General features: G+C 41.6%; 5 protein-coding genes across 9 annotated transcripts in view; 2 read left to right on the top strand and 3 right to left on the bottom strand.

Annotated features, from left to right (window-relative positions):
• Positions 1-2,770: 2,770 nt before the first annotated feature.
• Positions 2,771-5,009, bottom strand: LOC130555304 (UDP-glucuronosyltransferase 2A1-like). Its single transcript, XM_057335413.1, has 5 exons — positions 4,884-5,009; positions 4,505-4,636; positions 4,114-4,201; positions 3,810-4,029; positions 2,771-3,065 (listed from the first exon to the last, which is right to left on the bottom strand). The coding sequence occupies exons 1-5, from the start codon at positions 4,941-4,943 to the stop codon at positions 2,771-2,773; spliced, it is 795 nt and encodes a 264-aa protein (XP_057191396.1). The 5' UTR covers positions 4,944-5,009.
• Positions 5,010-21,998: 16,989 nt separating this feature from the next.
• LOC130555300 (uncharacterized) lies at positions 21,999-48,105 on the bottom strand. 5 transcript variants are annotated; one of them, XM_057335406.1, is made up of 25 exons: positions 47,987-48,105; positions 43,994-44,123; positions 43,659-43,817; positions 43,440-43,577; positions 43,131-43,282; positions 42,789-42,892; positions 42,456-42,648; positions 41,775-41,906; positions 41,526-41,669; positions 39,734-39,872; positions 39,217-39,370; positions 38,725-38,861; positions 38,498-38,609; positions 38,128-38,191; positions 37,771-37,977; positions 37,143-37,288; positions 36,809-36,927; positions 36,605-36,729; positions 36,380-36,477; positions 31,907-32,043; positions 31,203-31,327; positions 30,860-31,005; positions 27,609-27,711; positions 22,964-23,106; positions 22,000-22,844 (listed from the first exon to the last, which is right to left on the bottom strand). In XM_057335406.1, the coding sequence occupies exons 1-25, from the start codon at positions 47,996-47,998 to the stop codon at positions 22,721-22,723; spliced, it is 3,243 nt and encodes a 1,080-aa protein (XP_057191389.1). In that variant the 5' UTR covers positions 47,999-48,105; the 3' UTR covers positions 22,000-22,720. The 5 variants fall into 5 exon arrangements, 4 of the variants coding, with proteins under 4 accessions (XP_057191390.1, XP_057191389.1, XP_057191391.1 ...); XM_057335407.1 differs by lacking the exon at positions 41,775-41,906 and having other exon boundaries at positions 21,999-22,844; XM_057335408.1 differs by lacking the exon at positions 47,987-48,105 and having other exon boundaries at positions 22,001-22,844; positions 43,969-44,063.
• An 8,307-nt stretch (positions 48,106-56,412) lies between these two features.
• tyw5 (tRNA-yW synthesizing protein 5) lies at positions 56,413-60,822 on the bottom strand. The gene is made up of 8 exons (XM_057336048.1): positions 60,712-60,822; positions 60,474-60,628; positions 60,323-60,392; positions 60,160-60,204; positions 59,839-59,976; positions 59,642-59,729; positions 59,334-59,450; positions 56,413-59,159 (listed from the first exon to the last, which is right to left on the bottom strand). Exons 1-8 carry the CDS (start codon positions 60,790-60,792, stop codon positions 58,882-58,884), a joined length of 972 nt encoding a protein of 323 aa, XP_057192031.1. The 5' UTR covers positions 60,793-60,822; the 3' UTR covers positions 56,413-58,881.
• A 72-nt stretch (positions 60,823-60,894) lies between these two features.
• maip1 (matrix AAA peptidase interacting protein 1) lies at positions 60,895-64,796 on the top strand. The gene is made up of 5 exons (XM_057336050.1): positions 60,895-61,324; positions 61,596-61,667; positions 61,770-61,896; positions 62,107-62,260; positions 64,110-64,796. Exons 1-5 carry the CDS (start codon positions 61,019-61,021, stop codon positions 64,186-64,188), a joined length of 738 nt encoding a protein of 245 aa, XP_057192033.1. The 5' UTR covers positions 60,895-61,018; the 3' UTR covers positions 64,189-64,796.
• A 265-nt stretch (positions 64,797-65,061) lies between these two features.
• The window catches only part of pgap1 (post-GPI attachment to proteins inositol deacylase 1), a 15,232-nt gene continuing 9,396 nt past the window's right edge, over positions 65,062-70,897 (top strand). Inside the window, exons 1-14 of the mRNA XM_057336047.1 lie at positions 65,062-65,304; positions 65,836-65,989; positions 67,907-68,082; positions 68,262-68,433; positions 68,548-68,708; positions 68,819-68,871; positions 69,044-69,110; positions 69,187-69,292; positions 69,382-69,440; positions 69,532-69,615; positions 69,827-69,876; positions 70,056-70,107; positions 70,244-70,321; positions 70,835-70,897. The exon at positions 70,835-70,897 is cut by the window's right edge and continues 13 nt beyond it. Of these exons, the coding sequence (XP_057192030.1) occupies positions 65,173-65,304; positions 65,836-65,989; positions 67,907-68,082; positions 68,262-68,433; positions 68,548-68,708; positions 68,819-68,871; positions 69,044-69,110; positions 69,187-69,292; positions 69,382-69,440; positions 69,532-69,615; positions 69,827-69,876; positions 70,056-70,107; positions 70,244-70,321; positions 70,835-70,897 (1,407 nt within the window). The 5' untranslated portion in view covers positions 65,062-65,172. The remainder of the gene's footprint in view (positions 65,305-65,835; positions 65,990-67,906; positions 68,083-68,261; positions 68,434-68,547; positions 68,709-68,818; positions 68,872-69,043; positions 69,111-69,186; positions 69,293-69,381; positions 69,441-69,531; positions 69,616-69,826; positions 69,877-70,055; positions 70,108-70,243; positions 70,322-70,834) is intronic.

Raw genomic sequence — 70,897 nt, 5'->3', positions numbered from 1 at the left:
CCTTGCTCAAGGGCACCTCAGTTGTTACCCGCCGGCCCTGGGAATCGAACCGGCAACCTTCTGGTCATGAGTCCGACTCTCTAACCATTAGGCCACAACTGCCCCCAGTTGCCCCCAGTTTAAGTGGCGCCTCTTCTCGTCCTGGTGTTCTTCTCGAGGAGAAGACCCGCGGAGTTACTTGATCGTGAACGGGTTGTCCTTCCTACAAGAGAGACTTGAGAGTAATCTCTCCCCTTCCACACTGAAGTGTATGTAGCCGCCCATCACAAACCAGTCGCTGGAAAGTCTCTGGGACAGCACGACCTGATCATTAGGTTCCTAAGGGGCGCGAGAAAACAGAATCCGCCTCGTCCGCACTCCGTACCCTCTTGGGACCTCGACGGTCCTGGCGGGCCTCCAGATGCCCCCCTTCGAGCCCCTGGGAGATGCCGCTCTTTACCTTACGATGAAGGCGGCTCCCCTGGTGACGCTTGCCTCCATCAAGAGGGTAGGGGATCTACAAGCATTCTCCGTGCCCACTCTCACTCTCCGTGATACTCTCACGTTATCCTGAGATCCCAGCTTGGCTACATGACCAAAGTTCCCACCACTCCCTTTCGGGACCAGGTGGTGAACTTGCAGGCGCTCCCCACTGGGGAGGAAGACTCAACCCCATCCGTGTTGTGTCCAGAATGCGCGCTGCGCCTCTACTTGGACCACACGCAGAGCTTTAGGAGCTCTGAGCAGCTCTTTGTCTGTTTTGGAGATCAGCAATAGGGTAGAGCAGTCTCCAAACAGAGATTGGTGCACTGGATCATGGACACCGTCGCTACGGCGTACCGATCCCAGGCCGCCCGTGCCCACTGGCAGTGAGGGAACAGTCCACCCGGGGTGTAGCCTCCTCTTGGGCACTGGCACAGGACGCCTTTCTGGCAGACAGGTTCTACAGCCTCCGCGTGGAACCGGTAATAGCCTGAGTCTTGCCAACAGGTGAGTTCTTGCCTCCTAGGTGGGTCAGTGTGGTATTTCCATCTCCTTTCTTCCCCCACCAGGCGAAGAATATGCATTCCATCCATCACTAAGCACTTCCTGGTGGCGGGCTGGGCGGAGCACCCCTGCCTCCGTAGGCCGGGTATCAGCCGAGTTATCTAGCGTATAGCTCTAACTGGACCTAGTGCCCCACACGAAGTAACCCTCCCAGCAGGGTGGGTCTGTCTGATGTATCCTCATGATCTGGTTCCCTTGGTAACCCATGACCTCCCCCAGGTGGACCTCCCCCTTGCGGTACTCCCTTCAGTCCGCACATTCCTCCCATGAGTTCTGCCCTGCTGGCGAGACCATGTTGGTGTCTCCACTAAACTGTATTGTGTGTATTAAAGTTAACTAATTATCTGTTGGACAGCTTGGTATTACGCTGCTTTGTTAACCTATTACACTATTTTGCTCTGGCATTAGAGAAAATATAAAAATGCTATAAAATACATTTCATTGTGTTGTATACTGCAAACTATACAATAATATACTAAATAAAATTATCCTTACCTTTAATCAGTTTGTACATGTCATCAACTCAACTCTCAACTCAACTTTATTTATATAGCGCTTTTTACAATTTTCATTGTTACAAAGCAGCTGTACATGAGACATATTGACTATAAGCAAAATAATTAAAGTTGTACCTGCAAAAACAAGAAAAAGTTGAAAACACAGAAGACAGACATACCCACATACAAAACACTCCACACACACAATATGCACACGTACTAACACACCTAGACAAAGAGACACACACACACACACATGGATGCGCACGCACACACACACACACACACACACACACGTACGTACACAGACAAGTACGCACACACACACATGCTCAGTGAGGAAAGGCAGCATGGGTTGGTCAGACTGATACATTGTGAGGAAGGGGTTGACTTCTCTAGCAATACTGTTAAATATCCCCACTTTCACTGTGAAGAGAGCAAGATCAGCAACTCGGGTCTTCACCTCCTCGAATGATTTCACTTTGGATTAGGTAGTTCATCCCCTCTCTCTACCATCTCGACATAGTGTTTGACATGCGGCCAGAGCAGCAATGCTCTTTCTGACACGTTAACATTCTCAACTTCTCGGCTTCGTTTCTTGACACAGCATCCGAAATGGTCCCTTGTTTGATGGAGGACTTAAGTGAAGCACCGCAGCTGGCAGTGGGTGTCACGGCGTTCCTCGGAGTAAAAAACCCGGTGATGGGTTTCAAAGTTTTTAAAACTATTTTTTGCAGAGTCGACATTTTGCACATCCCAGATCATGATATCTTTGAAGCCATACATTATGCTTATCTGAATGAAGCCACGCATTATTAAATCTGCATTTTCCTGGCATTGTATAAATTTACATCCACAATTTATCAGAGACGTTTATGTTACATTGCTGGCTGCAGCAGGGGCCCTCTCGCAGCGAGCACTCCCTCTGCTTTGCCTGTTCGCAAGATCACCTAATTTACCAATTAGCTATAGTTAAAATTAGCAAATAAACATTTTATTTTCTACAGGTATTCTTTGGACAATTTCCATGACTTTCCAAAACCTTTTTTGGTTTCCAACACTTTGTCAGACCTGGAAAGTTCCAGCTTTTTCATGACCGTACGAACCCTGTCTTTTGGTTTCCATCCCACCAACAGAACCCAACAAATACAAATTTGAGAATAGGTTTATTTCACACATATATTCATGTATTCATTTTTGCTCATGAGACAGGACAGCATAACACACATTATCCAGAAATTGTACATTCACTCTTTTTTATTTTTTGCTCTGCGATCAGGAACAGTCCTCCTGAAATACTTACAGTAAAGAAAACGGCAGGTTTTCATGAAAATGAAAACACAGAGAGTAAATACCGTGAGTAAGAAGGCCATGACATCCAGTAGATAATACTGATACCAGGTCAGTTCATGTGCCTGAACTCTCAAGTGTTTCGCTCCTTTATTCCTCATCACAAACTCGATCCAGAACACGGCCTGATCCAGAGGCTTCATGGGCTGATCGTGATGAATTCTGGACAGCTTCATCATGCTCTCCTTGTACCTTATTAAACAGAAAACAACATCTTTAAGAACATTCAACAGAATGACAAAAAATCTTTAAGTAAGGGATAATGTCCAGGCAGCCGGTTGTTATGGCAGAAATAATCCCCGTCAACTTGATCAGGACGTGAAGCGGAGGGTCTTGTATCACACTGAAGGGGCTTATTTCGTGATAACAGCCGGCTGCTTGTACATTATCCCGCTTATTACACGGCTACTTGCCACATGAGAAAAACAGGACATGAAATGGGATTTTCAAATATTTGATTAGCTCATTTTTACTGAATGCAGACCTTCCGCGAGGAAAAGCTGTTTACTTTCGGTTTTAAGGTAAGAAACGACGTTCAAATGTCATGAACAGGCAATTTGGTTTAATCATTTGTAAATATAATGTCATATACTGTATGCTATTAAAAGACATATTTAATTATTTTTTGTGTAATATTAAACTGTACCTGTCAAAATGATTTGTAGCATCCGGGTCACCGTGTGTTATTAGTTTTGAGAGGTTGTTATTTGGGAATAATGAATGTGCAAATGTCGCGGCTGGCCAATCAGAATCGAGCATTCCAACGAGCCGTGTAATAATACTGAATATAGAACACTTTGTACAATAGACACATTTGTTCACTATTACGTTTGATGATTTGACCAAAAGATTTAAAAAAATAACACCCATTTACATGTTTTGTTTAGCTTGAGGCTCAAACCCACAACCTCTAATTTGCTTATAGTTTGAATTTACGTTGTATTATAAATAACAGTGTTGAGAGCGTCGACAAGGTCTTTGGACGTCATGGTGTTGATGTCGAGGACAACAGCAGCTCCTTTGCTTTTCATATGGTTGAGATTATCCGGCTGATCAGCAAACAGTGGTAAACCCACCATAGGAACACCATGATAAACAGCTTCATACAGTCCATTCGTCCCACCGTGAGAAAAGAAGGCCTTCATTTTGGGATGTCCTACGAGATTAAACAAATCTTCATGTCTCTGACATCACTGGACATAAATAACGTGAAGTGAACACATGACAAGACTTTCTTTACCAAATAAATCATTCTGTGGGATCCAGTTGTAGAGTTTTGTGTTGGGGGACAGAGTTTCTGGTGTTTTCCCACTGTAACGCCACACAACCTGTGCAAATATACACAAGGAAACTTTTGCAAACATTTGCGCTGTGGATTTTAACACAGAAGTCACAACAGTCGTGTGTGTGGGGGGGAGTGCGTGTGTGACATCATTCACAATGCTTCATGAGTTGTATAGTCCGCTGCCTCATAAATTCATGTAAAAGTCTTGTACATTATGGTATTGTCAGATTTTCTTTCTCGCTTCAAATTAAAGCTTGTAATGTTTGTAATGATTTGTTTTAAAGCCCTATCGAGTAAATGACTGGGTAAAATAAGCTTCTGGAAGTTAGTCATGAAAGTTACAGACCTTTTGTGGGATCTGAGCAAAAGCAGAAGCGATCATATTGGTTTTGTCCATTGTCAGATTATTCACCAACGTTCCCAATGAAAACACGACAATGCCATGATCTCCTGAACTCTGAACAAACTCCTCCAGATCCTAACAAACACAAACATACACAAAGACATTCTACAACACTGTAGTTGTGTTCTTGCATGATTTTTGATGCTGTAACAAAACTGACAACAAGGATTCAAACACAAAACTAGTAATGAACCACGAATAATATAAAAGCTATACAAAATACACAAAATGATAACAAAGCTATTCATAAATACAGTTTTACATGAGTTATTAATAATTGGTAAAGAAAGTGTCTTGTAATGCTGTCTGTCAGAGACGTTACCTTTGGAAGAGGTTTGGCAGGTTTGCAGTGTAATCCTCCAACAAATTTAAAATTAGGCATCAATGGTCGAGGAAACTCAAGATCCCAGTAAGTTCTGATCAACCAGATGTCGACCTTTCCTATCGTCTCACACACAGTTGTGGCTTTACCTGTGACATTCACAGACATAACATTGCTTCAAACAATAACAACCCTTCATATTAAATGCAAAACTTGAATGTACAAACACATTCGGCCACCAGCAGTTTCACCAAAGATTCTACACACCTTGATCTCTTTCTATACATATTTACATACATTCTATATTTGAGACGGTTGTTAAAATAACCTTATAGAAAATCGTAGATTGCAGAATGTTCCTTAAAGGTGTGATGAACTGGGCTTGTTTATTGTTTTCTACTGTAGTATGAGGTCTACTTATGACGTTCGCGTGGTTTTTACATCCAAAAACGTCAAAATCAATAATAGGCCATTTTCATTTTCTGGCTCTGCAAAGGCTCGGTTTTAATGGGCGTTCCGCCATGAAGGCTTGGAAGTAAACGCCCACTGCTATGATTGTGTAGCCAGGTGGCTGCCTAGTGGTAGCGACTTCACCACCCCAAATGAATGGGGAAATGGGGACAACACACATCCACTCCACTCGAGAGACTAGGCAAGAGGTGCGAGTTCTAGTACAAATCAGTGTTCGTTTAATACAATAAATACAGACTTTGGCCAAAGGTCCATTAAAATCACAATAAATTAGACATTATGCAGGAAAGCCCAAACTACAAAACACAAATCAAAATCAACAAATCAATCAGGAGCCGAGGCATTCTGTAGAGAGCGGGCTAACACACAACCCAGTTGTGTAGAGAATCACCACACCACTCAGGATCACTCCAAGGCACAGCAAATAACAAAGCAATAGTGACACAGCAACCTTCAATAAGATAGCACCACTTGGTGCAATAAAGAGTCAGCCCGCCTCAGGACACACTCAGCTCCTGCAACAAAAAAAACAAAGGAACCACATTAAAACAAAAGAAACAAATAATAAAACAAAACAACAAAAACACTTTCAAGAGAATCCAGGAGAAAAAGGTTAACAGAGAAACCAAAATAAACAGACCACTCCCACCGTCACCACCCAGAGGTCACGATATCACCACCTAATCGGTTCAGTCCTTCAGCTTCGTACCCACAGCCACCATAGGTCTCCCACAATTCTGGTGACGGTGATGGCCTAGATAAATGAAAACAAAATACAAAGAAACCCAAAATAACAAAAGAAACCTAACTTGACTTGGCTTTCCACTATGTGACTAGTCCAGGGACAGTTACTAGGCAGAATGCGCCACGCATACCGTTCCCTACAAAACAGCACAGAGCAGCAGTTCTGCCCCCTCCCAAAGCAGCGTACGTGGTCCACGAACAGGTAATAGAAAACAGGAGTGCGTCACGACGACAAACCTCCCCACCTATTCTCAGGAGCAACAAAGGAATCAGAGTTACGAACTTGTGTGCCGACATGACGGTACCTCTCTAAAGACGGTTTACATACCTAATGATCCGATGAAGTATTACGAGGTGACTTACACTCGTACGAGAGAAATGAACTCTTTAGTTGATACCACAGCCACAGCTGATACTCTGACATCCGTCAAACCAAAGCATAAGCATGGAAGCACTGAAGGCAAACCACACTGAACCATACGTATACATAAATCATATACACCGTACTATCCCTACTGCACTAAAAGACTTACCTGGGAATGAGCAGCATATTACGCCTAGTACATCCCCACTGTCGCACTAAACGAACAGTAGTCCCGCATACAGCCCAGAAGAGGCACACCGTTGTAAAGGGTGTTGTCACGTCCACACGGCACACTTAGTGGCCGAAAGTAACACTGAACACACAAGAGTTACACAAGAGTTACTTTAAAATATAAGAAAACAGCCAGGCCAACGACTACAGCTCCAAATACATACCGCCGTGATTCACAAAGACGAAGCATGTCCCGGACCATAACGTATGCCAAGGGACATAACAGACCGGCTTTTATACCAGACCAACAATAGCTCATTGGTCACACAATAGGCAATAGTTAAGTGGTTGTGACGCATGCCTCATTACAAGCCAGCCGTGGTTCATTACAACCCAACACATCTTTCGTCACCCACTCCACTACAATTGGATAGCAGTTTGCGTAGTAAACTTAGTTGGAGCCTTCTGTGAATTTGGTTAGACACGTAACGTTAGGTTACACATTAGCACCATTCGCACAAGATTAGCATTATCTGAGGACCTCGTGTGATTTATAAATGACCTCCCCACATCTGCATTTCATGTGACGCATTCGCACGGGATGATTTTACTCAAATATACTGACTTATTTCCCGGATGTGATGGCAAGGATTTGCGTATAGTTTGTATAGCCTATACTTGTATTGCGTTTAATGATATATGACCGTACCTGTCAGCATTTGAGACCTGTGATCGCGAACCGGACAAAAGATCACCGCGATCGCGGGTCTCAAATGTTATGAGAGTTTCCATGACAAATAAACAAACGGGAGACTCACGGTAACTTATGGATATGACCCAGCACCCGAAATAATACCAAAACACTTCAAAACAGCCTCCATTATTCGCAAACGGTGGGTAAAACCTTGAAAAATGATATATGAGCCCGCCAAATCACAGAGATCCCGATTCGCAAGTGATTAAGATCACAGACAACCTCTGCAATTATTACAAATGACTAACGTTACAGGTCCACAGGTAATACTAACTTAATCCCGTGGGCATATCAAGCGATCTCTAACAAAGCAATAGTGACGCATGGTACAAAAATGTTTACTCGCATAGATTGCTGCACCATTCCTATTGGATTCAATATTGACGGAACAGACAGCACTGCTTTTTAATTTGGCAAGGGATCCGCAATGCTCGCCATCGAACCACCCCCTGGGAGGTCGATGAAGCAGATCATACCCCTAGCCCCTGTCTCGGTCCCTGGGAGCCTGACTAGAGCCCCCAAACCATCACGGTGTCTATGGGATACGATCCGTCTCGGCTACGCGATACAACTTACTAGACGCCCGCTCAAGTTCAGGACATCCTTCCTACCTCAGTCAGAGGTTAGGATGCTCCTGTGCTTTGGGCCAGGGTCACCACCCCTCTGGCAAGCAATCGCGCTCATCCCTCTAGACAGGATGTTCAACGGGTTTTGCAGCCCGTACTTCATCGTCCCCAAAAAGGGGGATTGCTAGATCTGCGTACCCTGAACAGGCACCTACTCAAGCTGCCGTTCAGGATTCTCACGTAGAAGCACATCCTGGCATCTACCAGATGTCAAGATTGGTTCATGGCAATCGACCTGAAGGACGCTTACTTTCATGTCTCACTTTCGAGGGTGGGAATATCAGTACAGAGTCCTCCCTTTCGGTCTGTCCCTGTCCCCACGAGTCTTCACGAAGATCGGGGGAGCCGCCCTCACTCCCCTCGGGGAGAGAGGTGTGCGGGTACTAACTATCTCGATGACTGGCTCATCTGGGCACACTCACGAGATCTGTTATGAACACACAGGGACCTAGTGCTCCGGCACCTAGATCGGTTGGGACCACAGGTCAGCTGAGAAAAGAGCAAGCCCTCCCCTGTGCAGAGCATCCTCTTTCTCGGTATGGAACTCGACTCCGTCCCCATGACAGCGTGACTGACTCAGAGCGCGCTCAGTCAGTTTTGAACTTCCTGAAGCACTTCAGGCAGTCAGCGGTCCCCCTGAAACAATTCAGAGGCTCCTGGGCACATGGCATCCTCGGTGGGGGTGGTCCCCCTCGGGTTGATGCACATGCGACCGCCCCAACACTGGCTACAGAGTCGGGTTCCCTGGAGAGCGTGGCACACCGGCAGCAGGCATATGGTCATCACGCCTCTCTGCTGACGCACCCCAACCCCCTGGTCTTCAATGACCTTTTTGGTGGACAGGATCCCCCTAGGGCAGCAAGGCACGTCGTATGACGATGGTTGCCTCCCTGCAGGGTTGGGGTGTCGTGTGCAACGGGCATGCAGTGTCGGGGCGGTGGATGAGCCCCCGCCTGCATTGGCATATCAACTGCCTAGAGTTGTTGGCTGTGCTACGTGCACTGAAGAGGCTGCAGCCTCTCGTGCAGGGCGAGCACGTGCTGGTCCGGTCAGACAGCACAACTGCCGTGGCGTATATCAATCGACAGGGTGGCATTCGCTCATGGCAGCTAACACGACTCGCCCGACGCCTCCTCCTGTGGAGTCAGCAGGTGATCAGCTCCCTGCAAGCCACACATATCCCAGGCGACCTGAACCAGATAGCCCACACGCTCTCTCGTCAGTCGACGCCTCGCGGAGAGTGGCGACTCCATCTCCGCGCAGTCCGGCTCATATGGGAGCAGTTCGGCCAGGCACAGGGGGACCTGTTGCCTCCCCGGACTCCTCCCATTGCCCGCTTTGGTACTCCCTGAGTGAGGGACCCCTCGGCATGGATACCTTAGCGCACAGCTGGCCGCGGGGTAAGAGGAAGTACGTCTTCCCCACAGTGAGCCTCATTGCACAGGTCTTGTGCAAGGCCAGGGAAGAGGAGCATCAAGTGGTACTAGTTGCGCCTTATTGGCCCGAGCGGACTTGGTTCTCGGAGCTAAGGCTCTTGACAACAACTCCCCCCTGGCCGATCCCCCTGGCGAAGGACCCCCTTTTCCCAGGGGAAGGGGCACATTACGGCATACCACGCAGACCCCTGGAACTTCCATGTCTGGACGGGACGAGGAGATCCTGATTGGCCCACCCCTGGGTTGGGACACCACTCAGGCTAGGGCCTCGGCCACTAGGCAGCTATATGCCCATAAGTGGCACCTCTTCTCGTCCTGGTGCTCTTCTCGAAGAGAGGACCCGCGGAGTTGCTCGATCGGGAACGTGCTGTCCCTTCCTCAAGAGAGACTGGAGAGTAACCTCTCCCCCCCTCCACACTGGGAGTGTATGTAGCCGCTACGGCCGCTCATCACGACCCAGTTGCTGGGAAGCCTCTGGGACAGCACGACCTGGTCATTAGGTTCCTAAGGGGGCGCGAGAAGGCTACTGCCTTATCCGCGCTCCATACCCTCTTGTGACCTAGATGGCGGGGAGGCCCCCCCCTCAAGAGGCCCCCCCCTTCGAGCCCCTCGGAGCTGCCGCTCTTTCTCACCTCACGATAAAGACGGCTCTCCTGATGGCGCTCACCTCCAAGAGGGTAGGGGACCTACAAGCACCCTCCGTGTCCACAGATTGCCTAGAACTCGGGCCCGATGATTCTCACGTTATCCTGAGACCCCGGCCCGGCTACATGCCCAAAGTTCCCACCACTTCCCCTAGAGACCAGGTGGTGAACCTGCAGGCGCTCCCCACCAGGGAGGAAGACCCAACCTCATCCATGTTGTGTCCAGTACGTGCACTGCACCTCTACCTGGACCACACGCAGAGCTTCAGAAGCACTGAGCAGCTCTTTGTCTGTTCTGGAGGTCAGCAGAAGGGGAGGGCTGTCTCCAAACAGAGGTGATGCACTGGATCATGGATGCCGTCGCTACAGCATACCGATCTCAAGATCGCCCCTGCCCATTAGGAGTGAGGCACACTCCTCATGGGCACTGGCTCAGGGCGCCTCTCTGGCAGGCATCTGCAGAGCTGCGGGTTGGGCTGTGCCCAACACCTTCGCGAGGTTCTAATATTTACGCGCGGAACCGGTGTCAGCCCGCGTCCTGCACGGCAACGTGTAGGGCCGGTAGGGCGTACGCCTGCGAAGGCCCTTCCCCCTTCCTCTAGGGGGATCAGCGGCTATTACGCCTCCCTTCTTTCCCCACTGGGTAAAGAACAGGCATTCCATCCATCACTAAGCACCCTCCTGGGGGCAGGCTGGGCAGAGCAGCCCTGCCTCCTTAGGCCGGGGAACAGTTGAGTTATCTACCACATAGCTCTAACCGGACCTAGTGCTCCAGACGTGGTAACCCCCCCCCATGGGCGGTTCCGTCTGATGTATCCTCATGAATGGTTCCCACCTCGGCATCCCATGACCTCCCTAGGTGGATCTCCACCTTGCGGCTAACTCCTTCAGTCCGCACGTTTTCCCATGAGTTCTCCCCTGATGGTGAGACCATGTGGTGTCTCCACTAATTCCTCCCTACGGTAGGTAGTGGTCTCTGATGCGTTTTTCCCCCAGGGGGAATAATGCTTACCCAGTGGCCCTTACGGTGCCGGGCGGCTTCTCGCTGTTAGAGAATCAAGGCCTCTGCCCGTGACGGCCGGTGGCAGGGGCTTCCCACCTTTTCTTCAAAAGCTCTGGGACCCCCTTCCTCTCCACTGGACGGTCACAATTTCGCGCTAGCGCTCATGTCTGACTCGCCCAGGCCAGTCAGCGTCGCTCTGCTAGAGATTGTGACGCGGCACAGCGCTGTGGCGTTTTCCATAGAAACCCCATCTGTCGGCTCGACACAACGTCGAGAGACCGACAGAAAGGGAAAGTCTTGGTTACGGATGTAACCGCAGTTCCCTGATGGAGGGAACGAGACGTTGTGTCCTTCTTGCCACAACGCTGGCTGCCCACCGCAGCGGTCGAGGGATGCTGAGGCTCCTCAGACCAAAGGGTGAATGAATGCAGCACGCCGTCTCCCTTTTATAACCGGATATCTGGGGGCGGAGTCCGGCATGCAAATTTCATTCGCCAATTTCATTGGCCTTTTCTAAACTAGTCAGAAGTTGATAGGTTCTCAAGAGCGAACCCCATCTGTAGGCTCGACACAACGTCTCGTTCCCTCCATCAGGGAACGTCTTGGTTATGTATGTAACCTCAGTTCCCTTTCTGTCGGTCTCTCGACGTTGTGTCGAACCGACAGATTGGGGTTCGTCTTGAGAACCTATCATTTTCTCAGTCACCTGCTGACTCTAGAGGAGGAGGCGTCGGGCGAGTTGCGTTAGCTGCCGTGAGCGAATGCCATCCTGACGATTAATAACGCCATGACAGCTGTGCTGTCCTGCTGGACCAGCACGTGCTTGCCCTGCATGAGAGTTTGCTACCTCTTCAGTGCAAGTAGCACAGCCAACAACTCTAGGCAGTTGATATGCCAAACGCAGGCGGGGGCCCGTCCACCGCCCGACACTGTGTGCCCGTTGCACACGGCACCCTGTAGGGAGGCAACCATCATCACAACGACATGCCTTGCCGCTGCCCTAGAGGGACCCTGTCAGCAAGAACATCATTGAAGACCAGGGAGTCAGGGTGCATCAGCAGAAAGGCGTGATGCCCATACACCTGCTGCCGGTGTGCCACGCTCTCCAGGGAACCCGTCTCTGTAGCCAGTGTTGGAGCGGTCGCATGTGCATCGACCTGAGGGGGGCCACCCCCACCGAGGATGCCATGTGCCCAGGAGCCTCTGAAAGTTTCAGGGGGACCGCTGACTGCCTGAAGTGTTTCAGGCAGTTCAACTCTGACTGAGCTAGCTCTGAGTCAGTCACGCTGTCATGGAGACAGAGTCGAGCTCCATACCTAGAAAGAGGATGCTCTGCACAGGGGAGAGCTTGCTCTTTTCTCGGTTGACCTGAGGTCCCAACCGAACTAGGTGCCGGAGCACTAGGTCCCTGTGTGTACACAACAGATCTCGCGAGTGTGCCCAGATGAGCCAGTCATCGAGATAGTTAGTACCCGCAAACCTCTCTCCCCGAGGGGAGTGAAGGCGGCTTCCATGGTCTTTGTGAAGACTCGTGGGGACAGGAACAGACCAAAAGGGAGGACTCTGTACTGATATGCCCACCCTCGAAAGTGAGACATGAAAGTAAGCGTCCTTCAGGTCGATTGCCATGAACCAATCTTGACATCTGGTAGATGCCAGGATGTGCTTCTGCGTGAGCATCCTGAACGGCAGCTTGAGTAGGTGCCTGTTCAGGGTACGCAGATCTAGCAACCCCCCTTTTTGGGGACGATGAAGTACAGGCTGCAGAACCCGTTGAACATCTCGGCCAGAGGGATGAGCACGATCGCTTGCCAGAGGGATGGTCACACTGGCCCGAAGCACGGGAGCATCCTAGCCTCTGACTGAGGTAAGAGGATGTCCCGAACTCGAGCGGGCATCTGGTAAGTTGTGTCGCGTAGCCGAGACGGATCGTATCCCGTAGCCACCGTGACAGTTTGGGGGCTCTAGTCAGGCTCCCAGGAACCGAGACTGGGGCTAGGAGTACGATCTGCTTCATCGACCTCCCAGGGGGTGGTTCGATGGCTGGCAGTGCAGATCGGCTCTGCTGACTTACCTGCGTGGCGATGATGTAGCACAACGCACTGTCGATTGAGAGTGCTGAGGGCTACTGATTATCCTCGACATTGGGTCTCGCCGTGACGCAACGTCGAGTTGCCGAACACCGTCGTGTAGAGGGTGAGAGCGGCTGTGATACACATCCAGAGAGAGAGAACTCTTAAGCGAGTGGGTCGTTGGGGACAGGGCAGGCGTCCCGGACCGACCACCCAGCGTGGAATGGCTGGGGTCGGGCCCGATGGTATTCTCGATCTCCCTGGTGTCTTCCCATGAGGGCCGCTGCTTTTGCCGCGGCTGCTGACGGGGCGATGGTCTCCTCCTCGATGTCTCTTCCGGGGGGCCGCCTGAGTGGGGGCGCCAGAACCGGAGGGCGTCGAAGAGGAGCAGGGCTGCTGGGAAGCAGACGGTGCACGGGACTCGACGGCCGAGGCGGCAGAGTCGAGGATCGGGAGGATATGCTTGAAATCCCCTGTCTGCTTCTTTACTGTCAAGCGGGTCGACAGAATCACCCCCTTGCGAGATGGGTGCGTCGAGATAGCGGACCTTCTCGGCGTTACTCATCTGCGCAAGGTTCGGCCAGAGGAGTTTCTCATGGACCATAAGTGTGGACATCGTCCGACCCAGGGCCCGCGTGGTCACCTTGGTCGCCCGTAGAGCGAGGTCGGTGGCGACGCAGAGTTCCTGCATAAGCGCTGGGTCGGTCTTACCCTCGTGGAGCTCTCTCAACGCCCTGGCCTGGCAGGAGCCATAGCGTGGAGAGAGGAGGCAGCTTGGTCCGCCGCAATGTAAGCTCTCGACACCAGAGATGCCGAGACCCCACATGCTTTGGACGGGAGTCTAGGTCGAGCCCCCCCAGGTGGCCGCCGCCTGTGGGCAGGAGTGCACTGCGGCGGCACACTCCACCTGGGGGACATCGACGTATCCTCTAGCTGTCTCACCCTCGAGGGAAGAGAGGGTGACGGAACTTTGTTAGACGTGAACGTGCCGCAGAGGGGGCGTTTCAGGTCTTACTAAGTTTCTCATGCACTTCCGGTACATCACGGCATTGGGGGCGGGCGCGTGACGCTGGGACCGTCTCCTGGGGAACGGTCAGACGAGCGAGACGAGGTGCGAACGGTCCGTGAGCCAGTGGCTGGCGGATTATCACTCACAGTAATCCTCATATCACCCTCGCTGCTTGCCGTATCGGACGGCAGGGCCGTAGTCCTGCCGCCACGGAAACGGGGAGCAAACGAGGTGGTGGCTGAGTCCCATGGGAACACAGCCACCCGTGACGCAACGTCTGAATCGTCAACCGCCTGCAGTGCGCGCAGGACGTATCCACAACGTCTGCCCCAGCGTACTGGAAGCAGACATCGTGTCCGTCCCCCTCCTCGATGAGTGTGTTGCACCCATGAGAACAACGGGACAAGCCACGCTGGAGAAATTTGCTCTTTTAGAAAAGGAAATTTGCTCGAACACCTCCGGAACTGCCGAGACGCGCAGGGGAGAGTCACTGCAGGAAGGGACCGTCCGCTGCACCATGTCGTAGATTCCAGCAGAATATTGATCACCGAAGATCGCTGTGTCGCTCATCAGATGCACAGGCTCTGAAGAACAAACTGTGAATGAATGTTCCCTTTATACTCGGACATCTGGGGAGGAGTCCGGCATGCAAATTTCATTCGCCAATTTTCATTGGCCTTTTCAAAATACTCAGAAGATGATAGGTTCTCAAGACGAACCCCAATCTGTCGGTTTGACACAACGTCGAGAGAGGGAACTGAGGTTACATCCGTAACCAAGACGTTTTCCTTCATTTTTATTAAATGCTTTCTGATCCCCCAAAATTAAACTGATTACTGCAATTTTCCATTTGTCATATTAATAATAATAATAAATGATTATGGGGGTTTGGGCATGGGTTACTAATATTTATTCTCTTGTGCATCAAGAAGTCATGAATGGACAATGTCATGTTTCTAGTCACCTTGGTGTGCTAAGAAAATGTCAATATCAATGGGAATATACTTAGGAGATATTTTACTCATAAGAATTTCTAAGGGTGCCAATAATTGTGACCAGGGTGTATAAGATATATATATTTTTCATAATGTGATATTCTCCCCACTTCAAATTGTTTTACTTTAATGAAATGTTGGAATATTCTAGATTTTTTCAATTAAAGATCAGAAGGAGAAACAATATTTTTACAGCCGTCTTTGCTCATATTTTCCAAGGGTGCCAATAATAGTGGAGGGCACTGTATTAATCAGAATCAGAAGAGCTCTAAAAGATTATAAAATATGCATATAAAAAATAAAAGACTATTGTACAGACAATGGGGGATCATAACATAAAAGACATTGTAAAGGGTAGTATATAGTAGAATATACATAATAACAGATTGTATGAACTGTATTGTGCAAATGGATAATGTAGTAAGTAGAGGTAGTGTTATATACATGTATAAATGAAATGTACATATAATAAGGCACTATAGTGCACACTATAGGAGTAGTGAAAATGGAATATTGCTCTTAAGGAGCAGTTATCTGTTTAGGAGGGAGATTGCCTGTGGGAAGAAGCTGCTTCTGTGTCTGGAAGTCCTGGTGTTTTTTGCTCTGAAGCGCCGGCCAGAGGTCAACAGTTCAAAAAGTTTGTGTGCGGGGTGTGTGGAGTCAATGTTGATATATTAAGCAATGTTTTATATTGAGAAAGGAAAAACAAAACCTTTAACCTTAAATTAAATTGAGCTTACTGTATCGCAGGCTACTGTTAGATAAAGCTCACCCAAAGTGATGTGTGTTTATGGTGCGTGTTGGCCATGTTGTCTCCGGCGGTGGTGTGGTGGGGGTGGGGCTCAAACAGACTATATTATCAGATATCGCAATATTTATTAAGGCGATTATCGATTAAAATATTTTTTACATATCACCCAGCCCTACATCGTGATAGTTGCAAGACATCGTTGATATACGATAATATTGTCATATCGCCCAGCCCTACATATACAGAATGTTCTCTTGTAGCACTGGATTCTTTGTGGTAGTGTTGAAAACATGCAGTGTGATTGTGTTTCACTTGTTTTGTTGTTAGGGATGTCAATTTAGACAAATTCCCATAATCGATTTTCATTTACATTAACGATCGTTTACTGGTTAACATTAATACTGAAATATGCCTCTGCAGTGGCATATAGGCATGACAGCGTGCAAAAGCCACACAAAACGCCATCTTCCTCACCTGAATAAAAAGGTTTCCAAGTTTAAAAAATGTCTATTAGCATTGTTAAAATGAATCTGTGTGATTGATAATATAATAAAATGATGTATTTGATAATTAACATATGGACCAATATACAACGTGTATGTTACTAATAGTAACATTAGCGCACACAGCTCGGTTCCGGTTGAATATCCCCCGCAGCTGGGAAACTTCGTGACTGTGAGACGGCGTAGTCACAGGACAAAATATCACTCAACCGTTCCGATTACAGTCTTGAACAGGTTTGCCCCGCTCAGTGACACACCGACTGAGAAACCTGCTGAAAGTGCCCTAGTTATCGGTGATTCTATTGTTCGGAACGTTAACATATAGGCACCAGCCACCATAGTCAAATGTTTACCGGGAGCCAGAGCGCCTGACATCAAGTCAAATTTAAATGTGCTGGCTAAGGCTAATCGTAAATTCAGTAAGATTGTTATTCACGTCGGCACAAATNAAACTGCAACGTCTTTGACCGTAACAGTCATCATTCGAAGGTCTTTCATGATTCACAGAATGGCCGTGGTGGAGTTGAGGAGGGCAGTAGTCATCATGTGAATGTTGTTGACGACCTCTTTGTGTGCGCTGTGAAGAACTGTAGCAGTCCTGGCAGTGATGATTCTCCTCCCAATCAGGCTGACGACGACGTGATGAGATGTTGTAGTCAACAACCGAACAAGTTGGATGTTGGAGGCGTGTGGAGGATGTCAATTGGTCATGAAGACTAGAAACTCGCTGGGAGAGCCGATCCATACGTTCATCAGTTTGTCGCAGGTGAGACTGACGTAAGGTCTTCAGATCGGTTCTGAGTTCAGCAATAGCTGTTGCTAGTTCAGTAATGTGAGACGCTGACATGTTGTTAGGTGACGATTGTGGAGTCACCATGACAGGCATAACAGCTGAAGGGTTAGCAACGCTGATGGCCAACTGCGCACGCTCACATTGAGTGGCCACTTTCAATGCAGTGTCTAAAGACACAGCTCCATGCTCATGAATTTTTAGTTGAAGTGATGGATCCAAGCCAGTGACAAATCTGCGAAAAATTTCACAACTGCGTGCAGTTGCATCATATTGCGGAAATGCTTCAGTCAATAGATTTGTGAGTTCAGCAGCATAAACTTCAAGAGGTTCCTGTGGCTTTCGAGGACGTGCATTCAAAAATGTCTGAAATGTAGCCAAGAATGTTGTACGTCCAAAGACAGTGCTCAGGCTAGCTTTAGTCATATTATAGTCAGATTGCACCGCAGGGGAAAGAGACTGCCAGTATGCAAATGCCGAACCCGTAAGCTTTGTAGGGAGAAGTTTGGCTTTATCCAATGGTATTGCTGAAACATTAAGTGCCACTTCAAATCGCTGTATCCATGCACTGAATGGCTCTGTACCATCTCCAGAAAAAGGTGCAGGGAGGTCAATTTTAAATGGCAGATGTGGGCTTGCTTCCCCTGCAACACCTCCACCTCGCTGTATTGCTGCAGCGATAGGTTCCTCGTCCGCCATTTTGTGCGCGTGAGGGAGAGAGAGAGAACAAAATACTGGGAATTAAAGCTTGCTAAATAACACGTGAAAATGCTATAAACAATATACACGTGCGCAGGCTAAACTGGCGACATTCGCGCCGTCCAATACGAAGAAAACAAGTGTCTCAACAGAAAAAAAAATCAAGCCAAGCACCGCTGCCACCAGTGTAACGTGCGGGTTCAGTGATGTGCGTGTAACCACTCTTACCCGACGCTATTTCCGTGGGATCTTGGCTCGTTCTGTCTCCAGCGATGAACAATAATCAAGGACACAGCCTAGACGTTGGATGTTCATAACACTCACTTTATTGAACATTTCCGGCGTGAACAACAATAGGCCAGGCACTGATTACCGCCGCGATCTCTCCCCAGGCGGAGCTTCTCTCCAGCCCGTAGTCTCTCCTCAATCTCGCCAGCCCGCCGCTCTCCGACACTTTTCAACCAATTCAAAATTAAAGTCCCAATACTAATTTCACTTCCTACAGATGTGTCACGAATGTGCGTGTAAGAACCCAATTGCAGGCAGCAGTGAAGGGGTTAACAAAAACAAGATTTTATTTTAACGCTCAATAAAACAAGAGCTAGCTCAGAGCAAACTGCTCTGTACTGCTAACCAAACCGACCTGACCCAAATGACACAAAGAAACACATTTATATAAACTGACTAGTCCAACTACACACTTATGGCGTGAATCATATGCTAACTAAACAACTTGACACTTGATACAAATAACAAATAATCATTTAAATGACTAATATAAGAAAGGATAAACTATATCAAGTAAACATTAAAGTAAATTAGAAGCTAGCATAAGAAATGAGAAGTCCCAATCGTCCCCGCCGTCAATCAGCCAGTTAGTTGCAGCCGGCGGAACTTAAATGCGGGTTCGGTGGCACGCCGGTCCCTTTATCTGGACGGACCAACCAGGAAGTGATGGACCTCTCCTCTGCCGCTCCATGACACTGTAACTTAAACTCAAAAGGAAAACGATATTAACATAAATATACAGCACAGGAAACTAATTGTGTGCACCCAATTAAAATGATGTACTTATATTTAATAAAGTGTTCTGTAATGAAAAGTAAACAGAGTCTGTCTTATTACAGAAAAATTATACAAACAAAACAAATCAACATGGGTATATGTATATGATTGTATGCAAATGTAGGTGTGAGTGTTGTGGGAAATATTATTCAGAATATGAGTATGAAGTAATTACTATATAATCAATAAGTGAATTTCATTAATAATCATTGCATTGTGTTTGTTTAAATGTGTTTGCTGTGTTGCTCAGTGAAAATTTCTGTCTAATATTAGACTGTTTGTAACAGAAAAACAGGAAACTAGCTTAACCGCAGAAGAGGAACTAACTGTGTGTACATGCAGAATCATCACAGCTCGTTTTGACGAGTCTAACCAACTAACACACACACAGAGTTATGAATTAATCCATTGCATATGTTTTAAGTATAATCATGAGTTTTGATGTGTTTTATTGAACCATAGGATTAAGAAGCAACGCTGCATAATCAAAGTATTAGATGATTGAGTGTTTTTTACTGAAAGTATTTTGACATGTTGTCTTGCGATATGAAACTGTGTCGAGGGGGCACTTCCTCAAATTAGCGAAGAGAAGTGTTGCAAAAACATGTTTTGCAGAAACTGGCGAAGGAGGAATGGAGTCAGATACACGTGGTACACGGTGGTCGGTGGAAAGAGAGCAACACCCCTTAAAAGGCAAAACAGGGGTCAGAAGATAGAACGACGTCACATACTGTATAAATATGCATGTCAGGAAATGATCTGGGTTGTTGGCTTTTTGGAGGTCGTCTGACAACCCAAAGCTTTGTTACTACTTTTTACATCTGATAATAAACTTCTAATTGAGTTTGAAGAACGTCTCTGTACAAATTTTTGAACATGCAGGACTGCCTCAAAAGTCCAACAGTGTCCACACATTACCACTCATGATGTGGGGCCATTTTAGGCCATCACACAACCAATGCAGTCTAGCCCTTGCAAATGATCCAGAATGCAGCTGCATGTCTAGTTTTCAATCAGCCTAAAAGAACCCATGTAACGCCCCTCCAGATTTCACTTCACTGGCTGCCAGTTGCCCGCATCAAGTTTAAATCACTGACACTGGCCTTCAGCAAATTTACCTTAACTCACTGCTCCAGGTCTACATCCCCCGTCATCTTCGGTCTGAAAATGAGTGTCGCCTGGTTGTTCCATCACAGCGAGGAACCAAATCGCTTGCAAAAACCTTTACTCATTCGGTTACCCTGTGGTGGAATGAACTGCCAGCCTCCACCCGAACTGCAGCATCCTTCACAACTTTCAAAAAACCTACATTTTAACAAGTGAGCCATTTGGGGTTCTTCACATTGCCACACCAGCGGAACCCTCCGGGGAAACTCAAGGCTCCGTTTCACAAAGGGCGATTCTCTGAGGAACCCTCAAGGCTTCTTGAAAATGGTCTGATTTGACCAAAATGGAGCTACCAGTAGTAAGGAAATCTTCTCGAGACAAACCCTCTCCAGAAGCCGAGCGACTGGGGGGAAAAGCATACAGGCGTAACCTCGACCACGGCTGAACCATCGCATCCAGCCCCAGCAGGTTCTACCCAGTGTGAGGTCGAACCACTAGGGGAAGTGAGTCGTCTCTCGAGACGCAAAATGATCCACTTCCGCCTGACCAAACTTCCTCCAAATGAGCTCCACCACCTTGGGGTGAAATCTCCATTCCCCGGGCCTCAGCCCCTGTCTCGACAGCATGTCGGCTCCCTGATTTATACAGCCGGAAATATAAACCACTCTGAGCGAAAGTAACTTCCTCTCAGCCCAGAGGAGACGGAGACATTTAGAAATGAAGGCGTGGCTGCCCACATTCGGTCACTGATTGGCCCCTCTGTTTCATTGTGTTTGCTTCTCTAATTCGTCAAGCCCTTGTTGTATGAGCCATTACACTACGCTTGTTTTATGCAGAGCTGCATACACTGATCGGCCCGGTGACATTACAGCACCGCGAGAGAGAATCGAGAACTGTAAGCTCTGTATGCTTAAATCGCTCTCTCAGTACTGCAGAGTCATCCGTTGAACGGACTGCGTGCTGCTGGAAATCAAACAGGCCTAATAACATGGATAACACATCATCTATCCACACAAAGACGTGGATGTGTGCCTGAATGGTCATAATATTACATGCGTTTTCAATAGTTACTGTAGTGCAGGGTTTCCCAAACTGAGGTTCGTGAACCCCTGGTGGTTCGAGAAATAGTTGCAGGGGGTTGATACAGTACACTGCATCTCTACCAGTGTCATTTCCATTACTTTGAATAAAGGTTACATTGCAAAGAAATGTTACAGGTCAAACAATAAAAATAGTTGTGTGCAGGAAGTTGAGAGAGAAACAATAAGGACCAAGGTTGCTAGAGCAGTAGATTGATATTTGCAGATTCTATGCTTTTATTTTATTTTATACAAGTATATTAATTGTAACCTTGCTAATTGTTATTAATAAAACCTATAGTTATAAAACTACAAGTAAGTCTGTTGACTGACATCTTTGAAGTAGGCTACGAACAGTCCACGGAGGAATCTTGTTACTGGGTGTGAGTATATCTAAATATATGTTAATAGCTTATGACAGATTTGACTATCTTTGTCTACCCTGAGAATAAATAAGAAATAGGCAGAGGGTAATATCATTACTCGAAAACATGGCACAGACACACACGACTAGGAAACATGACAGTTCTTACATTTAGCTGTAGATCTGATATACTGATGGGCTTGTGTTTGACATTTATTCTGCTTTGTTGGGGTCAATTATGAATTTCTATTTGTGCAGCCATAGAATGTCTGCATATATCTTTGCAGTAACAACACTGTAACCACAAATGTGGGATTGTTTTCAGCCCATGGTTTGGTATAATATGGACAGAACAACTGTGGTTTATATAAATGAATCTATTCGGTTGTTGCTACCAATGTTCAAATCAAATGTGTATCAGCTTCTATAGACTGTGATAAGTATGCAGACATGCATATACACAAAGGTCTTTTTCAAAGACAATAATTTTTATTTATAGTTAAAGTTTTATCCTTTCACACAGTTTTTCAAAAAGCCATTTGTTGCATATTCATGGATTTTGATGGCGACAATAGTGCTTAACCTTATATACTCTTCTCTTCATATATCCTCTGAATGAAAAGTGAAAAGTAAAGGGTAAAACAATAAATGTATGATAGGGTTAAGATTACAGACAGACAATAGAAACAAACACCACAAAAAATAAAAGAATTAACCCAAATTATTACAGTGCATAATTAATCACAAAGATGAAGGAGGTTAAAATGTGAAATTTAGTAAACATTAAATAATGTATGAAAGAAAAAAATTCTGTCCATTTTCAATGCATCATTTGGCCTAAATCTATTCTATATGAGAGAATGAAACAAAAAAAGACAACAATACAACAAAAATGCATAATTTGTTAAATTTGTTTTGTATTTAACACAAAGGCAACAGATTTTGTTGCTATTCTTTTCTCTTTGATAATTCAAATCTGATTTATTAACAGATCCAATCACAACTGACCACATTTTGGATTGCTAATTTATACTTTCTAAAACAAACAAAAAGGTTCTGATTTACACCGTCATATTAAAAAACATAAAAGAATAGAATGTCATGAAATTATAGAAATACCAACCACCCAAACTGTTTACAAAAACTCAAATGATCATTTGACAAATATGAATGGAATATAAAATATCGTCTTAAACAGCTGTTTCCTGAATCTGTAATCTGCGATGTTCTTGAACAGATTTTTTCGTATTGTGGTCTGGCTTTAGATCTGTTTTTCGTAGGAGTTTATTTGTTCTTGGATCTTTCCTTCCATATCTGAAATCATACCACAGGTCACATATTACACCACAAGTCCAAATTTACTGATACCATCTGCACTCAAACAATTAAAAAATGAAAACAGAATATAGAACACATGTCTTTTAGTAACTTACATCTTGAGATGCTGTTCAATAGCACGACGTTCATACACTAGTCCATCTTTAGTTTTCACAGGATCAACAAACAGTTTATTTGTCAAAGGACAAATTAAATGAGGAGGAATGACAGTACTGGATAATTCTGGACCCACATATTTCTGAAACAAAAATAAAATTAACAAAAAAGATTGACTTCAACACAAATGCCATCACCACAGTAAAATAAGTGTCACAAAAACACCAGGACTGCGTTCAGCCCCGACAAAACGTTGCAAAACTTCTTTAAACGTTGAACACCCTGTTCTGATGACGCAAGAGTTGCAACTATGGAAGCTGAGTAGGCCATTCTTTGTGTTCTTTTTGAATAATTTTCAGAGCCTAATATTTTTGACACACCAACCAAACAAGAGAAAACGTATCTCAAACCCGGTTGCACACTGTTTCCAGGAAACGTGTTGTGTCGTGGCCCTGGCTTCCTCACCACGCAAAACTCACAATTACCCCCAGCTGGAGCTCAGCAACTCACCTCATCAACACCAGTATAAAGCACAATCACCACGCTGCCCAGCCTCCATTATTGGTAAATGCCTAATACCTCAATATAGCTACTTACTGTGGTTGTTCTCCTAGTTCCGTGTCTCTCCTGAAGATCTCTTTTATCAGTTGGCTACTACTCACCTGTCTCCAGCTCCTGGAACAGTATCCCTCTCTCCTCTGTATCTGAGTGTGGCCGCTATCCGGTCACATTCTCTGTGAACATAAATAAATACACCTGCTGTGGTTTTAACTTACCTTGTTGTCTGAGTCTGTCCATTACAGAAGACCGGGCCTTACCAACATGAACCCGACAGGCGTTGACCCGTTCCAGGAGCTGGTGGATTCAGTAAGGCGGGTTCTGTCTACACCAACTCCATCAGTCACCACACCATCCACGATAACACCAGTACCACCATCCTTCACTTCATACAGCCCATCATTCTGTTATGATTCTCGGCGTCTGCTTTCTCTTTTTCTTGTGCATTGCTTTGTGTGTGTGCAGGGATTGGCTCTCCATCCAGAACCCTGATTGGTGAGTCCTGAGGTGGGGTGACGTTAAAAGGGCAGCGCTACCCAAACATGGCGAGCTCAGTCCAACGTTTGCTGTGGTGGCATGCAGATCTCCGTATATTCCTCCTCCGTTGACAAATCACCAACCTTATTCTCTGATGTTTTCTTTCTGATCAAGATTTGCTTGCTGATTATTTAAGTAATAAGTTTGAGGAGGATCGTTTATTCTCTGGTTATTTGTTATCACTTTTAACCAGTTCACTTTGAGAAGATTTCTTGTTTTTCAGGTTTACTATTTATTTTTCCTACACCTCTTATTAATGGCCATTTAATTTGATTTCCCTTTAAAATGGTTTTTGATAGAGAGTTAGGTTAGTTCATTTGTAATTTTCTTTTTGTTTTATCAGGTCATTTGTTTATTTTTCCTTTGTTAGTTGGTTTTGTTTGTTATTTTGGCCTTGGGTCACCCTGAAGCCATTGCTCCCTTATATTTATTTATATTCCTGTTAATAAATTGTGAAAACTTATTTTGGTGTCCTTGGTGATTTGTCGGCTGTGGTTGGAATCCCGTTAACATCGATGTTCGCATAGCACGCCTTTTAATGGGCCTTAACAATCCACAATCCAACCCGGCACCCTGCTCTGGTTCGGTGGAGGGCTGCAACGGCTTCCGCTTGATGACTTTTCGCCCTAGAGATGCAACCAAACAGTTTCCCCACTGTGCTAAAATTGCCTTCATTATCTCCCTTCTCTCAGGTTGTGCTTTACAATGGGGAGAATCTCTCACTCAGCTGAAAGGCAATGTGGTGCAGTCTCTGGATTCCTTCATTGCTTACTTCGGGTATTCCGGTGGGAGATTCTTCAATGGGTGAGAAATTGTGCCAAAAGTTCCATTTAAGATTAGGCTATCCGTTTTCGAACCCTTGGAGCCAGCAGCTGGTATGAGCGTGCCTTGCTTACCATGTACCGCTTGGGATTAACCACTCTATTACGGTTGCATCTCTCTGCCTATGATGACACCATGGGGCTCGAACGTTTCATCCAACTGTCTATCCGAGTGGTGAATCGCATGAAGGGGTGTATGGATGGCCAACAGCGCACACAGTCCTTTCGCCATCCAGAGGACCCCAGCTCACCAGAAGCAGAAGTTGAACCCATGCAGATAGATTACGACCGTCTGTCCTCAGCCGAACGCAGCCGCCGACTGACCCAAGGGCTTTGCCTCTACTGTGGCCAGATAAGACATGTAAATTAATTTATGTCCCATTCATCCTCCTAGTCCAATGGTGGTTTCTGATTCTCCAACAAATATGCATCTCCTCACTGCTGATGTCAACTCAACTTTATTTACATAGCACTTTTTACAATTTTCATTGTTACAAAGCAGCTGTACATGAAACATATTGACTATAAGCAAAATGTATAAAAAGTTATACAAGTAAAAAAAAGTGAACACACACAGAATACAGACATGCACACAGGTTCATACCCACACGCATAAAACACTGACACAACTCCAGACGCACAGAACACAAAATGCGCACTATTATATATATATATCTATATATTATATATCTCTTATTTGGACGTCTTCTGCCCCAAACAAGCCACCAGCTCACCAACATTGGGACTGTGCAATCGACCTCCTACCAGATGAACCAGTGCCCAGAGGTAAAGTTCTATCCACTGTCAATTACTGAACAGGAGGCAATAGAGGACTACATCAAGGAGGCACTGTATAGATGACCGTGCACTTAACCAGATCACATAAAAGTACCAATTGGACTTCAATGGTACATCACAACCACAGCCATCATGGATTCTCCAATTTCTATCGCCGGTTTATCAAGAACTTTAACCTCATCACATCACCCCTCACCGACCTGTTATGAGGAAAGCACAAATCTCTGTCCTGGACACCACCGCAGCCATAAATAAGATGCACAGCTGTGGTGAACACAGCTCTCATCTTGGTGCAGACAGACATAGAAGGGAATGCCTCTACATCTGGGGGCGGTGCAGTGCTTTCTCAGCAGAAGGGGAAGCCTCCTTGCCTCCATCCATGTGCCTTCTTCTCAAGGAAGTTATCCTCGGCGGAGCAGAATTACGATATCGGCAACTGAGAACTCCTGGCCATCAAGCTCTCGAGGAATGGAGGCACTGGCTGGAAGGAGCTCAACACCCTTGTATATACAGATCATCGTAACCTGGAATATCTGCGAGATGCAAAACGTCTTAACCTTCGTCAAGCTCGGTGGGCTCTCTTCTTTGCACAAATCCTCCATCTCCTATTCTCCAGGATCCAAAAATGGAAAAGTAGATGATCTCTCCAGACTGCACATGGCTGATGATCCCCGAAAATCCTGAACCCATCTGTCTCCTCTCCAACAATAAGCTGGTGTGTGGTGGGCATTATGGTGCAATATGGCTGCCGTCACATTAGCCAGGTGGATGCTGCACATTGGTGGTGGTTGAGGAGATTCCCCCCTCCGATGTAAAGTGCTTTGAGTACCCAGAAAAGCACTATATAAATGTAATGAATTATTCCTATTCCACCCAAGCTCATAGTCAACCCAATTCAGTGGATGTTGGAGGATGAGATAGCAACAGCCAGTAACTGAACCTGCTTCGCCAGGGTGTCCATCCGGTCTGACTTTTGTTCCTCGTACCCAACAGACTCTGCTTGTACATTCCTCCCACAAACGACTGGGCACTGGTCATTCTTCTTCTTCTCCCCACTCCTTGACGTCCCTGGTCACACCTAGGAGTAGACTTCGTCACCAATCTCCTCCCTTCAAACGGTAACACCTGCATCTTTGAGGTAGTCAAACATATCTCCAAGATGTGTCATTTGGCTCCAATGAAGGGGTTACCCACAGCCATGGAGACATCAGCTTAATCATGTCTTTTGCAGTTGTGGGTTACCAGAGGACACTGTGTCTGACTGTGGGCTACAATTCATCTCACATGTATGGAAAGCTTTCTTTTTACTTCTAGGTGTGACAGTTTGTCGGTTGCTCTGTGGGTGGTACCCAGAAGAAAGGCTGACTAAGTGAAAGGTCCAGGAGATCCCCTTCTCTTGCTGGTGATAGAGAATGCCACCGTCTACTCAGTCAAGGTGCTCAGCTCGGGATACGGCCCGGAGGAGAGGTCCTGGGTTTCCTGAGACGATATTCTGGACCCCAACCTGCTTCCATGCATCACACCCAGAGTATCTCCACAGGGTCATCAGAAGCGGCTGTGGAGGGCAGGGTTTGTCATGGAAACACCAGGCTCCAGCACCGCCCAACACTCATTTTCAACCCGAATTCAGCTGGAGCACATCAACTGACCTGATCAACATCAGTATAAAAGCACATGCACTATGCTGCCAATTTGTCTGGTCTCCATTACAGGTAAAGGGGACAATTATGTTTTATTGACATAACCTGTCAACCTTATAGTCTTTTCAGACTGACACAAATATTTTGATTTTAATGTGGTTGTAAACCACCTATACAAAAAAACTATATGAATTTGCGTTAATTGGTCAAATAAATAAATTTAAATATGCCTGTGTCAATATAAGATAGTTCCCAAAGGATAGTTTTTTTAATTGAGGTTTCAAAATTACCTTTTCCAACTCATCCACAGAGGATTTTGCATGCTTTTCTGTGCTTTTCTTGGCCTCTTCTTCATACTTTTGTTTACTGGAATGGAATTCTTCAGCCAAAACACTTAAAAAAACATTTTAAATATTTAAACGTTAGTGTTAGTGTTTTTTTAGAATTAGTATAAATGATTTTCACTAAAATTGCATTTAGATAATATACACTACCTGTCCAAAAAATTTGGACATTTAAACATTGCGCTAAACATTTGGCTTAATTACAGCTTGCATTTGTTATGGCATGATTTCTGCAACTTAATGCAATGTCACAACACTCTGATCAGCCTACTCCAGCATGTCATAAATAAGGCTAAAGGAATAGTTAACCAAAAATTGTCATAATTTGCTCACCCTCCAGTTGTTACAAACTTGTTTACATTACTTTGTTGTGCTTAACACAAAAGAAGATTGTTTAATGAAAGTAACAAAGCTGTTTTTGGGTCACCATTGAATCCCATAGTGTGACAAAAGGCTAATGATTGACCCCCCAAATGGCACTAGGATTTGGCAGGATAGTGTTGGAAATAAGCCTGATCCTGATCGGGAGGGCCCGTGCGATCTTCAACAGGAGCATCCACAGCGCAGTGGATGGACCCTACTGGCCAGGAATTTTTGTTTGATCAGGGGGGCTCATGACACTTCAGGAGTAACTCGCAGTGTTGGAAAGTGATCTCTACTGAACGAACGAAGGTTTGGGGGGGGCAGTGTGGTGTTAGAGTAGAGTTGGGAGGTTTCTCACAGTGTCCAACGGTAGTTCAATACTCACAGCATCGGACAGAAAAGCCTTGTTGGGTGGGAGAAAAGTGAGGGTGCTCGACCAGGAGGGCTTTAGTGGTGCCCGATGGGAGTTCAATACTCGTGGCGACGGATGGTAAAGCATTGTTGGGTGAAAGAAAAGTGAGGGTGCTCGATCAGGAGAGCTTTCGCGGCATCCGATGGGAGTTCAATATCTAGTGTTATTGGATATCTGGAGTTGGGGCAGGTTGGTTGGGATCATTGGATTAATTTCATGAGAAGAGAGTTTTGAGAATATTTATTTCGTGGGGATGGGGAACCAAAAATAAGTTTATGAAAAAATTGGAAGCCACTCATTTAGCCTTTAATAGATCCAGCTTGGAGACCTTTGACGTGATTGAGATAAGAAATTACTGAGGATATGGAGAGGAGGGAAAAATCAGGAAATGGTATCGTGTTGGAGAGATGGAATGCTTTAAAGCATCTCCAAGCGGTCAAGTAGGATTGGAGGGTTCTAGGGGAAACTGCTTGAAGGATGGAACGAGGGATGTGTCGAGGAGGGGTTTTAAAGGGTGAGTTACAGAAATATTAGTTCAGAATATTGAGGTACTGGTGTTGGACAAGGGTCTGTCTCCGGAGCCAGCAACTTGAATTTCTGGAATAGAACACGAGAAAGAGAAACAGCAATTAGATTTTTTGCCCCAGGGATGTGTCTGGCAACTAAAATAAACTGGTTGCATGCTGAGATCCAGATAAGACGTCTTAGGAGGGGCATCAGAGCGGGTGAATGGGAGCGGCCATTATTAAAACAATGAAACTGTGGCTTCGTTATCAAAATGTACTAAAATGCAGTTATGTTTTATTCATGTAACTCTTGAAAGGGCAAACATGATGGGCATGAGCACCACCGCAAAAATTACAAATGTAGAGATAACGGCAGCGTAGTGTTGAGCATCTGCCAATGTTGAAGTGGTTGCAGGGCTGTTTCTTTCCGGCAAGGTATGGAGCGTTATCTTGAGGGAAGGTAGTAGGTTTGGGCGTATAACTGGTGGATTTAACTGGGTTTGGATTGGGGAAGGGGGGAATGGAAGGGTTCATCTGAGGGCAGGCCATGGTGGAATGAGCTTCTGACCTACAGATTGCACAGGATATGATAACGCAGCCTAGAAAAACTCTGCTATGGAGTTCTGGGTCAAGTGCGCCCCAGTAGGGACATTGGTTTCATTGGGAGAGCCGAACTGCACATTTAGTGGAGAATAACTTGTGATATGTGTACAAGTGCCCTCCATCATAGGACAGCACAAGCTCTGAAAGGATTGCTAGGTAATCGTTTAGTTTGCGCCTCCTATGGGGGAAGGCTGAACAAATTATTTCGGTGTAGCGGGTAAAGGCGATTGCAAATTCGGGGCAGGACAAAATACGTGATGCTTGTGTGCTTTGGTTTTTTAAGGTGACTGAGAAATCTCTGCAATCTATTTGATGGTTAGAATCGTAGACAGGGATTAGTGAAAGAAGGGATGCTAAGATTTGTGCTCTTATGTTGTGAGCTACGGGGAGGCGGAAGCTGCTGCTGTTGGAATGGCTGTGTAGCTTGAGCTGCTAGTGGAGGCAGGCTCACGCTAGCATCGGCTTCTGGAGCTGGAGGCCACTGAAAGGGAAAAGGATTAGAGGAAAGAGGAAGACGGAACTGAGAAGCCGGGGGAGGACTGGCACGAGGCGAGATGGAGTCTGTTGCTCGACCTAAGCTCGCTGATTGCTTGCTACGGCGGCTTGATGCCCGGAGAGGGCTGGTCTTAGTGTGAGGTGTGGACGCTGTTGAGCGAGGTGAACTCGGAGTCTTCCGAGCTTTGCTCGATCTCCTGTTTGTTTTGATGTGCAGAGATTGTACAGTTCCGCTTTTGTTATCCTTCGTAAGAGCTGTATGTCATTGTTGATCAGTGCTTGCCTAAGACCCAACACAGTCCACTTCTGAATCGGAGGAATGGTTTGCTCGGCCAAGCGGTAGGAAGATGCTGGGAGTCTCGACGGTGAAGGCGACTGTGCTTTGGTGTCTTAGCGTGTGATAGATGTGATAGATTAGGCTGATTATCTGAGGTGTTCCTCCTGAACTTTGTTAATAAAACTTAATTTAATAAGTTTGAAACATTGGTTTTAAACCTAATTCCAGTGATTTCAGCAATCTCCTTGCCAATAATGTGCCGTTTTGAAACAGTATCTTTTCTACAACCATGCGATACACCTTCAGACATGGTTGTTCAAGATATGAGAAGCTACTCATTAATAATGCATTAGTTAGGGTTATAAGAATAGTTGACAACTGAAACCTAAAGTATTAATCATTGCAATATTGATGTAATCGTAGACTCAGTAAATCCAATTAGTGATTTTTTCTGGCCAGGCAGTGTACTATGTATAAGTATTAATGTCAACAATTTCACACCTCCAGTTTTAGCAATATATAAATGTTAATATATAAATACCTGTCTAGAGGATCCTCTGGTTCAGGGGCAATCAGTAGCCCAAATATGGCGTCTAGGATCTCTCTCATGGTAATGTGGGCCGAATAATTTCGGTCAAATATGTTGTGACAGATTCTTCCCTCACTGTTCACATTACAATGGTAAACCTTTACAATAATTAAGGCACTATAATGAAAACAAAAAGTTTTCAATCATGTTTGACAAAACCTTTTCTATTTGGTGACAGTGATGAATCTATTAATAACCAATAATGGAAACCTATGTACTGATGTATTTATTCAGGTCTTGCATGAAACAGCTACATGTCAAGACAGCACATTTGGTGCACAGTGTAAAAGGATACAGGGGTTAAGAATCTCATAGCAGGTGGTTTCACAGGATAGTCAGGACCAAACGAACAATACAGCTCAAATGTTCCATTTTCATATGGGGTATCATGAGGACCTTCCATGAGAATTTTCCAAAAGGCTGAAAAGCAAAGCGTTGTTATATCACTACTGTTCTTATCTATGGGAAAAAATATAATTTGTCCGTCTTTGTATTTTTGTTGACTGTCAGGTTCACTACCGTCAAAAATGATTGACAATTAGCATACAGCTTAGATTGGCGGTGGTTCTGTTCTGGGCAAAAACTTCCTGCCCAATAACTGAAGTCGAGCTGGGGATGGAGGGGGGTAATTTGATCATATTTGATAGCATCATATTTCTATAGGTAGATGAGGATCAGTGGATGCATGCTTGACTCACACGATCTGCTAGAACTAACGCTATATGCTTGTTTTTTTTTATTTATTCTGGTTTAATTCAGTTTGGCAATATGGAGATTACATTACCAGTAAAATACTACTGTAAACCTTCAGTTATTACACACTTATGCTTGCACAGCAAATATTCACCAGTTAAATAATTTGCCTGTTTAACTGTTACAGGAGTTACACATGATTCCCCCAAATCAGCTTTCCCTCAGGGTGGTGAAGTAGCCTTACATGAGTTCATTATTTAAATCATTGATCCTTAAGTGTAAACACTATTATCCATTCATACTTACTGAAATCTGTTTCTGAAGGTAGCACTGTGCAAAAAGGATGAGGCTCTAAGTGAAGGCTCTTGAGTTCTTCCAAAATTCTTTTGTCCTTCTCCAAAAAGCGCCTTGTCTTGGATTCCATAATTTTCTTCTTCAAAGCACTGCAAGTAGGTCAATGTAATTCAATTCAGTTTTATTTATATAGTGCTTTTCACAATTTTCATTGTTGCAAAGCAGCTTTACATGCATTATAATTAAAAGGAAATTATAATAACAATAATAATAATGATAATAATAGATAAATAAAACAAAGACATTATATAAATAAAATACATTAAAATACACAATATTATTTTAAGTTATTTTCTATGCAGCATATTCTTCAAATAATGCATAATATTTACAAGACTTACATTTACATTTAGTACTCACACAGTAAGTGCTTATGGGTAAATTAGAATATTACAAAGGGCGAAGTAGCAATGCGATATTAGTTGTGGCGGTTAATAGTATGTCTTACTGACGCTGGTTTTATTTACAATATTATACTGTGCAGAGTGTCAATGCTATAATTAACGGGTATTAAAATTGGAGTTACTGATGTTCAGATCTGTCAAGTAAGTCTGGGCAGAGTCAATGTGATATCAGTAAGTTAATATTGTTAGTGTTACTGAGGCTGGTTTGTAGTGTGCAGAGTATCAATGCAATATCAGTCATTCCCGCTCATATTATTAGTGTTACTGACGCTGATTTATTTACAATATTATACTGTGCAGAGTCTCAATGCGATATTAGTCATCATGGTTAATAATATTAGTGTTACTAATGCAGGTTTATTTACAATACTATAATGTGCAGAGTATCAACGCAATATTAGTCATCAATAATATACTAATAATACAGAGGGGGTGCGTCTTACCATGTCATTAGGCTGTTGCATTACAGTAATTATTACCATAATAATCTTACCAGACCTTAATTGTTTCCCTACTTTTGTGATTCTGACAGTGATTGTTACTTATATTGTGCCATGAGCTTTCACTGTGCCTCTTATATTCTTTCACTGAAGAATTTAGACAAGGGGTGTCAAACGCAATTCCCGGAGGGCCGCAGCTCTGCATAGTTTAACTCCAACCCATACCTGGAATTGAGTTTGACACCCCTGATTTAAACACATGTGAAAACACTGGTTGCGAGCGCTTAACAACGTTTTTCAGGCGCGTTGTTTGCTTTGACACGAAATGTCCACAGAAGTATTGTCAAACTAGTTTCGAAGAAAACACATCGACACTCGAATACCAAAACATCAATTTCTGTATTGTTTCTAGGCATTGGAGACAGACATATTGTTGTACAGGTATGTGCCAACTGATTGATGTTGTATTTGTCCCGCCCCTCCTGCACTGTGTTTCAACGACCGAGTAAAAAGTGAAATTGATGAGCACTATCCTTATGCTATAAAACATCCACTGGATATATAATAAACAATAATAAACAACATTTTTGCATTTAAGAATGCCTACCAAACTGAGAAGGCAATTGAAACCATCATAGAAATTCTGTTAGATTTAATGGTTATAATGGGAATTTTATTGGTTGTAATGGAAACAATGGTCTCTAAGTCTGTACTGGTATGTGTTGGGTTCTATATAGGACCATTAAATCCTACTGGAACAATACCCAAAAATACACTACAAAAAGATATTTAATAGGAATTTTAAGGGTAAAAGCTAATGGTTACTAGTAGTATTTTACCGGACACCATCAGAATTTCTGTGATGGTTTCTATTGTTTTTTTTTCAGCAGTGTAGTCATACTTCTGTGGTTATTTTGCGAAATGTAACTGAAAAGTAACGCAAAAGTAGTTTAACGCTTAAGTCAGAGAGAGTAATATTGTAATATAACTAATTACTTTTAAATTACAATAACTAGTAATATATAATTTATACAATTTTGGAGGTGACTTGCTCAAAACTGCTGAGTACTGACACTGGTTTATTTACAATATTATAATATAATGAGCATCGCTTCAACGTGATATCTGGAAACTTTATAATATACCACAAAAATATGCAATAATACCATATCAAACAAAAAAAATGTGTTTGGGTGTGTGTGTATTTAGTCTTGTTTTATGAAAGAAAATATCCGAACTAGTTAAGTTTATGTGTAAAACTAAATTGTCAAGTAAATCTACAGTAAGTTACTGGCAAATCTGATGCAAAACTACAGCAAATATTTACAGTATATATATATATATATATATGTGTGTGTGTGTGTGTGTGTGTGTGTGTGTGTGTGTGTGCGTGCGTGCGTGTGTTTGTGTGTGTGTGGCCCCCCCAGGAGGGAGTGGTGGTTGTGTATGAAGAGTTTTGTTCCAAAATGAGAAAACATTTTCAAAAATCATGTTTTTCATTATGTTATCATGTTTTTATTGTGTTAGTTAGCTGTATTTTGTAAATAGCTGTAAAAGTAAATAAAATGTGAGACACTATTTGATATTTGAAAATAGCCTTAGATATTTCACATACTGAATATTTCCACATTGACATGTCAATGGAGACCAACAACTGTTTTATTAACATCCTCAAAATATATTTTTATATGTTCCACACAAGAAAGATTATTATAAAGGTGTGGAACTTCGAGGGTGAATAGATGATGACAATTTTCATTTTGGTGTGAAATATCCCTTTAAACGATTCTTTATCCAATTGCTCCCTGTTGTGGGCAACATTTATATCACAGCCTTTATCATTCAGTTTAAGTAGCTGATGATATGGAGCAGGGGTTCTCAACCACACTTTCATCAATCCTTTAACTCCATTCTTGATTAAACTTACCCACATGCAACTTTCTATAATAATCCTAACGACATTGATTGTCTACTGCAGGTGTGTTTGGTTAAAATTGGAGCTAAACTCTGCAGGAAAGTGGACCTCAAGAGCCAGAGCTGAGAAACCTTGGTTTAGAATTTGCTGTTCTCCTCCTGGGCATCAGAAATTCATACATCTATTTTAATTCCCACTCATTTTGGACAGAAGTGACCATATTGGTAGGCTATTGCTTTATTGTAATAAATTAAAAATATAAAAGTTATATACGTAGTTTATACATATCCTAATTTCTACCATCACCATTTATATTTTTTGTAACCTCTTATTTACCTTATTTATAAAACTAGGGATGCATGATAAATTGCAATGGTTATTTTAAATGTTATCGGTATCGGCCGATAATAACATTTTGGCCAATATATTATAGCCTATAAATTATGAATAATTTCCTCTGGTTTAACTTATTCAGCTGCATGCTGCTCACAGTTAAAATACAGCACAGTACTATCTTTCTGTCGTGATCATTCACTATTGCTATTAGCAAAACATTGTAGGTAGATACAGTATTTATGAATGTGTAAATTATAGGAACAAAAGCATATTACTTGAATCAGACCGCTGTCTGAATGTTTACTGTCTTGATACCTATTAAACATGTGGTTATTAAGAACATTTTTCTGGGTTGCGCTAAAAGAATATCTATAATTTGTTTATTAAATGAAAATATACCAGAAAAGTTTAAAGATTTAAAGGTTATTGAATTGTTAACTAGTGAAAATAGGCTACATGATTTTCAGGGAAAAAGAGAACTAATGGTTATGCTAATGTAAGACTAATGTTTTCAAATAAAAGCCGTTGTCAACGTTTTGCCTTTTGTTTCAATCTTAGGGAATGTTATATTAAAGCAATACGCCCCGCGAAGCAGTGGGTTACAGTGCATTTTATAACAGCTAAGGGCGTTGTGGCACGACGCGAAGCGGAGTGCCTAAAACCCCGTACCTGTTATAAAATGCACTGTAACCCACTGCTTCGCGGGGCTTATTGCTTTTATAAAACAGTTATTCCATATGCTTAGCAAGGTTTCATAAAATAAAGTAAATAAAATGATATTTAGGCTATGTGGTGCGGTCAGCCGTTATATATTGAGGTATTTTATAACGGCTTAGAACTCCGCTCAGCCAATCAGAATCAAGGACCAGAACTGACCGTTTTATAATGAGGTATTTTATAACGGCTTAGAACTCCGCTCAGCCAATCAGAATCAAGGACCAGAACTGACCGTTTTATAATAATATTTAGATACTGTATATCGGCCATATATTGGTTATCGGCTTGCAATGTTAAAGAATTATCGGCCAAAACGTACATATCGTTGTATCCCTAATAAAAACATTAGAAAATCGCCTCGTTACTCCACCTTCATACACACGTGTCATATTCACACCTACAAAAGGCAAAGCGTGACACTAACACGCATTTTCGAGTGGACCGGTGTGTCTGATACACGCTTTGGTGTAATACTGGGTTGAATAGTCTGGCCTACTTTAAAAGTACCATAACGGATATTTCATATTTGACACAATAGTTTGATGCAGGTCTACTAGATTTTTAAGAGATTCTAGAACACTAGATTCTAGTGATTTAAGATGGTGCTGCTTACTTCTGTGTTACTGTCACTTTGTCGTTTATCTGCGGGGGCAGTTTCACCTCTGGTTTAACATCATATCCACAGGTAATAAAAATATTTTTAAGGTCCTCCTGTCAAATAAAGCAGTAGAAACAACTTTTGATCGTTGACATTTTTAACATGCTAAAATTACTTTTTGTACTTGTTTTTCTGCATAAAACATAAAAAAACATGTTAACACAAACAATATGCACTCACCAATTTTGTTATTGAGGATATGTCAGAGTGTTTCTTTTCCTTCCTTAGTTCCATTGACAAAACTGTTTCCATCTCGAAGAGCTGCAAGGCTGCTTTGCTTGTTTCAGGCTTAAAACAGCAACCACCTGAAGACAAAGAACATATAGTCATTTTGCTCTGTTGTGTTTCATACTCTAAAAAAACTCTAAAAAGAAAAGAACACACCTGTCACTTTGCTTATCCCATGCAGTACAGTATTCTCCACCTTACCAAGTAGCACAGCATCAACAACAGTTTTTGAGGTCATCAACTGGGTTGCTACATGAACTGGATCAGATTTTGATCTGCATTTTGTTGTAGAAAAAAATATTTAGGTTTAAACTAGCATGAACCTTCAGCAGCATGGTTATAGTAAACACTCTTAAAAATAAAGGTGTTTCAAGATAAATAGAACACAGAAACTTTGATGGTTAATGTTTTTTTCTTTTTTACCAAAAGTGTTGTAATGGTAGCACATTTATTTTTAAGAGTGTAAGGGTGTATGATTAAGAAAACACACCCAAAATCATTGCCATCTGTCAAGCATAGGATACGACCTTTGCAATCTGGAAATCTTTTTTTGACTTGGTTAAGTTCTTGAAGTCCATGATTTAATGCATCATACAATAAAGTTCTTCCAGATGGTTGAAGTTCACGTACATACTCCTAATTAACAAGGACATAAATAAAAAGTGGTTTGTAGTATATTTAATCTATAAACAACAAAAAAATAAAAAAATCTAGATCAAAATGCCCTTTTCCACATAATTCACTATTAGCCTGAAATATACTTAAGCATGTACTGATTTGATTTTAGCAAAGAATGAAATATATAATCATAATTTAAAGGTGTGAGTGATAGCTCGATTGGGAGCATATACACCATTGACCAATCAGCATCTAGGTCCACAAATTTATATTTTATAACAAACAATAAAACACTAAATATATGCTATTATGAACAGCCAGTGAAAACAGTAAATGTTATACAATGTTTTGAATACTTTGTTATTACTGCGGTTTGTTTCTGTCGAAATTCAAAAGACACTGGACTGGAACTACATGCAGAAATGCTGATTACAGGCAAAATTGAAGTAGTCTCTTACTTTTTGCTGAGGCTATATACAGTATATATTTTTTATATGTACCTTAAAGGTTTCCACTGTTTCAGTAAATGTATGAAGAGTTTTTACTCCAGAGTCAAATTTCACAAGGGCGATTACTTGCTCAAAATTATATGCCATGCATCGGTTTGCAAAGCTGCCGAATATTTCTTTGATGGCATCAATTCGTTTCATTGCACAGTCTTTGTCAAAACATTCCTCGCCCATGGAAGAACTTGAATCAAAGAGCACCTTTAAATGAAAGTGACATGTGATTACTTAAAAAACAAACATTTATGTTCAGTATCCCATGAGAATTATTTAAAACTACCATAATAAAACCAAGACAAACTTCTACAAAATAAGGGCTGACTGTTTAGTGCAATAATAAACATAGCCTACCACTATAGCCTCTTTTGGTGGCTTAGTGACTTTGAATGTTAGGTCCTCTGTGACATCTCTCAATCTAGGAGGGATGGCAATTAACTATAATTTTCCATGTCAACATAATGCATTATTTGCAGTTCATGAAAACACAAAATACATTTGCCTCATTTTACCCTTTCTGACAAAATAAAAGTTACTGACCAGTCATTAACTGTTATTTGCTTAATTAGTTAAGATACAGTATGTCTAACCCAAGCCAATTTCTAAACATGTTTAATGTATTACTTGATACATTTAAATTGAAAATTAAGAATGGTTATAAAATCATATAAATGGCATGTCAAGAAGTAATTAGGTACATTAATGAATAAGGAGCAACACTTACTCATGAGCTAGTTCATCTAAGTTCACTCTTGTGGTTTTTCCAGTAATAGAATCAAAAGCAACCATACTTTGAGGAGTCATTTTGTCTTTGAAGATGTACACACCCAGTTTTTCTGTAACAAAGAAATTTTGGTTAATAGTTCTACACTGAGTAGTGATGATATTCTAGTAGCTGAGTCTGGAATATTATCAGTCTGCAATTCTGCATGACAAAAAGCTACAACTTACGATCATTGAGCAGGACTAGACGTGGTCCCTCAATTCCAACAGCTTTTAGTTGTAGTGGTGGAGTCACAATTAAGTAAGAATACTTTGCCAGCTGTTCATTCATTTGTGCAAATGTTTTCTCCGGATTGATGTTAAAGCTAAAAGAGCATAGCATCATCATTTTTTAATAATAATATATGTAAAAAAGATTTAAATATTTTCTTGATATATAATATTATTATCAAAACTATGGAACATTTTATTTTGTGAATGTAAATATTTTTAATCATATTTTGCAAAAACTCTCAAGAACAGTGGGCAGTCTTAATATAGCTTTGCGCAAGTCAACAGTATTGTACAGAACATGAACAGTGAAGATAGTGCCTAGGTGGTACCCCCAAAGATTTAATCAGATATTTACTGATTTAATCAGTATTTCGTCTGAAAACAAACAAACCTGAGAACCACTTCTTTAGAGTAAGCAATGAGTCTTTTCCCTAACCATGTGAATACCTGGAATGAGATGTAGTAACATTACTACCAGTCCAAAGATGGAAGATTTCAATAAATGGAGGGAGACTGAGCAAAATCTTCTCAACATCAGTGGCTCGTTTTATTGATGTCTCTTTAAGGTTCATTTCACTGCAGTTTGGAATTTTTTCATCCTCTTAAAAATAAATCATAAAAAGAATCATAAAAACGAGTTACAAAAAAAACTAACATTGCTTACTGTTCCTTAAATTCCAATTCCTAACATGTGACATTGTCAATATAATATTATATAAGCTGCAATCAGAGCTTGAAGTGGGGGTACTCTCTTGTGCATGTTGACATATGCAAATTATTACGACATGTGAAATTACTACAAAGAAAAACAGTATTTGGACATATTTCTGGTCCAAGATATTTATTTACTAAAGGAACCATCTGCCAAACAACTGATTTAATAATGTTAAATACAAATTTGACCAAAAACAATAATTTCTGGCTGCAATACAACCTGAACCATAAATCAAAAATGGAGACTTACCTTTAATTTTACTCAGCACATATGACCTGTCAAAAACCTCAGGTAACCCCGGTACACGCACTGGCTCAGAAAACCTCTGATTTGTAGACTGCGCCTTCATGTTAACTGGACCGTAGGTTTCATATGCTATGCTTTCAGTCTACAGAGAACCAAAAGATTTAACATTAGGGAAACTTTAAACTGCTAAACTGTTTAAACTGTGCTTTGTGAATCTATTGGTGTCAATCATGGACATCTATAAATGCAACTAAAGGACTTTGTCACATTTTATACCATTGCTAAGTTACATGCAATTTGTAATTAAAAAATGTAATTGTGCCAACATAACCTCTTAAAATGGAAAAGTTCCAAAAAAATTACGATGTATGACTTTGCATGACTTTCGCTGAATAAAAAAGAAAAGTGTCCAATAAGAGCCCATATGTTGTGTACTGTAAACACTGTGTTAAGAATACATGTTTTAATTAGGGGCCAAGCCCCGAAGCGGCTATAGCGCCTAGTGGCACAGCGCGATGGGCCGGTGGGCTCGAGTCTTTGAGGTTGTGGGTTTGAATCCAGTGTGGAGCGTGTTGAGTGTTTTTGTGTAGAGTCTGCGCTTCGTTCTTGCCTGTTCTTCCTGAACTGGCTGTTTTTCACATGCGTTCCGTTTATGCCGTTTTTTCGCTCTCTTGGCTGGTGCGCCTTCGGGGGCTTGGCCCCGTGGTGCTGCTTGCAGCTCTTGTTAGTGATGCTTTGAAAAAGCATAACTATTGTTATTCGAACATACAAACTTATAATTATTCTTGTTCCGCCAAAAGTTTGGCACGCTACTTGTCCCGCAGCTTTTGACATAGACCCATGAATGAATACATCAAATTGAGCGGCCCATTGAGAAATGGTGTGTGATGACTTTTGGAAGCGATCGGGTGGAGGGGGTGCGATAGGGGGGCAAATAAAAACCCGAAAAATCCCATTGACTTAACATTGCGCCCAACTTTGACGGGTCGTAGCTCCGAGTGAAGATATCGTAGAAACATGAAAATAATACACGATTTGAAGAGGCGATACACGATAAGAACATCACTCACAATGGGGTGTAAGTTGTACCCCTGAAAGAGCCTCCCCAAATTTCCCAATCACAGGAAGCATGCAAATATAAGGCGTAAAACGTCCAGTGTTGAATATCTTAGCAGAACAACCACTTAGTGATAAGGGGGTGGGCTCATTTTACTCAGGCTACCAATCAGTGTGACATGATCATTATGAAGTTATTAAGCCACGCCCATAGCAACCATTTACAGCAACCTAGCAACCGATCCCATAGACTCCCATTATAAAAAGTCCATGTGGATATCTTTGCAACACAGTGTCGTAGAGACAAGGGGGTGAGCTCGTTTTACTCAGGCAACCAATCAGTGTCCCAGGATCATCATGAAGCTTCGAAGCCACGCCCATAGCAACAAAACATGTCAGCCTAGCAACCGTTTAGCAATACCTATATCTCTGCATCAGAACATTGTAGAGACATAGGGTTTGGTTAAATTCATTCATGGCTTAATGTGTTATCACCCTAGTGCCCAGTTCCGCGGTTTGCCACAAAGCATCACTCACATTTTCTTCAGAAAATGTACCTATCTAGTTATTATTATTATTATTGTCACAACATAAAATTAGCTAGTGTTTATGTATTGTCCAGTAATGAGGATTATATAGCATTTAAGATTTAGAGCAATGCTAAATTAGTGTGCTTGCTCTCCCCATACTATTGTCAAAGTATTTTCTTTGACCACCTTTATAAATGTGCATTATATACCTCTGCTTGTGACATTAGGTAAGCCCAGCAAACTGGTGCATGCTCAAATACATCAATGTCATCAATGATCCTGCCATCAGATCTTCTTGCATTGCTGGGTAACAGTTCCCTGAAGAGAAAGTAAAGTCCTTCAACAATGGCGATCTGGAAATATAAGAAAATAAAATAAATAACATAAGTTTTAAAATTAGCTGCATAGTTAAATTATTATTTTTTAATAATACTACTATGGTGGAATCAGAACATCACCTTTTGAACCCTTGTACCAGTTGTGTTTTGGCAGATAGTCTGAAACAAGCTCTGGGCTAAGGCATTGCATTCACTTATTTTTCGAATGTAAGCAATCACTTTCTTGTAGCCATGTCCACGATTTATATTTATCTAGAATTTCAAAATAGATTATTAGGTTGAGCTTTGTGAATTAGCAATGTTAGATGTTAACACGTTAAGATACAGTAGGCCTTTAATAATTTAGCTATCAGTTAGTTAATGCAGGTTACCAGTGATAATTTGCATCATGTTAGTAGGGATATATATTTATAATTTATTTGCTTTGTTATTTATTCCAGAGGCAGTGCTCAGTATAAATAGTTGTTTGGTTTGATCAATCAATCCACTGAACATTGACCATACCATACTATAAATTGTAGAATGTTATGATATTTCTATAGTTCTGCTCCCTCAATCTTAAAAGTATACTGTATTGGTATATTCCTATTCTACTTATACTCAGCATAAGAAATGGCAGATAAACAATATTTTTAAAGGTGGAAGGACAAAAATAGTTTGTCTTTACTTATTTGAATTCCAAGTTTTAATAACAACCACAACCCTGTTGATTCCTTGGCTATAGTGCATGAAAGTAAAAAATGAAAGTGATTATGAGCGGTTAATATTTAATTGAGCACTTAAGATATTCAGAAAACTTACAATGGCATATAGAGCTGAGAAAAATATGCTGAGGCCTTTGTCTGTTTGTTTCACTGATGGTGTGATGTCGCTATGGCAGAATTCTGTGTTATCTGGTGCATCCTCATGAAATGAAGACAAAGAGAAATGCAGTACTGTTTCTTCATTAATCCCAAGGTTATATAGTGTTTCACCGCTGTTCCATTCATAGTCTCTATAAAAGAGCCACACAAAATGCTGATATAAAAATTTCTGATAAAACATTATTTTTCCACAGATGCAATAGTTATGAAGTAGTACTTTGTTGTGTTATTATCTTCTATGCAATGTTTTCATTAAAATGAAAATAATTACAAGAGGTGAAGCACATGTGATGGTATTCCACTTTCAAGTGAAAGGCGTTGTTTCAGCTGGATCAATGTGTCATTTTCCAGGTCCACATGTATTTCATACCTGCCCTGTTTAAACATATTAATTTTCATATGTGTGTTTTATATTATTGCATATATATATTTAGAAGTATGATGTGCATTTGCATGAATATGTCCACAACTTTTAAGATTACAAAGCAAGCTTTACAGTAAAAAATAACATTTTATCTAAACATTAGATTAATTAACGTTTATCTAAATACACATTTTTTTTTAAAGCAAAATGTAATGATTTATTTTTGGCAAAATAAATATATTTTTCTACTCTAAGCATCACGTGACAGTAGACAGTTTCTGGGCCTTCATTTCTGTAGTTGTTTGGGTTGGGGTGGCTGGGAGACTGTTTTATGTTTTCCTTTGGCGTAAATATGGCATATAATTCACTCCCATTTTCAATGTGTCTTTCTTTTAGGGACCCTGTAAGAATGGAAAACAAGAGTGAAGAATATCATTTATCAAGAATATCAGGTCTTGCTTCATGAGAATTAAAAATAAATGATGTAGGTAAGTATTCAGTATTCAGCTGTAAATCATGATTAAATATGACAATAAGTCACTTTTAATGAAAACTAACATGTATTGAAAAATGGATCATCTGTTAATGGCATTCCATCAGCAGTGAAGAGGCACACAGTCATTTGTCCACTAATGTTTTCACAAACACTAATCCTTAAAATAAGATCATCCACTGTGTTTTGGGATGGGTCCATATCTGTGCAAAACAAATTATTATTTTATATATTATTAAATAACTTATTTAAAATATTTTTTCAGAATAATGGGCTTTACTAACCAAATATTTGTTTGCGCTCTTGACATTTTGGAAATTTGTAATATAGGCAATAGGCCTCTAAAGATTTTGTTGGTAATCCTGTCGGGAGTGGACATGCACCAAGTCTCTGAATATCATCTTTCATATTTCCAAATTTGTTCTTCTGAACCTTGGTGAAATCTTATGAGAATGTCAAGAATTAGTAACAGTAATAATAAATACAATAACAAAAATACTTAATGTGATATAGGGTAACCAATTTACATTGTTTGACTTCATAAGTTAAATTTGATTAGGCAACCTTTGTCTTAAAACTTTTAAAAAGGTTTACCAGACAAATCTGGCTCAAATCTTACTCATGTCTTTCAGGTCTTCATCAGTTACACCATCAATGAAATCCTGCGCAACCTCAATCCCAAGTTGAAGGAAGTTGTTATAAAACATTTGTAGGTTGTTTTTTTCTAAAAGCTTGAATATTTTCTCCTTCTGAAAAACACATTGTATTTATTTGCATCAGTTCCATTTTGTCTCTCTATATAGGCCTAGGTGTTCTTAATAAAAGCAGCATACTTGTTATATATGGAACTGATTTCATTGAACAAAAATAAGTCTGTGGCTTCAACAATATTAAAATAAATTGTGCACGAATAAGGGTTACGTCGTGGTTTTCTGCAAGCAAACCATGTGAATTGTGCAGTATGATAGCAAAGTTGTGTTAAACAAACTTGAAAACACTGAACCAAACACGAAATCTTCACTTAAACACATGAAGCTTTATGTATTCTGTATTTTTTATCTTTGTATTTAAGAATTTTGTAAAATGCTTTATGTATTATTGTTTAAAGTATTAACACATTCTTGCTGTGCCGATCCTAGACGTCTGGGGGCCCTATGCACACCTTTGTGAGGGGCCCTTGTCATAATAGTTCAAATTAGATAAGCGTAACTGTAACCTACAGTATAAGAAATAAAAAATCAATTAACACACTTAAATGAATAAAAACTAAAAGACAAAAAACCTTAAACTGACAGTAAGTATAAAATTAAATTCACATTTTTATTCACATGTAAATAATCCTTTACCTAAAGTAACACATGGCTCTGGAACCATCTAGCTTTTTACTATGAGTGATTAACAAAAATAAAGCATGATAAATATAGTTTACCCAAGAAAGCTAAGCATATGAAAACACATCAATTATTCTCTAAATGTGATGACACAAAAATGACATATTATCATGGACAAACGAAATACAGTGGTGTGCATTATAGCTGAGACTCACATGAACATTGTACAGCTGGTTTTGTGACTGTAAATCATTCCCTGTACATGCTATTGAAGTTATAATATTAATGTGTATGTTCGAGAGTGTCCCTAAATTCACGCCTACCGAACCTCCACAGTCAAACCAACTGTATGCCAGTGGACAAATACTACATTTGTAAATCTGTACTTGCATAATTTGGCAAAACTAAATGAGACTTTGAAATAGTACAAAAACACATGCCTTGTTGTTCTTTGCTTCACGTTGTTGCCGTTTTTTCCGCTACAGACGGATAGCTTCGGTTGCCATGCCCATGGGCCCATTTCATAAAGGAGGTTTAGTGAAAACTCTGAATATATTAACCCTGAAATGAGGGAAACTCTGGGTTTTCCGTTTCAGAATGCGTATATGTCAAACCAGAGAATGCGGGGTAACTCAAGCCCGTTTCTAAAAGAGAAGTAACTTATACCCAGAGTCAGTAACCATAGTAACTTACTCTGTGAACCTAACCTGGTCGGGAGCAGGTTTTCTTTGGTAAACCCAGAGTTTCTTTCCATCTCCTCCCCCTTTTTAAAGTGCAAGTGGTGTACCTCATTCATTCATTCATTCATTAATACAGTCATTCATGGCACGCATTTTGATCACACAGACTGGTGACACCATCTCAGTGACTAAAATGTCATATGTGCTTTTATAGAGGATCCTGTATGTGAAGAGGCTGCATTAATTCATAGGGATGTACTTTGATTTCAGGAGAGCAATTTAGGACCCGAGTGGAATTTTGTCATTTCCCTGTGCATTTTTATTTTTTTTATTATTTCTGTTGTTTCATTAATTTATTCATTCATTCATTTACTGATTAATTTGTTTGTTTATTGGTACATTTATCTATTATTTGATTTAAACTTAAGTCATTTTCAGCACATTAGTAAATCCATTGAATGCAGAGTGGAAAGTGTGCCTTGCTCTCAAGCGCTTTCTGCCGCCATGTTGCTGTTTTTTGGTGCCGTTGCCATGGTGAATCGTAATATCGGAGCTCCATTGATAATGGCTTGTCGTAGTCGTGGTGCAAGCGCTTAACTCAAGGTAAGCCTACCCAGAGTTGATAGAACTAACTCAAATCAGCTGTTCTGAAACCAAAAACTCAAAGTTTCGCATCTCGGTGTAAACCAACTCAGAGTTCACATTTTAACTCGGTGTTGGTTGAACCTCCTTATTGAAACGGGCCCCATATGTAAAGACGCATCATCACATTATGCGCATGTCATCACCTGCGCGCACTGCATGATGTCCGAGTATGTCACAGTAATTAAATAAACAAATAAAGTTTTAAAAAATACATTTCCAAATAATTCCGGTAAAGTTTGTAACAGAACACTCCGAAGGCAGAAAGTTGAATCCGCATCTTATTTACATAGTGTTTTTGATTCGATACTCAAGGAGGTGCAGGCAGGAGCGTAGCAAGCTTTTCAAAAGTGCGGGGGATGGATGTGGTTTGTTTGTTAACAATAAAAACGATGAATACAATGACAGATGGGTACAGAAGGTATAACATACAAGATATAAAAAGCTTCGCATTTAAATGAGTGATACTAGAAAAGTATAAAAACACACTCGGTGGTATAGTGACATGGGTCTGACAGGACTGTGACTGAGACTGCTAAATTTTGCTTACTTGCGCCTTGAAAAGGGGAGATATAAAAAAACAAACAACCAAAAAAAACGCCCACACAAAGCTTTTTCTCTGGTGGTATAAATAATGTAACAATTTACTGTTTTTAAACATTAAAATAATATACACTTTTCTTTCATAGTTCTTCAACAGGTATGCAAACAATGACATAATTTCTCACCTTTTTCTCCTCAACAGGTACAATCAAACACAACAGGTAAGTATCCACAAAAGTATTCAGCTAATCAACAAACAATGCTCAAAATATCAAAATCAATTGCACTGGTAATAAACCCATAAATACACTGCTTAACAATGACAATTTGTCCCTCCTCGTCGTCAATTCCCTGCCTTCTTCATCACAGTTACTTTATACATTGCATGCCACATACATAACCAAATTTAGCTAGCTGCTGAACAATATCCCAATTAGCAATTAGCATTAGTCTAAAAAACGAAATATAATACAGAAAACACTCGACATGTCAACAAAACAAACAGAACATCTTCCCAAACACATATCAAGCTTATTTAAAAACCTCGAAAGCATAAACACTCATTCAAAGTAGGCCTACCTGGAAAAGGGAGATGTAAATAACCATAAGTTCCCGCCCCCTCAGCACGAGCTGACCGATAAATCTAACACACCAAGAGAGGCGGGACTTAACGCAGAACAGCCAATCATCAGCCGGTCACACTCAACAGACACAGAGCGGCCAGAGAAACGGAGGAGCGACTGCTGTAAGGCGTTTGTGCAAAACTGCGGAAAAACTGCAGAAAAAGTGCGGGTGTTGAACCCTCTCACCGGGAAAAGTGTGGGTGTTTTATCCCCCACGGGACGTTTGCGTGAAGGATCGACTCGTTGTCATTCTCACGCGCGTTTGGGCAGCAGATAGCCTCCGCGTGCAGTGTTCTGAGCTCTTCGAAATGACAAATTATCTCTCATCGCATGTGTTGCAGAGCAGGGAAAAGGGTAGGCTATAAAAACAGAACTTCCGGAATATGCTATTTTCTTTCAGTGAAGAACTGAAGAATTATTAAAACATTATAATGACCATTATAATGACTATTTCTTGTTTCTACTTCTGAAATGGAAACTGGCCAAAACATTCTTGCATTCTTATCTCCAAGTCCAATAATAATAAATAATTAAGAACATATAGGCTACAGCATCTTGAATATAGGCCTACTGTAAGTTGATTTGCATAAAAGTGTCTAACTGCATAGCTACATATAGGTAATAGCCTATAATGTAAATGTAATTTCTGTGATATTATATTCTTTCGGGCCGTCAGCAAATCTGCTATCTAAAATCGTAGTTTATTGATTATGACAACTGAAAAGGATCAATCACCGACACATTTAGCATCACCCATAAAACGTACGAATAATAATACAAAGAATTTACTTACTTCACTTGCCATTGCGAATTACTCGAACAGCTTGCAATGAAAGCGTTTACAGTTGTGAGTTTCTGTTTCATTTCTCAAGTTAACAATTCTTGTAAAAGGCGGACCATTATTTGAAAGACAAAAACACGGTTTTCCCTTCACTTTCATTTTGGTTATCAAACTAAACAAAGAAAATTAGGGGAATGCCAGAACAGTTTATTTGAAACAGACATTTACGAGTTTGTGCGTTCCCTAAAAACTGGTTAACTAATGAACTGTAAAATTAATAAATGAATTGTAAAATAAGTTGTACTAATGCAACAAACAAAATATATGATCTATTTATGATTAATCTATTCTCTAGAACAGGGTTTCTCAAAGTTTACATTCGGTCCAAATTTGAATTCTCATCAACGTCAAAAGGTCCGTAATCATTTTTATTACAAAACTTTTTAATAAACATGCTTATAATTTTATTTAATAATTCAACTTTACATAATGCTTATTATCATATCCATGACTCATCAAGTGTAGCGTTTACTCTCTGAACTGTTACATACACAGTACTGCTTTTTTATAAAACTAAATGCCCAAAAAACAGATCTCATTTACATATTATGGTTTCTGAAATTGTACTTTAATGTAACCTGTAGTCACTTCAACTGAATTGCTAAAATCTTGAATTATAACTGCAATACACTGTGCAGCAGTGAATTCTATATTATTTTCTACATGCAGCACAAACGTCTCTCTGTGCAACAAACTTTGGGCATATTTACAGATGAACTAGGTTCATGTTCATATGCCCAGACAATCAGTAGCAGTGTAATCATTGTAATCATTCATTTACAAGTCTGCTGCGGTTCAGTCAGTTTAATGTGATGCTAACTCTGCCCAGGGGCGGAGCCAGGGGGTGGCCAATGGTGGCCAAGGACACCATAAATTAACCTTTGGTCACCCCCCCGGCCCCCCTACCGCTTTGCCGGCAACTTTTTTGCGGAACCATTTCTGTACACAGTTGTTCCCATATGGACGCATTTCAACAGCGCACCTCAAACAAGTACTTCTCCACCCAAACTGAAGGTGGCGGTAATACACTCAACTTGAATTTCAACCACCAACACAATTACAGAAGAAGAAGTGTCGTTGTTGTTCGCATGTGCTCCAACGGACTTTGCGCGGGCAGTAGGAGGACTGTTAGTTAACCGCCGCGAGAGAAGAGGTCACATAAGTTAACAAGAAGAATTAAGTTTATTCACTATGTTTGAAATGTTTCTTGTCTTAATGTATGTATATTATGGCTGGCGTGCTGAAGTTGAAACAGACATGGTAAAGTTTGCTAAGTTAATTTAGGCTGTTAACTTAGCAGTATGAAAGCTATAAACAGTTTCACTGTGTCAGTGTCATTTAATAGAGAGTTGTAGAAGGCCATTAAAAGTAAAGTCAACTTTCAGTGCTGATTTAGCTTAATGGTGGTGGTCTGTCTGTGTCATATCCTTGAAAGGGAATTAAAATGTTTTGTTGGCAGTTGGCAGCCAAATGATAATATGCAAAGTATTGCAAAGGAATATTTTTTAAATGCTTGCCCATAATGTTAAGGTTACTATATTTTGGTTTTTCTGTGATATTGTAATGTTTGTTTGATAAAAGTGCATTCTGGTATATTCTTATGTCGTGTAAATTGTCATTATGGTGTGAGCTTTATTGCCAATTAAAAAGACACCACCTTCTGCAATGCCACACTGTTTCAGATCTTTTTTTAAAATCAGTTTAGTAATACATTAAAAAGCTTATGTGGATCTTCATGATGTAATTCTACATGGCAATCACTGCCTGTTTAAGTAAATGAGCAGTGTTAGGTGTAACTAGTTACAAAGTAATTAGTTACTGTAATTTAATTACTTTCCCCTTGAAAAAGTAAAGTAAGCGATTACTCTTACTTTTTTCTGTAATATAATTACAGTTACTTCTGATGTAATTAAACTAAATACTTTGTGTAATATATGTGTGTGCAATAGTGGAATTGACATCAAAATTCTAACTTTAAAATCCGTGCTTTAATGTATAATTCTCACATTTGTAATACTTTGGTCGGTTAATAAGAGTACTTTATGTAGTTTAATATTATTTATTTGAATGAATTATAAGAGCCGTTTGATGCCTATCCTTGAATCACTTAACTAATCAAGGTTGATATAGGATATAGAAAGTAATTAGTAATCAGTAACTAAATACTTTTTGGAAAGAATAATTTGTACAGTAATCTAATTACACTATTGAATATGTAATTAGTAACTAGTAATTAATTACTTTTTCAGAGTAACTTACCCAACACTGTAAATGAGTGAGTGACTAAGAAACACTACTAGATCCACAGTGACTTGCCACATAGGGAAAAAAAAAGATGATATCAGTTTCTGTGCTACTCCTGTGTGAGGTATGGTCTCAGTCTGGCCACCCCTATGAAAATTGTCTGGCTCCGCCACTGACTCTGCCGGACCGTTTGCTGCATAGAGTTGACGCCGAGAAAGACGTGCTGCGTCGAGAAGGCAAAACCTCACGCTCGAACCCGGCGACATTTTTCTACTGAATGAAAGATAATGTATATAGCTGATTTAATAATGTATCTTCATTTTTTTAAACTTACTGGACGACCAAGCTATGAGAGTCATAAAACCCTGCCCAACTGATGCAAGGCGTATAAGAGAATATACTGTATGTGTAGACTACACAGTAGAAAGCCTTGCATAGGCAGGCTATAGGCTCGGCCCCGATACGGCTTGTGTCGAAGCATTCGTTAGTCTGGCTGTTTGTTTAGAAATAAATTAAATGTAGTTGCATTATCCGCGTTAAGAATCTGTACAACTGCAGCAGCGGAGGACTATTATTCTGCCGCTCCGAATTGAGGAAGAGCTGATGACGACATGGGTTGATCTTCAGCTGACCAAACAGCAGAATGGGGCGTTTCATTCCCGCCCACATTTAGAGAAAGAATGTAATGTAGCTGTTTATTCATTTTTCTATTCCTGAACGAAAAACGAAAAATCAAGCTGAATTCTTGTTTTTCGTGTTTTTGGAAAAAAAAGGAGCCGTTTTCTCATTTTTCAAATTTCAATTTTAAATCATAAAACGACTGAGCGAATGATACACAGACCAATTGGTCGGTCAATTATTATGTGAGTCTCGTTCAGCAATCAGCAGAAAGTGGATGCAAAGCGCAGTTACAGGTAGGCTACTGTGCACGCTTGTTTATTTAAAATACATAAACTTCACGTTTAACATAATCCCAGATTTATGAATGTGTAAATGACCAAACAATTAACTTTTTAATTATGATGAAAAACCTTGTGCGTTGGTCATTTGAACCACTTATTTGGACTTATTTTATTTATTTATTGAGTAGATCAGAGACACACATTTTAATAAAGCCTGTAATCAGTTTATACGTCCATTAATACGTTCGTTGACATAACACAACTCCTTTTCGCCACCTGCTGGCGTATTATAGAAATGGTCACTGAACGAATCTGAACGAATCATTTTGGTGAACTAACTGAAAAAGAACGAATCACTCAAATGGATCATAATTCCGATTCACCTTGGCAATGGCATAAAAAAAGAACCTTGGTGGCGGAAAGCGCTTCAGAGCGAGGCACACTTTCCGCTCTGCATACAGTGGATTTACTAATGTGCTGAAAATGACTTAAGTTTAAATCAAATAATAGATAAATGTACCAATAAACAAATAAATTAATCAGTAAATGAAAGAAACAACAGAAATAATTAAAAAAATGTGTTCTCACTCCGCATCAGTGAGACGTCATGGTGTATAGGACACTTGATAGTGTGTCAGGCCTAGTCCACACGTACACAGGTATTTTATAAACAGAGTGTTTCCATCTTCGTTTAAAAAAACCTGCATCCACACTTAACCGCAAAAACACACTATGAAGCGCTGTCAAAACCATGCCAACCCAACAGGTAGCGATATAACCCTAACCATAAAACCGTGTTGGCCAATCAGAAGCCTGGAATCTAACGTCAAACAAAGGAGATAGCGGCATGTATTTCAACGTCATACGCCAATCGCCAAATTTCCGGTTCCCCTTCAGTCGGTCTCTCGAAGTTGTGTTGAGAGACAGACTGGGGTTTGATCTTGAGAACTTATCATCTCCGAGAGGAATTTAAAACACCAATGGGCTTTTGCAAATGGCACACGCACGCCAGCCCCGTGCATACGGGTATAAAAAGGAGGCGGCGACGGCCATTCACTCATCCTTTGTTCTTCGGAACCTGCATGATGTACTGTACATGTCAAGCGCTCCATATCTTCGAGATTTCTTCCAGACTGCTGGATTTATGACGCGAAGCAGCGGATTTCTCACTCTCGGTGGCAGACTTCCCCTGCAGCGAGCCGCAGATATTTCTAAAAGAGCAAATTTCCTCTCACAGTCTGCGCTGTCTTCAGGCATGTCTCGCAGCTGTCACTTGGAGGGGTCGACCAAGGCTCCCTTCCAGGGCATGTAAGATCTTTGACACTCGTGTCGAAGACTTACGATGCTGTGGGTTAAACTGCCTCCGCCCTCCACGCTATGGTGGTCCGTCAGTCCCATAATGCTATGGTGACCCATTTGGGTCATATGTCAAAGCATTAGGATCTGGTTGATGGGAAGGCCGACCCGGCTGCGCAGCGCCACAGGCCTCGCGCCTCATGAGACGGAGGTCATGGCGGGTGCTCTGGGTCGGACGATGTCCATGATAGTGGTCCAAGGGAGACATCTGTGGCTCAATCTTGCGTAGTGACGCTCAGAAGGCCCGCCTTCCAGATGCGCCCATCTCGCAAGCGGGGCTGTGTGATGATACTGCGGAGGTTCTCCGTGGTGAAGAAGCAGACTGCTCCGCCGTGACCCGGCCACCTATCGGTCACTGAGGTCCCGAGCACAGCCTGCCCCCCAGCAGCCCCGCCCCCCCGTGGTGGCCTCTCTGGTATTGGGGTCCTCCAGGCAACGGCCCGCCAGAGATGCAGAGCCCCGCGGGAGGGGGCTTCTACCCCGTTGGGAACCCGCCTAAAGACAGAGTGGCCCTGACGGGATAAGCCATGGCGATTGAGAGTACAGCGGGCAACGCCCCCCCGGCCAGTTCATCGCCAGCGCATCAAAGCGGGATGCCGCCTGCCACATCCCCCACCCAAGCCGGGCCCTTTTTAGACTCTCTCTCAAAAGAGCTTCTCTTTCTCTGGGCTTCACCGCAGCACTCTCGATACGACGGTGCGTCGGGTGACATAACTTCTCGCTGCCCTCCGCAATCTCCACTTGACGTTGCGTTGGCCGGCAGTAACACCAAGCAGGTAAGTTAGCAGAGCAGTCAACCTCCCTGGGGTTCCGCCCTGTGCAAGGTGACCGTCAGCCTCCGAACCAGCCTCCCACGGCACGGTAAAGCAGATCGTCCCTCTGGTTCAGCTGTCACGGTTCTTGGGCGCTTGGCTAGAGTGCACCAGCACGTCACACTGGCTAGAGAGGACGATCCGTCTCGGTTATGTGATCCAGTTTGCCAGGCGCCCGCCCAAGTCTCGGGGCATTCTCCACACCTCGGTTCGAGGGGAGAACTTTCCCGTGCTTCGGGCCGAGGTTGCTGCCCTTCTGGCGAAAGGTGCGATCAAACCCGTCCCTCTAACCGAGATGTCTTTCGGGTTTTACAGCCCGTACTTCATAGTGCCCAAAAAAGTTCTGGATCTGCGCCTCCTGAACAAGCACCTACACAAGCGTACTTTCACGTCTCCATCCTCCCTCAACACCGACCGTTCCTGCGGTTCGCGTTCGAGTGAAGGGCGTATCAGAACAAGGTCCTGCCCTTCGGTCTGGCCCTGTCTCCACGGGTTTTTACTCGTAGAGGCTGTGTTAGCTCCCCTCAGAGAGCAAGGCGTGCGGATACTCAACTATCTCGACGACTGGCTTATCTTGGCTCACTCGCGAGATGTGTTGTGAACGCACAGGGACCGCTTGCTCCAGCACCTAGACCGTCTGGGCCTGCGGGTCAACCGAGAGAAGAGTATCTCGGAGTATCTCGGAGTATCTCCTCTTATCTCGGTATGGAACTAGACTCTGTCCGTATGTCAGCACGTCTCACATACGAGTGTGCGCAGTCGGTGTGACCTGTGCAAGGTCAGGGAAGAGGGACATCAAGTACTGCTAGTTGCGCCTTACTGGCCCAACCAGACTTGGTTCTCAGACCTGGTGGCTCTGACGACAGTTCCCCCCTGGCCGATTCCCCTGACGAAGGACCTTCTATCGGGTCAGCATTGGCCTTCCTACAAGAGACTCGAGAGTAACCTCTCCCCATCCACGTTGAAAGTGTACTGTATGTAGCCGTTATTGCCGCTCATCACGATCTCGTGGAGGGTAAGTCTCTCGGCCAACATGACCTGGTCACCAGGTTCCTTAGGGGCGTGAGAAGGGTGAATCCACCTCGACCGCGCTCCGTACCCTCTTGGGACCTTAATGTGGTCTTACAGGGCCTTGGTACGGCCCCTTTCGAGCCCCTCAGAGATGCCAGTCTTGGCACTCGCTTCAATCAAGAGGGTGGGGGACCTCCAGGCATTTTCCGTGTCCCATGGGTGCCTAGAATTCGGGCCCGGTAATTCTCACGTTATCCTGAGACCCCGGTCAGGTTACGTGCCCAAGGTTCCCACCACTCCCTTTCGAGACTAGGTGGTGAACCTTTTTGGGGGACAGCACCTGGGGAGGGCTGTCTCCAAATAGAGATTGGCACACTGGATTGTGGATGCCATCACTTTGCAATACCAGTCCCAAGATCGCCTGTGCCTGCTTGCAGTGAGAGCCCACTCCACTCGGAGTATGGCCTCCTCGTGGGCACTGGCTCAGGGCGCCTCTCTGGCAGACATATGTAGTGCTGCGGGTTGGGCTACGCCCAGTACCTTCGCGAGGTTTTACAACCTCCGCGTGGAACCAGTGTCAGCCGGTTAGCATGCTATTTTAGCCTCCCTACTTCCCCCCTTAGGGTGAAGTACAGGCATTCCATCCATCACTAAGCATTGGCAATTATGGGTGGAGCGGTTTGTTGGAACCAAGTCCAGTACTGGTAGAGTCGCCCCTGCTCAGGTGGACCCTTATACTAGGACTGTTGCCCCATACATAGTGACTCCCCTGCAGGGTCGTCCCGTGTGAACCTGTGACCTCCCCTCCGGTGGTCTACCCCACCTGGGTTCTGTCCCCCCATTCGGGCTGACACAAATTCTCACATGTTGTTCTCCCCACTGGTGAGACCATGTTGGTGTCTCCACATGTAACTTGTGGTAGGATGTGGCCTCCGTAACACACTCTTCAACGAGGAGAGCAGTGTTTCCCCAGTGTTCCTTACGGCACCGGGTGGCATCTCGCTAATAGAGACGAACGCCACCATACGTGATGGCCGTCAGTACGAGCCTCTCATGGCATGCAACTAGTACTGATCCCACTGGAAGATTACGTCTCGCAGTAGCGATCACTTGTGACTCGCTAGGCCAGTGAGTGTCACTCCGCTTGAGGTTGTGATACGGCTCAGGGCCGTGGCGTGTAAAGATAGGTCCCCAGTCTGTCTCTCAACACAACTTCGAGAGACTGACTGAAGGGGCATGTCTTCATGCGACAACGCTTTGCCGACCCGCTGCAGCGACCGGGAGATGTTTCTCAGGTTCCTCAGCCCAAAGGGTGAATGAATGGCCGCTGCCGCCTCCCTTTTATACCCGTATGCACGGGGCGGGGACTGACGTGCGTGTGCCATTCTCCAAAGCCCATTGGCGTTTATTCCTCTCGGAGATGATAGGTTCTCAAGATTAAACCCCAGTCTGTCTCTCAACACAACGTCTCGTTCCCTCCATCAGGGAACGGAGGTTACAGTCATAACCGAGACGTTTCACCGTCTACACGACAACACTGAAACTTTCTTTCTAAAAATCTTCACCCTGGCAGGAGTTTTCAAAAAAGTTTGGTTTCAGTGACCGGGTACTGCGTTTGCATGTGGACGAACGGCCAAACCGCATAGAAAAAGCTGTGGTTTTGAAAATACCCGTGTTCGTGTGGACAGGGCCTCAGACTCTCTTGTCAGTTTCAGACTGATCAACGGTTCGAACCCTGCTCGGAGCAGATTTGGGTAGGAATGGCTGCACGTCTAAATTAATTAATTTATCGCTTCATTTCTGCATTTATGTCTGTATTCATTAATTTATTTATTCATGCACTTTATTTATACACTTTATTAAGTCATTTCTTATCCTCCATAGAAAACTACCATTTGTGAGAACATGTAAGGGAAAGAATATTCTCTGATGTAATACACAGCCACGATGGCTGATGTTATTGATGTAAGGATGGATGAGATATATTTTGATATATCAAATTCACTGTAAAGAAAAATGGTATTTTAATAAAAATGCACAGGGAAATGACAAAATTCCACTCGGGTCCTAAATTGCTCTCCTGAAATCAAAGTACATCCCTTTGAATCAATGCCCTCTTCACACAGGATCCACTATAAAAACACAAATGACATTTTAGTCACTGAGATGGTGTCTGTGTGATCAAAATGTGTGCCATGAATGACTGCATTAATGAATGAATGACCACTTGCGCTTTAAAAAGGGGGAGGAGATCGAAAGAAACTCTGGGTTTACCAAAGAAAACCCAGACCAGGTTAGGTTCACAGAGTAAGTTACTATAGTTACTGACTCTGAGCATAAGTTACCTCTCTTTTAGAAAGGGGCTTGAGTTACCCCGCATTCTCTGATTTGACATACCTCATACTCTGAAACGGAAAACCGTACTCAAGAGTTTTCACTAAACCTCCTTTCTGAAATGGGCCCAAGGTATATCATACAACAAAACAAGTATTACTTCCTGTTTTGTTTTATTCTTTAATTTTACATATACAGTACACACATGCCTATAATTATGTAATAAAAAGAACTAAAACAGGCTGTTTAATCCTTGGAATAATATGTTTTTTCTTATTGGTATACTTTTTTGCATTTTTCCTTTTAAATACATTATGTAGTATGAAACCCAATATACTAATATTTATATAATATTGGCATGTTTGTTGAATAATAGGCTACTGGCATGTTTGTTAAATATCAACAAAGGCGGCTATCATAATAAGGTCTTTGCTTAATCTTTTCATCCTACCCAAACGTAACAAAAAACATGGATATAAAACAATTTGAATGTCTTAAATTTATATATAAAAAAACTGTGATCAGCAGCAAAAATCCCAATTTCCACCTTTAGGGCAATGTTACGATGTTATGAATTAGCATGAAATGGGTTCTAGAGCAGCCATATCGAAAAGTATCTCATGCTTCATATGGTTAACATGTTGGTCTTTATTGTTTCAGGGCTATTTTTCTGTCAGATGGTCTTGTTAAGAGTGCGGAGAATTGTAGACTCTCTAATAAAATATCAACAAATATCAAATGAACACCTGACTGTCTCTGCCAGAAAGCTTAAAATGGATTGTGGATGGAACTTACGGCAAAAAAACAGAAGTACAAAATTAACACGGTGGTTAAATAAACTGTTTAGCGTGTTGACAAAATGTTTTTGTGCTCTATTTGTAAGTGGCTTTGGATAAAAGCGTCTGCCAAATGAATAAATGTAATGTATAAATGTAAATGGTTTACGAACACAAAAACACAAAATCAAGGTCCTGCCTATAACTGTATATGAAGGTACATTTTTAATAAACATTTGTTTTTGATTAAACTGCATGTTTGAAATTGTTTGATATCTATGAGAGCAAAGTTTTTTGTTAACATTTTAACTAAAGGTACCAATATGTGTGCTTTACTTCATGCAGCTCAGCACAGAGAGACATCATCCAACCACACAAGCAGAATGTGCCATGCTTTCAAATTGCTCTTTTTGTAATTTTGCGACCAAAAGAGGACGTAATGTTTTACCACTGCAGACAAAATGAAAGTTATACAGAACTGCAGCCAATTTTTTTTTCTTTCTCTTGACAGTGAAATGTGCAAGTCCCTGCCCTGAGAAATCACATTGGTTTTATTTTAATTAGGTTGTATGTATATACCCCAGTGCTGCTGCACTTCTGTACATTTGATTAGTTGACATTCATACCAGTGTACAAATAAATAGTTAGTGTCTGGCTTAACATCAGCAGATGCATAATTCAATTAATGAAATGACGTCATTCAAGACATTTTCACCTAATTTAAAGGGTAACTCTGACGAAAAATGAAAATTCTGCCATTAATTACTCACCCTCAAGTACTTTAACATCTGTATGACCTCCATTTTTCCTAAAAACGCGAATTAAGGTAGTTTTGGAAGCTTTCTGACTCCTCCTTAGATTGCAACGCAACCAACACATGAGCCACATGACAGTGCATCTGGTGTCAGCATCGCTCGACGCATGCGCATTCTGAAAACACAGGCTCTAGATCAGAACGTGCATGCGTCGAGTGATGCTGACACCAGATGCACTGTCATGTGGCTCTCGGGAACGCGCACTGGAAACTAACACTCAAATCAGGAAGTTTTTGAATAGTCTTTAGTTTTGTTCGTTTGCGCACAAAAAGTATCCTTGTCGCATTATGTTAATTTATACTGAACCACCGGAGTCGCGTGGACAATTTTACGATGTCTTTAGTTACGTTTAGTTACGTCTTTAATTTTACGTACTTTCAGCGCTTTGAAGATTGGTTGCGTTGCAATCTAAGGAGGAGTGAGAAAGCTTCCAAAACTACCTTCATTTGCGTTCTGGGGAAAAGCGTCACACAGATGTTAAAGTACTTGAGGGTGAGTAATTAATGGCAGAATTTTCATTTTTCGTCGGAGTTACCCTTTAAGGATGATAAGAAAAGTATTCAATGTCTTTCTCTCATATCAGAATAAGTAAGAGAACTATGTTGTGTCTAAATGTCCTTGTGCTTCCTGCATACAGTAAGCCCGGCTTTGAATCCGCAGCACCATACGACGGGCATAGAAATCACGATAATCACTCGGAAGTTCTTCCAAGATGCCTAGAGTCCGCTCCAATGCCTGCAGTGCTCGTGTAGCCGCTACTGGGTCTTTGTTTCCATATGGATCTTTCTTGTCATAATGGTCAGTTGGCAGATGCCTCCAGAACACATTGATACCAACACCAAACTCCAGAGCCAGGGTATTATGAAACCAAAGAGCTGTAAAACACTATAATTACATACTGTACAACATTTTATTTTGAATGCCACTTGTTTTGTCTGTTAACAATTAAGAGCACACATGGATTTATATGGTGTTATCAATGTAGAAGTATTTTATTGAATGTTCTTTTGCCATTTTTAAGTAATTAAACTGGTTTAACGCAGGTTTACCTGGAATGAAGAGCAGGTCTCCAGGTTCTAGAACGCATTCAAAGCGACATGCTTTTACAAACTCAGGATAACATTGCAGATCGGGAGTGTCAATATCCAAAATTTCAGACTTATCCCCTAATGTAACAATGACATAATGTAAAATTTATTCAAGTGCAATCCAACCTACGCTGACTTAAATTACATTTTGCATATTAGGCTAACATAAATTTAGTCCATTTATATCAGGTTCCGTTTTATGTGTGCATCATGTAAAGAAAACATTTTATATTCTACGCACAGTTATACGTAACATACTGAAATATCACCTGTGAGGTAGAGATGAATGGCATCTTTTGGGCTAAAGAGGACAACACGCTTTCGTCCTGTAACCTGAGCAAGCAGGTTATCCATTACCTGGTGCATAAGAAACCAGAGAGGTTAAAGATTCCTTCAAGTGACTAAAAGACACCTGTCTATTTGTGAAATCTGTCAACACCATCATCAAAAGGCTTTGAGAACTCACATCATAATGTGTCCACAGCTGCAGACCAGGTGAACTGATACGAAAGACACTAGAGAAAAACTGCTCAGGTTTAAAGAGCTGAGGGATTTGAAAGTCTTCTGCCAGCTCAGGGAACTGCTTCCTTAAATCAGCAGGTTCCTAAGAAAGAAAGAAATATCAACCTACAGTAAATATGCATTGCTGAGGGAATGAGGTTGAGGAGTATATTAATCACTCAAAGTCACAATTTCATGCCTTGTACACATGTATTTGAATGAGAATTACAGCCCAACAGAGGTGGGATCTTAATTTCTTTAATAAATCCAGTTGAAAATACAATACCTTACGTGCATCTTCTCCAAGTGAACGCAAGTAATAGCATTCATCCTGTTTGGAAAAAGAATACCATATATTTATTTTTAAGCAGGGGTCTTCAACCTTTATTTTGCCCAAATATCCCCACAGATTTTAAAGGCAGCCTTGCTCTCTTAATCAACGAACTAACCTCACTAATGAAGAACTCTGAGTGTTTTGCTTCTGCAGCCCTTTGAACAAACCTATCAAATGGAAGAGTCCTGAAATACAGAATTATATGTTAAAAACGCTCAGTTTGACTTTGGGCTCGCATACGTTTAAAATGTGTGTTGATAGCACACCTGTAAACAAAGTTTTTATGCAGAAAGTCCATTCTTGGTTCAGGGCAAACGTGCACTTTGACCTCGCGGTCTCCCCCTTTCTCAGCGAGGTAACTCACTGTCCACGCGTTCAGGCAGGGTCCCAGGGGCACGCGCTTCAGAACCGCGGGTCTGCGCTAAATGAGACATGTGTGATTCATTCAACTGCCCATAAAAACAAAACAAAACACTGCGTCTTTCAATGTATATCAATCTTTACCAGTGGATATATGTCCCTCGCAAAAGTTTCTGTGTCCACATCGGTGTAGACGGGCACCTCCTGCTTCTCTTGACAGTCCATGTCTAACAGTCTGAAGTTTCCTCTGTATTTACTACAATCTTCACCCTCCCATAAACTTTAACAAACATGCATTTTTACTCATTTAAATAATAATAGTTTGAAATGCTATGTTTGGGATGTGCTGTTTGTCTAATGCCTTTTTCGGTCTAGACGGAACTTTAATGTCTTGGCAAATTGTCAGTCGGATGTTTCAAACAGAAGAACAGCTGAGGATGATGGGAGGAAAATGGCGCTGCCCTTACTGAGGTGCTGCAATTGCAACAGGCCTTTCACGGTTTTCGTTCGGTTCTTTACATCAAGGTCGCTTTTAATAAATCAGTCCAGACGGCTCGCTCCCGTAGCGTCTGTTGTGTGTAATGTTCGGCGGCGGTGGTACAGCTCTGAAAGGGGCAAACACAAGAATCAGAAGGTGATGGTTGTTGGTATCCCGAACCCCTTCATCTGGTTTCGGACCCGCGTCTACTTCTTTTTGATCCGAACTTATTTCGACAAAGAGTTTAACATCGATGACTTCACGGATGGAGCTAAACAAGTATGCCAACATGAACGAAACAGACAGTAGTGTGTATAAGAATTCATGTCATATATGAAGGTGCTAGTTCTTTTTGTGTTTAAGTAAAATTGTCGATAATATTTTACCAGATTTTTTTCTTTGTAAACAAAATACATTGTGCAGGTAAATTATGTGAATGAGCCTAAATAGAAGATAGCTATAATGCAACTTAAAATTTTGTGTATAAGCTATCTAACTAGATTGTACATGATAATTCAGATACTAAGACTAAAACATCTCTTTCTTTTAGGCTTTCTCTCATGTGTCAAGGCTTTTATCTCGGTATCGCTTTGAGGCTCTTGAGGGATTAGTCGCTAAAGATGTAAGCAAACGAAGATACCAAGCACACTGTTGTTTTCTTAATTTGGGTTGTGTGGTGCGCATACGAGTCCAACATGATCACATTAGTGAAATATTCTCTTAGTTAATAGGGAAACTTCAGGAAAAATGCTCTCATTTGCCTCTGAGCCACCAGAGGGCTCTGTCGGCCGAGTCTGATGACATCATGTACACAACTACAGGAGATGTGGGCATTTATTATGATGATAATGGTGAGACCCTCTAAGCTCCATACCACGCAATATTTGTCAGGTGTTATTCTTAATTTCAGTTTGCAAGTGTGTAACTTAAATCTTAAATTAATTTAAATCAAGCAAATGTGAATTAAGAACTTCTACATAAATGTCAGGTATAATTTAGTGTCAACAAGCAAACCATACACACATTAGAAATTATTGCGGTGTTTTTTTTCTTGCTATCAGGGAGGAAATTTGTAAGTATTTTGATGAGATTCTGGTACTTGACAAGTGCCAGACTTCCTGATGACACTGTAGAGGGAGCGCGAGTATTCCAGGTTTCCATTGGAGGAGATGGAGAGCGACCAGAGACCAAAAGACTTCTTACAGCCAATTATGAGTGAGTGCCAAAATGACCCTCTTATTTTACTATATTTGATTGCGTCAAGTGAAATGTGAGGTTCTTGTAAAATGCTGTTTTGTTGTATTTCACTTGATCAGTAAATACAGTTAGGGCCATAAATATTTGGACAGAGGCACATTTTTTGTTATTTTAGCTGTGTATCAATATGTTATCGAGTTACAGTTTTATAATAGATATTGTCTTAAAGTGCACACTCTCAGCTTTATTTAGAGTGTATTCACATCCAGATTAGCTGAAGGATTTAGGAATTACAGCTCTTTAATATGAAGCGCCCCCCTTTTTCAAGGGACCAAAAGTAATTGGACAGTTGAATAAAAAGCTGTTTTATTCACATGTATGGGCTGTTCCTTAAATAATTTTGTCATAAATGAAGCATGTTAAAGGTCTGGAGTTGATTCTACATGTGGTGTTTGCATTTGGAAGCTGTTGCTGTGAACCCACATCATGGGGTTCAGGGAGATCGCCATGCAAGTGAAACAGACCATAGTTAGATTTTAAAAACACTACACATCCGTCAGAAAGATGCCAGGAACATTAAGAGCGGCCAAATCAACAATTTGGGACATTCTAAGAAAAAAACACACCGCTGAGCTCAGTAACAAAACAATCCTAGGCGTCCATATGAGATCAAAGTGGTGGATGATGACATTATCCTCTCCATGATGAAGAAAAACACCTTCACAACGTCCGGACAAGTGAAGAACACTCTCCAAGAGGTAAATATGTCAATGTTTGTCAATCAAAACAATAAAGAGAATACAAGGAAAAAATAGAGAGGGTTCACAACAAAGTGCAAAAGCCTCAAGAATAGGATGGGTAGATTAGACTTCTGAAATAGCCGAACAAGCTCTAGAAAGCATTTTTTTGGAGAGATCAAATTAATTTCAGCCTGCATAAGACTAAAAAGAATAAAAGATATGGAGAAGGCTTGGAATATCTCATGATATGAGCATACAACATCTTCAGTAAAATAGTGTTCAGGCAGTGTGATTCCATTTCCATGCATGACGTCCTCAGGCACTGGGTCACTGGTGTTTTTTTGGTGATGTAACAGAAGACAGAAGCATCCGGATTAATTCTTCACTTGTCTGGAAGTTGTGAAGATGTTTTTCTTTATCATGGAGAGGATAATGTCATCATCCACCACTTTGATCTCATATGGACACCTAGGATTGTTTTGTTACTGAGCTCAGCGGTGTGTTTTTTTCCCCCCAGAATGTCCCAAATTGTTGATTTGGCCGCTCTTAATGTTCCTGGCATCTTTCTGACGGATGTGTAGTGTTTTTAAAATCTAACTATGGTCTGTTTCACTTGCATGGAGATCTCCCTGAACCCCATGATGTGGGTTCACAGCAACAGCTTCCAAATGCAAACACCACATGTAGAATCAACTCCAGACCTTTAACATGCTTCATTTATGACAAAATTATTTAAGGAAAAGCCCATACATGTGAATAAAACAGCTTTTTATTCAACTGTCCAATTACTTTTGGTCCCTTGAAAAAGGGGGGCGCTTCATATTAAAGAGCTGTAATTCCTAAATCCTTCAGCTAATCTGGATGTGAATACACTCTAAATAAAGCTGAGAGTGTGCACTTTAAGACAATATCTATTATAAAACTGTAACTCGAAAACATATTGATACACAGCTAAAATAACAAAAAATGTGCCTCTGTCCAAATATTTATGGCCCTAACTGTATTAATGGAGAACCGTTTTAATACCAAGAGTAAATATCTAGAAAAACAATCAGTATATTTTATGAATATAATAACACTAATCGAATATTATTTTATGTCTGTATTGTTCTTATTTCCTCTGGCAGATTCCAAAGGGAGTTTACCCAAGGTGTGACCCCGGATTGGATCATCACAAGAATAGAGCACTCGAAGCTTCTTGACTGAGTGTGTTGACCTGAGACTCAAATTACAGAGATTTTTGTCATCTTTATTGCCTAACATGCCATTAAAATGTAGGTATAATTTACTCAGCTTTGCTGAGACAACATCAGAAAATAATGTAGCAAAATTGTCAGCTCCAGATACTCCCCTTGACAATAGAAAGATGTATATTTCTACATTGTTTTTTCCTCTTTTTTTTGCCCACTGTTCTCATATTAAGATTTTTATGTTTGTAAGTTGTTCTTGCCTCCACACTGAACATAATTTGACCAGGGAAACATTTTTAAACACTGCACATTTAACAACATATCTTTAAGTTTTGGGTCACTTTGGCTGAAATTTTTACAAAACAAAGGAACTGTAAAGGATAAGTACTGTATTTTGACCACAAAACATGTTTGTGTCATACATCAAAAACAGTATATGTATTTTTTTTCTTTCAGTTTTATCAATATGAGTGAAAATACTGTACAAAAGACAAAGGATTATAAATGGTTAGGGATTCTAATGAAATCTTGTTAATAATGTGCCTAAAATGTTTAACAGTACAACGAAGTTGAAATGAAGATTAAAGCCAAACATTTCACCATTGTGTCATTGCACAAACATTTTATATTAAACATTAAATTACTTGCGTTGTTCATAAATGTTTTACTTATGTGGTACATATGAAAGGTCATGACAAAAGATAAATTATGGAAACATGCTGGGGATGCAGCCTAGACAAGGAATTACTACAGCTTTATCACCATCCCACCTATTAAAGCCCGCCCAACAGGCTATTCCTTATTGGTTGACCGTGAAACCTATGCTCACTGTCTATTTGCTACATTTCCTGCCAGTATCTTGTCGTCACCCCTGGAGACGTGTGACAGATCCGTAGGAGGTTTCCTATAGGTTAAAACAGGCAGTGTGTGTTACAATGAGCAAAAGGGAGACGCGATTAAAATGAATGTGTAAATAAAGTCAAGCCGATTTCGTGCAGACATGAGGTATACTGTATACGCGTTTTTCGGCTTTGCTCTTGGGGTTTTGCTCGTGGGGTTGCGGGAACTGTTGTTTGGTTTCGAGGAGAACCGATGTAGCATGACATACATGTTCGAGTACCCAGAATACCGAGTGAGTACAACGCAACCGAAATAGTCTATACGATTACTGTTGTTTTCTATATGTTTTCCATTAGCAAAATACATAATGCTGTGTAACCAGGATAATATCACAAGCTATAGTTCAGTTAATAGTTCAGCTGCAGGCCATACAAGCAGTATTTCCTCATGCATATCATTCTACCTGTTGTTTTGGCAACAGCAAACATTTCTGGTTATAGGCATCGTCAATATATTAGTATACACGTCTTTGGGTATCACTGATGTAAATACACACGCTTAATAATTGTGTCCCATATTTCCAAAAATCATTCATCTTATATGTCATATCAGGCTAAACTATTTATTATAGCGAGCATGGCAGGTCTTGACTCCTAGAGTCCCAAACACATTACGTTAAATCTCACAGTAAGACCTAAGATTCTTCACATTAAGTCATGCATGATCTGTTAAAGTAAAACATTGATGTATTTATTTGTTCATTTTCTACCACGCGTTTTGCGCCTGACTACTCACGCTTCTTTCTGTGCGTTCACGTCCGTAGCGCGTGCAGCTCCCGCGGAGGGTCGCGCGCCTGTATCCGTCATACGGGCTGTATCTGTATGGAGAGGGCGCATATGCTCAGGAGACCAAAGGACTCAAACTCACGGGCGCTCCGGTGCTCTTTCTGCCTGGCAATGCAGGCAGCTACAAGCAAGGTGAGATGGGACTGTTTTTCTCAATTGTCTGTCTCAGGCTTCCGTGTAATCCACAAGTCTGAATATTGCGCAGAATTTTTGACATAAGTGTGTTATTCATGATAAATCTTGCCAAACAGCATACTTAAAGGAATAGTTCACCCAAAAATGGTCCCCCATATTTCCATTTTTGTGAGAACTATTCCTTTCAATATAGGGTTTCTGTAATATGCAGTCACACTCAAAGCACGTTGTTGGTTCCAAATGTAATTTCACATTTGTTAAGGTTGTGCTGTGTTCTTCTTATATTCATATTCAGCGAATTAGTAACTGAGACCTCCAACAAGACACATAAAAAAATTTGATACGTTTGTTTCTGCAATCTGCCAACTTTTTTAATATCTATTGTGTGTTTTTTTTGGACAATCTTTAGACAGAAATGCAATATAATATAAACAACTCTGTCTTGAGAGGTGTATAAAATGACCTTACATAATGTTTTGTTTTTATTACCTTAGAATGAGCTATTTCTATCTACACACCGCGGGTCCACTTACATGGAATGCACCATGTTGTTTCTACAGTAGCCCTAAACGGACAAACTGCTCTACAGAGCACGATTCGTAAATACGCTTTCTCCTTTCGCAAAGAAGCGAAAACATGACGAGATCTTAGTCCTGTATCAGCCACCATAGTGCTTCAAAAGGGAGGGGGTGGAGCAGGGCCGGCTCTAGGCATGGGCAGGGGTGGGCTGAGCCCACCTAAATGTCTGTCTTGCCCACCCAATGAGAATGAAAAAAACACACCAAAAATTGCAGTATTTTTCTATTGGCTGGAAGCAACGCCACTGTTCACTCACATAGCGGCTTTAGTTTGTAGCAGAGAAGCATGCTACAGGTGGAAGCAAAATACTGTGCAAAGGAATTCTAGGTGCACTGCACGCTTGCTTTGGGTTTATTATAAACAGCATGTAAAAGTAATTGTGCAGTAAAGTTTGATTTATTTATTATAACTGGACTTTTTGCGGTCTTATTTTGTGCTGTTAATAAACAGCTATTATTTGCTTGCAATAGGCTAGATTTTAACCTGTTGACTGTTAGTAATGACTGAAAGCGCCATCTTCCGAAGCTCCCGCTTCAGAAATAAATAAGTCTCCCTACATCTCAAACACCCCAATTCATGCTGCAGGTGGTAGCGAAACACTGTGCAACATAGTTTAGTTTAGGCACTGCGCGCTCACAGTCATCATAAACAACAGCAGATATGATGCAAAGTTCATTGTGCAGTGTAATTAAATTCATTCATTAAAACGGGTGTTTTTTGCGAAATTAAACAGAAGTCAGTGATCGTTCAGTGATGGGGATTGTTCTTAGCCCACTTTATATGCTTCTATTTATGTCCAGTTTACATAACCGCTTTATTAATGCGTAAAACATCAGTAAAATCAAACGCACACAATTACTATATAAAAGACAATAATGAACAATAATTATTTTTGTTTTAATCTCGCTGTCTTCTGTAATGAATCCATGTTTTTTTATTTATTTATAACATTATAAATCATTTAAATCCTGCATGTGTTGCAGTCATATATTGCAGTGTTTGTTCAATTCCAACAAAAGCAAACCTTAAGAGTGACCTTCAACAATAAAAATAAAAAAATCTGGGTTATTTCATAAAACATTATTTTTTTACTTTTCTAAAATTTACAAACATTCGTTTTGTGTTGCTTAAAACTAAATATGAACTTGTTTCGTTTTTATGCGATGTTTCTGTTTTAAAAACGCAGATCGTCTTTGGTTGCAATTTGCAACCTCACCACTAGATGCAGCTGAATGTCATACACTGGACCTTTAATCCACTGATTTTATCAGCTCTAACCAATAGGGAGAGAGAATAAGTTGTATTTGGCATAAATTGTTATAATCTCTATTGCAGCTCGTTCTCTCGGTTCAGTGGCATTAAGGAAAGCTGAGGACCTGGACAGACCGATCCAAATGAACGTCTTTACCATTGATTTTAATGAGGAGCTAGTGGCTCTGTACGGGGGCAGCTTGCGCAGGCAGACTCACTTTCTTCACGAGTGCATCAAAGCCGTCTTGCGCCTTTACAAGGTCAGAGGTGAAAAGGTCATGGGAGTCTTGCTTTCTTTTTTGTCTGTTTTTTCTGTCTATTTCTCAAGGCCACGTTTTGCAGTTGTGCACACTTTCGTAGGAGAGTCTCCTTAGTTCTTGAGTATCGACAGTCCGTCTTTGGTGGTTATGTTTTTTTATGCTTGTTGGTGTCATTGCAGGACCAGCCTGACCCCCCAACAAGTGTGGTTTTGGTGGGTCACTCTATGGGTGGAGTGGTGGCAAGAGCATTGTTCACCCTGCCACGCTTCAACCCACATGTGGTCAGTCTCATTATCACCCAGGCCTCCCCGCACCAGGCACCTGTGCTGTCTTTGGACCCTTATATACTGCGTAAGCAAATGTGTTAACACCTTCACATAAATGTGCGTGAGTGCGTGGTTTAATGTTTTAAACCAATGAAAAGTTTTAGTGAATTAAAAGAGTTTGTGTGTGTGTTTATGGTAGAGTTTTATACTACAGTCAGTAAGCGCTGGGCAACAGATGCTGAAAAATTTCGGAATGTAACCGTTCTCTCTGTGGGTGGAGGTCATCGGGACTACCAGGTGCGCTCAGGTTTGACTGCGCTGTCCTGTCCCATCGATGACCTCAACAAAATGTCCCTAGTGGTAAGTCTACTGACCCTATCTAAAATCTGTTTCTTTATTAAAACTCCTCAAGGGTTAATATTTTTCAGCTGATTTGTTTTATAAGTATATTTTTTTTGCATTTGTTGTAGGTTACTGCAGTTCCTAGGACTTGGGTTTCTACAGATCATCTCTCCATTGTTTGGTAGTTTTTTGTCACTTCATGTTTAGAGTCAGTTAATAATTTGTAAGCCTCTAAACTATTTGGTGTCGTAATAGCCAAAAATGTAGTGCTTTGTCATGGTTGTGATTTATTTATTTATTTTTTGTGACGCAGTATCTTAGTTTTATATTTGTTGTTTATTTTGTTTTTGAAGGTGCAAGGAGCTGGTTCTGGCCACAGTCAGGTCATTTTTTGACCTTATTGAACCTGAAACAGGCCAGGTGAGTTCTGTCCTACTACCATTTATAGTATTTAGCCATTTGTTTGAGTTTGTTACTGACTGATGTTGCTCATCAGTTCACAGACGATCCAGAGAAGCGAATGTCTGTGCTAAACTATCACTTCTTCAGACATCCAGTACAGCAGCCTGGCGAAACACAACATGGCCCTGTCACTTTCTCGGGTTTGTGCTCTTGTATATTTATGAATTTGTCGGTGTTCATCTCTCTTGCATAGCTAAAGTATAAAATCTGTCTCTTTTTATCCAAATAGCTCCTCCTGAGGCATGGAAGGAGGTCAACACGCTCCGTCTGTTCTATAGTGCTCCCAAGGTGAATATCTGTTTTAGGCTAATTCATTCTGACAGCATCACATTCACTGTTTGCTGGTGTAAATCACCCATTTTCTCAATCTTGTTCACAGGAAGCGGAAGTCAAGTACTTCCTCTTCGCTCTCTCCAGTCGAAGGAAAGCCTACAGTCATTTCCACTGCCGCAGTAATAATATGGTGAGGGAGACACACTGGATTACACATTCCTATAGGCTAGGAGTTAGTTATTCTGTCATTTCATATAAGCATTCATATGTACATGTTTTTAGAGGGCTAAACATGACATTTTTTTTTATATTGCAAACACATGTTGTTTTCCTCATCATTTATGCTCATTGTGAAATGTCTAAGCATTTTACACAGGTGTCTGTGTTTGTGTCTTCAATAGGAAATGTCCAGTTGGCTGTATGGCTGCACTCAGATCAGTGGCTCTGTGTGGTGAGTCTTTGACTTAAAATCAATTCCATCTCAAGTGTTTGAGACTGTAAGCATTTATGAATAGGAGAATTTAACAATTCAAAAAACAAGTAATGAAATGTAAATCTGTAGGAATGTGTAGCAATAATAATAATATTTTAAAGATTTTTTTAAAGAGTTTGTTTTGTCTCTCCTCAAAGTGTGCAGGCAGTAGATCTGTCATCTGGGACAGAACTTCTTCCAGCCTATAAGGTCAATCCACCATCTTCCACTATATATATATATATATATATATATTTTTTTCTTTCTTTTTCTTGTACATAATTCTACACTGTTTAATTGTAATAGTGTTAAAAAATTATTTTAAAAAAAGGTTGTTTTTTTCTAGGCTGTTACAGCGAAGATCAGTGAGCTCTCTCATGTCACTCATCTCATCATTGATGCATCTAACCCTGGTGGAGAACAGGTTAGTAACTCAAAAAAGGGTTTTACCATACTAGATATAAAACATTTGAATTTATGTTGTAAGACACTTGTTAGTGTCGCTTAGTAAGACGCTGTTAATGTAATATGATCAATATTAAAGGAGTAGTTCACTTTCAAAATGAAAATTCTGTCATCATTTACACGCCCTCTTGTCATTTCAAACCTGTATGACTTTCTTCTGCAGAACACAAAAGAAGATATTTTGAAAAATGTTGTTAACAGATTAGCACAACCCCCCATTCACTTCTACTGTCGCCAATGCAAGTGAATAGGGGGCTGTTAACGACATTCTTCAAAAAATCTTCTTCTGTGTTCTGCGGAGGAAAGAAAGTCATACAGGTGTGAAGCGACAAGAGGGTGAAAAAAACGATGACAGAATTTTCATTTTGAAGGTGAACTACTCCTTTAATGTTGTATCAATATAACTGTTGATCTCATAATCAAATGACTTTATAAGTGCTCTTCAGCTTTATTATTGTCTTTCTTCCTGTAGTTTGTAGTGGAGTGTGAGCTGCAGAGAGAGGAGAGCTTTACTGTCTCAGTGCAGATGCCTCAT

Source organism: Triplophysa rosa, linkage group LG6 (genome assembly GCF_024868665.1).
Source record: "Triplophysa rosa linkage group LG6, Trosa_1v2, whole genome shotgun sequence".
Taxonomy (NCBI): Eukaryota; Metazoa; Chordata; class Actinopteri; order Cypriniformes; family Nemacheilidae; genus Triplophysa; species Triplophysa rosa.
Note: the sequence above shows the minus strand (reverse complement) of the source record. Positions and strands in the feature narration are given on the sequence as shown.

Excerpts from the sequence above, each read along its gene's own strand:
- LOC130555304 (XM_057335413.1), bottom strand. The coding sequence starts at position 4,943 with ATGCCTAATTTTAAATTTGTTGGAGGATTACACTGCAAACCTGCCAAA. Across the intron at positions 4,637-4,883 it reads CTGCCAAACCTCTTCCAAAG|GATCTGGAGGAGTTTGTTCA; the intron begins GTAACGTCTCTG and ends TGTGTTTGTTAG. Across the intron at positions 3,066-3,809 it reads ACTGTTATTTATAATACAAC|GTACAAGGAGAGCATGATGA; the intron begins GTAAATTCAAAC and ends CTGTTTAATAAG.
- LOC130555300 (XM_057335406.1), bottom strand. Across the intron at positions 43,818-43,993 it reads TGAAGACCTGAAAGACATGA|ATTTCACCAAGGTTCAGAAG; the intron begins GTAAGATTTGAG and ends CATTCTCATAAG. Across the intron at positions 39,371-39,733 it reads TGTGCTGAGTAAAATTAAAG|AGGATGAAAAAATTCCAAAC; the intron begins GTAAGTCTCCAT and ends TTTATTTTTAAG.
- tyw5 (XM_057336048.1), bottom strand. The coding sequence starts at position 60,792 with ATGGACTGTCAAGAGAAGCAGGAGGTGCCCGTCTACACCGATGTGGAC. Across the intron at positions 60,205-60,322 it reads CAGAGTTCTTCATTAGTGAG|GATGAATGCTATTACTTGCG; the intron begins GTTAGTTCGTTG and ends TTTTCCAAACAG. Across the intron at positions 59,160-59,333 it reads AGACCTGCTCTTCATTCCAG|CTCTTTGGTTTCATAATACC; the intron begins GTAAACCTGCGT and ends AGTGTTTTACAG.
- maip1 (XM_057336050.1), top strand. The coding sequence starts at position 61,019 with ATGGCGCTGCCCTTACTGAGGTGCTGCAATTGCAACAGGCCTTTCACG. Across the intron at positions 61,325-61,595 it reads TCACGGATGGAGCTAAACAA|GCTTTCTCTCATGTGTCAAG; the intron begins GTATGCCAACAT and ends TCTTTCTTTTAG. Across the intron at positions 62,261-64,109 it reads CTTCTTACAGCCAATTATGA|ATTCCAAAGGGAGTTTACCC; the intron begins GTGAGTGCCAAA and ends TTCCTCTGGCAG.